Source organism: Protopterus annectens, chromosome 4.part1 (genome assembly GCF_019279795.1).
Source record: "Protopterus annectens isolate FY-2018-M chromosome 4.part1, PAN1.0, whole genome shotgun sequence".
Classification (NCBI taxonomy): Eukaryota; Metazoa; Chordata; order Ceratodontiformes; family Protopteridae; genus Protopterus; species Protopterus annectens.
Genome location: NC_056734.1, coordinates 19,084,892 through 19,156,980, shown reverse-complemented (window position 1 = coordinate 19,156,980; position 72,089 = coordinate 19,084,892).

Here is a 72,089-nt window from a genome sequence, read left to right as displayed (position 1 = left end):
ATGTCTGACAAGTTATGCTACCCTTGGTAAGTGTAATCAGGGGCTTGCAAAGTGAAACATTTATAGGCAGAGGCCTGGGAGATGAACCATTTTCAGGTTACCTGTGCCCATTAGTGCCCATTAGAGACACTGATGCCTAATCAGGAAGGAATTTCCTGTTACCCATCGAATTGTCTGAGTTACACTACAGTTGGGTTTTGGAGGAACTTTACTTCATATGGATGGGGAGCCTGTTCCAGGGAAAGGGTAGTCTCTGAGCTACATACCTATCTCTCCAGCAGGTCTAATTTAGATCATAGGCAGTGTTGAAGTCTTTAGAATGGGTAATTTTGGTGCTGGTAGTTTTGTGGATATGCAGGAGGTCCAGCAGAGTGGGGTCTGACAATACCTTGTATGCCAGGCATTAATCTCCCCTCAACAGCCTGTAGGAGATAGAATACAGGGATGCAGCCTTGCAGTGGTCTGCATAGAACATGTTACTTAAGCCCTGTTTTCTTTTAGTGAGGAACCTTTGCGGATGATCCAATTGTTGGATATGCCTGGTTAGGTACATATCATAGGGGGCATTGTACTAAGTGATAAGTCTGATGAATCTGAATACAGTGGAACAATGACTTCCTTGGACATAGAGATGACATACCTTTGTTTATAAGTTGTGCAACATAGAATGATTTCCTCAGTACTGTAGACACACAATGTCAATGGCTAGATTACTGTCTACATGTGTCCTCAAGTCCCTGACTAGGTCAACTCTCAGGGGGTGTGTTGACAATATGATAGTTATCAGGGGTGGATATCTTCCCAAAGGATACTATTATATATTTCTTGACATTTGGTTTTAGTCCATGGCTTTGGCACCAGTTGTTTGTCTGTGTTAGTCATTCTGTATCAGAGGGTGATTCAATATCAGCTCCTAATTTACAATCATCTGCAAATTGCTGCCCTGTGCAGCACTGCCTAGCTGACTGCAATAGGAGACAGTGGTGACAGTTCTGAGAGAGAGGATTAGATTCCCACTTTGTTTATGCTGGATGGGGATGTGCCTCTGAAGTCTCATAGCTAACTCCAATTACAGTGTCCCACAATCTTGTGACCATTGCCATCTCTTCCTGTCTGTCTGTATGTCTGTCTGTCTTGAACATCCTGTCTATCTGTACTTGTTAGTTAACCAACTTACATACCTATCTATATTATTCCTAAATAACTTCCCTGACATTCCTCTCTCTTTAAACAAATACAAAGGGCAACTGTCCCACAAAAATAAAAAAATTAAGTCCCTTACATAATTCTCCACTTTGCATATGTGTGTGTATTATACACTTGATTTGGTCCAATTTGTCAAAGAATATTATTAAGTTGTTGTCACATATCATTTATGATGTCATTATCCAAATTTCCTTAGTTCTTTGTACAAACACAATGATAGCTTGTGAAGAGTTGGATAGCTGTGATTCTCTCCCAGCATTCATTCTTTAATTGCTCCCCAAATGTCCTACACTGTTCTTGCTCCCCATTTCCATCATTGTCCTGTAAACCCCATTTCACACATTTAATCTATTCAAAAAATTGATTCACACACCATACACATCAACAGAAATGGCCTTTAAACAGAAAATTGCTGTCCTCAGCATTTTTGTCATATCTGGGATCAAGCAACAGAGCCTACCGCTAGTTCTTTTCCTATAGCAAAAGCTCAAAAACCCATTATGCATGTACTAGTACTTTGCAGTCACTTATGCAAATATCTTTCACAGCAGTAAAAGATTATGATTGGATGAAAGAAATGTTTGTGGCCTATGTTACTTATATATACTTTATTGGGTCAATGTTTACATGATATGAGGAATATACTCCTATGCATTCAGTGCACTGCTATATGCAACTAAGGGTAGGATTCTGTCACATCTTCTTTCCTAGGGTGACAGTGTGTTCCACTGAACTTGTACAACTACAAACAGTGAAATTTAAATGATGCACAAATAAACACAAGGCTTGCAATAGTGAATCATGCATTGATAATGTACAATAATAGTCAGAAAGCATAGGTGGAACTCCAGTGTGTGCACACTGTCAGTATCCCCCAACATCTTGCTTTTGAACCATTGTAATAGCACCGTTGTGATTGTCAATGCACACAATTCCTTCATCTGCGACTTGGCAGACAAAAGACAGTCCATGTCTCTTCGTGATTTCACGTGTCACCATTGCTGTGGAAGATATCAGTTAGTCTATCATGACTTTCACTCCAGAAATGTACATGTTACATCACTCTTACACGCACACACACACACACACACACACACACACACACACACACACAAACACACACACACACACACACACACACACACACACACACATATCTCATTCCCTACCATGACAATTCATGTGAAATAACGCATGTATCATTTAACTTACATAGACATCAGATATGAATTCCACAGCAAATTAGTCTTTCTGCATCCAGAGTTGCATAGTGCTTGACATCGAGCAGCATAGTTAAATAACAGCAACTGACAAATCAGTTTCTTTGGCAAAAACTGATCAACATTTGGCTTCTCATGCATTCATATTGTGGTCCTTGAGTGAATATGCTTGGCCCCTTTGTGTGATAGAAACCACTACTACTAATAAGGGTATGAGGAAACATTATTATAACTGATTCAATGGTTTACTGCACTCTTGAGGAAATTTTTGACTTATTAATATAATATGTTGTAAATAGTAATCCACACATTGATAGTGTCTTTTTGACAAAATACTTGACCCATTACCCCATACATGTGTCATTCTCTCTTCGACTAAGTCCTGTATGACACTTATAATATGACTTCTCCTGTAACATCAGTGGGTAATGCACATTTCTAGTGAATGTGGACTTAGGCACCTAGTATTAGTCTGTAAGAAAATAATAACTGTCAGGACTGTCTTATGTAACAGATCAGACATGTACAGATCATTTTAATGGTAACATTTACACAGTGAAAGGGAAACCCCAAGTTTTGTAGTCATATTTAAGGAAACAATATGCAATCCATCACGCTGATTAAGTTATTCCTTCAACTATCTGCTTTCTGTGAACTGTGATAAGACGTCTTTTGAGGTACCAGCAGTAAATGCACAAGTCTAGCAATGATGTACTCAACAGATGGTAATGTCTAGAGTGCTATTTAATGGTAATGAGTTCACAGGTGCAGGGTTTTCATATCTGAAATGTGTAACTACTATAAGTGTGTAAGAAAATAGTGACAAACAGGACTGGCTATACTCAAAAGATGTGAGATAGATAACTCAGTCTAGTAATAACATTTACATGACTGCATGATTTTGATCCCTCAAACTCCTTTTAGGGAAGTCATATGAATTCCAAATGACTGCTCATGTTAGTTATTCAACCATGTATTACCTGACAATTGTGACATGACTTCTTCTGTGCTGTTTGCAAATAATAACCAGTTCTAGAGAATGTGAACTTAGGCAGAAGCTTGAATAAGAGAAAGTGTAACTAATGACAGGCTTACTCAACAGTTGTGATATACGTGATTCAACTTTGTAGTAACATTTCAATGGTTACCAGAGTCTGATCCCACAAACTTCTTTTAGGGAAGCCATATGGACTTCAACACATTTCTCAAAGTATTCCTTCAACTATGTGCTGTCTGATAACTATTGTGTGCTTTTTTCTGCCATGTTAGTGGTTAATGCATAGCTCTGGAGAATGTAAACTTAGATAGATAGGTGTTCAGATCTGGCAATGAGTACATAAAATGAGTCTGTAAGCAAACAGTAACACCCAGGAATGTGTTACTCAAGAGCTATGATATGTAGCATTCTACTTATGGGTAAAATTAACAGAGGCAAAGTATTTTAATCCGTGAAGTATAGTTCTGCCTTTTAAAAGAAGTCCATATATAGTCAAACACCTTGTTTATGATATCCCTTTTAATTATTGCATTCCATCCTCTCTGATATGGCTTCTTGAGTGGTATCATTATTTAATGCACAGCTGTAGAGATTGTAGAGATAGGTAGGCAGGTGTTCACATCTGTTAACCTGTTAACTGCTATGTAGTATGTTAGCAACATATAACAGGAAATACTGGCTTACTCCACAGATGCGATTTACACAGTTCCACTTAACGTTAATATTTACATATGGAGAAGGTTAAGATCTCCAATTACTGTAATCTCTTTTGAGGGAGGTCATAATATGTATTACAGCACAGTGTTCCAGTTGACACTTCAGCTGTGTGCTTTCTGTCATCTGTGCTATTACGTTTTCAGTGGTATCAGATGTTAGTGTAGAAGTGTAGAGACTGTATGAGTTACATAAAGAGATGTTCACATCCATCAGTATGTACCTTGTATGAGTGTGCACAAAACCCAACTGGTAACAGGCAGGACTGGCTTACTTAGTAGTTACAATTGTGTTTAACTATACTTAGGGATTACAGTTACACACGGAGACGGTTTTAATCCCTTAAGTGTTGTAATTCCTTTTGACAGTCCAGCACAATGCTCAAATTACCCTGCAGATGTGTGTTTTTTGACAACTGTCTTATGGTTTCTTCTATGACATCATCATAGTGCACAGGTGTTTGAATCTGGTAGTGTGTAACTTGTATTACTGTGTTCAAAATCAAGTGATAGCAGGTAAGAATGGCTTATTCAACAGAGAACAACGTGTACAATGCTGCTTAGTGGTAATGCTTTTACACATGCAGGGTTTTGATCTCCCAGGTTATACACTCCCTTTTAAGGAAGCTCCCCATGCATTCAGATACAATACTGAGATCATTCATTCAACAATGCACCTTCTGACAACAGTGTGATAAGTTCTTCTTTGGTGTCAGTAGCTGCTGCACAAGTCTATAGATTGTGAATTACATGGGCATATGTACACATCCAGCATTTGTCTGCTTTGTATGAGTGTGTAAAAAAAAAGAAGGCATTGCTGACATGCTGGAATGGCTTTCTCAAAAGATGTTGTATTTTGTGTTTTTATGATAAGTGTGTGATTTTAATGCCCTAAGTGATGAACTTCCTTGAAAGTATGCATGCCCAGTTTATTTTTTTGTTTCAAATACCTTCATTGAATTATCACTTGTGACATAAGTAAGTTTACATTCATATAAAAGTAATCAAACTATATTAGCATAAAAACATTATACTCCACATATATTACTATATATTATATTAACTAAGCAATATGACATCAGTTATTCAATTCCTGCTTTTTCTTAAACAAAACACATCTTTATTAAACCATCACTTACTACACAGGCAGTCATACATTTATATAAATGAAAACAAACCACATCGACACAATCCTAGTTGCAAGCATATTAGACCACAAACCATACTGACACATTCCCAGTTGGAAACATTGTACATCCCACATTACATAGCTCATTTAAGTCCTGCTGCCTTTTAAACCTCATTCCTCCCTTGTATGTATTGTTCCCTCAATTCCCAATTTTTCCTATCAATCATCCCTATTGACAGAATCTCCTTTCTCCATTCCCGTGTTGGGTTAGATCTTAGAATACTTTCTGCTATTTTATGGATGTAATATTCTGTATGATTACTGCTATTCTCCTTAAATGCCTGCATCCAAAGCCCCAGTCTCTTCTTGTTTCTTGAGCTTCCCCCTCTGTTTCATCATAATCCCTTTCCACTTTGAATTATAGTTTTCTGCTTGTGCTATGTATATGAGTCTTAGTTGTGTTGCTCTGAAATACCTCTTCAAAATGGGTAATCCCAGGTCACACTATTCTACTGGAAGAATCACCCTATCCCACTTGACTCTTGCCACCTTCCTGTCCCAGAAAAAGTCTTTCAGCTCTTTATTAATTGCTATCCACAACGTCTCCTCTGGTTGATAAAAACATGCCTGACCTGTGTATAAGACTAAAGGGACTAAAACATTTCAACTGCGTGTACTTTACTGTCCATATCCATATAGCAAAGCTTCCATTTTCTTAGTTTTTGTATTATCTTTTGTTTAGACTTTTGCCACATATCCTTAGCTACCATGCTAGAATCATTTTTAATCCATACTGCTAAATACTTTATTTTATCATGTCCCCATAAATATGGGTATTTCTGAATCAGTTCATGTGTGGGTACATAATTTACTGCTATTGCCTTTGTTTTAGCTTCATTAATTTTGTATCCTTAAAAGATATGAAACTGTCTCTAAATGTTCCATAACACTGTGATATTTTTTTATGGTTTTGTCAGGTATAAAAATAATGTCATCTGCAAATAAAGCCAGCTTTTCTTGACTACCATACCAATTATATCTTGAATTTCTGAGTCCATTATTTTCTTTGTCAATGGATCTAAATACAATGCAAATAATAAAGGGGGAAAGAGGACACCCCTGCCTGGTTCCTCTTCTCAAGCAGAAATTATCAGAGAGGACCCCACCCACTTTAATTTTCACATCTGAATCCTCATATATCCTCCTAATCAACCTTATAATTTTTTCAGGAAATGCAAATGCTTCCATTGCCCTGCTCATAAAGTCCCAGCTTACTCTGTTAAATGCTATCTCTGCAGCAAGACCACCAGCAATAATGGTATTTTCTTACATTCTGCTTCCCTTTGGATCATCAATGTTCTGTTAATGTTGTCAGATGTTTGTCATCCCCTCCACAAAATCACATTGATCAATATCTATCAGTTTTGGCATTACTTTTGCCATCCTTTTAGCCATTATATATATGAACACGTTACAATCATGGTTTAGTATTGAAATGGGCCTGTATGAAGCTGTATGTGATGGATCCTTACCCTCTTTCAGTATTATAGCTACCACTTTCTTCAAGGATGGTAGTACTACTCCTCTTAAGACACTGTTAAACAAAACCTTCCAGATCTTTATCAGTTTTTTCCTGCTAGCTTCCAAACTTCCACAGGAATATAATGTGTTCCTGGGGACTTTCCTGTAGACTGGTTATACATCACAGTTTGTATCTCATCTCCTCATCTACCTCTAACCTTGACCTATTCAATTTTTCCATAAACATTTCCATTTTTATCTTTTTTTTTCGATTTTCACATTTTTCTGATTTATAGAGACTATCATAGAATTTCCAAAATATTTTTAATTCCTCTACAGGATCTCTTCTTACCTTCTTTGTTATAGGCTCCCTAAGTTTGCTGACAACCCTTTTATTTTCTGTTTCCTGAGTCGCTGTGCAAAAAGTTTTTGTGCTCTAGTGTTATTATCAAAAAAAAAACAGTTGCTTAACAGCAATATTTCTAAGCTCAGGCATATTATTGAGGTAATCCCTTGTTTTCTGCCTAGCATTCTGCAGTTAATTCTCTTTTTGTTTTGTGGGATTCCCCCTATTCTGCAATACATTTGTCAGTCCCGATTAATAATTCTTGTTACTTCTTAACCATAACTCCCTTTGTTTTATTTCTACCTTACTTTTAAACTCCACCTTAACTTTATATCACTTCCTAGCTATATTTTCAGCAGAAATTTCTATCTTATCTAACAGCTCCTGAATAATCTCCACTAACCATTCCCATGCACACCCAGTTTAATGATATATGTTTTGCATCTTACATTCCTTGATTCTTAGCACTAGGCTGTATCACTACTCAGTGGTAGGGACTATTAATTGTCATTTCACATGCTGTGGCAAAAACGTCTGAGAATTTGCTTCCATTATATGGCTCTGCTGATTGTTGTACAAAGGATGTTTCAAAAGATGCCCAGATGATGACAACAACAACAACAACAGGGCAGCCGCTTTTTTGGCCTCATTTTGATGCTGTCCTTGTCCTGCAACTGATCAAGCTAGTGGTATTTGCATATGTTTATCTACTACATTGTTTTAAATAATGTTAAATGTGACTAGTCTCTCTGTTGCTGTTGGACTTTTATAATTTCTGCATTTTAAACCTGTAACAGCTTCAACAAGATTTGCCCTTTCACAGTGTACAGGAATTGTGGTGCATAAGTGCATAAAACTGTGAAACTGTGTCATTATCTGTAACAATCACATTACCTGAATGTTTAACAATAAGTCATTAGACTGATTGTCACCTGATAGGTCATGACAGACAGCATGTCTTGGGGCAGATCAGGCATTTAAAATGTACTGCAGGTACATTTTGTGTCTGTTTTGAGCTGATAACATATACTATGAGAAATGAGTACTGCTCGACGGAGTTTTCTTTTTCAACCTGTAGTGAAGAATGTGAAGATCTTTCAAAATGGAGACCCCGTTCACATGGGCAGAAAGTTGGCGATTAAAGAAAAGAAAGTGACAAGCTTTGAGGCATTCCTCAAAGAGGTGACAGGTGGGGTACAGGCATCTTTACACTGCACGACAGGGACATCTCGAGTAAATAGGCTGGATGACCTGCAAACGGAGAGAACTATGTGGTAGCCAGTTCCCTAATAGTTCAAAAAATTGGAGTAAGTATACACTAAGCATGCACTGGGGCATTGATAACTGAATGAAGGTCTTTTAAAAGTAGATGTATCAGATGTATAATATCTTCAGGTGAAAAGGCATCTCCGGGTTTGGTAAGTATAAGACGGTGGCATGGGAACAGGCTTCTTAAAATGGTAATGTTTTGCATCTGTTTATGAAGCAAGAATACTGGTAAATTCACCACGTGTAGTTTATGGCATAAGCAGAAGCATTTTTAGGTTCATGAAGTGTTTAATGCATGTCTGACATCTAAACAGCTGCATTTAAAAATGTGTATACAACTAAAACGGTTCTCTTACAGAAAATAATTGAAATGATTTGCTTCTTAAAAGTTTACTGCTACATTGGCAAAGGAAAAAGTTGTACCAAGATTACTTGTAAGGGATTCTGAAGTCAGTGTCAGCAGTTTGTAATGGCAGACTGATTTTGGTTATATCAGTTTTCAGTTCTCAGTTGCAGGATGAGGTCAACATTAAAACAAGACCAAAAAAAGCTGCAGCCCCATTAATGGAAAAGTATCCAACAAGTGTTATATAATTTTTTTTTATCTCAATTACTGCAACTTCCACAGTTCAGTGTAACACTGATATAATATTGCAAATGTCTCTGAAGTATGTGAAGAGTTGTAATCCAACAATTAATGTTGTTTGTTGCACAATTCTCAGTTCACTAGTCATTTTAGAATAATCTTGGCACACATCCTTTAGATGTGTATTTTCTCACTAGTGTTGTAACTATTTTTGCATGGCAGCATTAGCCAATGGACATGTAATGACTGTGACTTATGTAGACAAGCTTGCCATTCCCATCTGATATAATTATATATTTATATCTATATCTAGATCTATTTATATCTATATCTCTATACATTTTATATATATATATATATATATATATATATATATATGTGTGTGTGTGTGTGTGTGTGTGTGTGTGTATATACGGTTTTACTTTATAATCTCAAAATGCTGAAATCTCAAATTTCAGCATTTCAAGACTATAAAGCTGAATTTTAAAATGTGGAAAGTGCATAATCTCAAATTCGAATATCTCAAATTCATGGTTATGGCTTTACATTACATGACATGCGGTGTTTACGTTGGATGTAGTTTGATGTGGTGTTTGGATTTGCGTGGAGTGTAAGGTAAGTGACTGTTTTTTAAAGGATTTTGGTTGGGAGTTTGAGTGCTTGTTAGATTGTTTTTAAGTTGTATGTGTGGGTTAGGGTAGGTAGGTTAACGTACGAGTGTGTAATTGTTGGCTGTGTTGGTGTTTGCATATGTGTGTGTGTGTTTGCATATGTGTGTGTGTGTGTGTGTGTGTGTGTGTGTGTGTGTGTGTGTGTGTGTGTGTGTGCGTGTGTGTGTGTGTGTGCGTGCGTGTGTGTGTGTGTGTGTGTGTGTGTGTGTGTGTGTGTGTGTGTATGTGCAAGGGACTGTGGAATGTCTGGGTGTGAGTGTTCTGTCTGTTACTGTTTGTGCGATCTTGGAGTTAGTTTATATAAGTAGGGGAGGTATAGGGAGCACAGCACCCCGCATGGGGGGGTGCAAGGAGGCTTGCTCCCCTGCTTTTATGTAGTATAGATATTTGCGTGTTTGGTGTTTTTTTTTGTGTTTATTTGTTTTGTGGTGTGGTGCATGCTGTGTGTTCAGGCTTATGGTTTTGGGTTTGTAAAGATTTGGTTTTGTACGATTTCGGCTTTATGGTCTCATAATTCAAGATTATGAAGTGAAACCATATATACATATATGTCGAAGCAGTGTATGAGACAATTATTGGTAGAAAATAGTATCATAATGCACTGGTATGTTGTAAGTAATTCTCCTTGGATATAACACTTTTATAGGTGCTTGAGTTTACTTTTAACATTGGCCATATTCATTGTCATACATATTTGCTGATGAACTTCTTTAATTTGAGTGTTTTTTTTTCTGGCAAGGGCTCTATCACATTATAAGTTTAATGACATCCCACATCTCCCTCATACGTACATACATCACATCTGTTACGATTTCTCCACTATTCCAGTTTATGCATCATAATAAGTTATTGACTGCTCCACCTGACATTTATGTTTCTGCAGCATATAATTAAGGACTGCATTCACTAATGATTATTTCTGTGTCAGACTTCCTAACCTTCCCAACATGCATGCTATTGCCACAATTGTTATTGCATCCATTTTCACAACTTGTAAGAACAGTATTTATAACTTTTGCCTACATCTTGGCATTTGTCCATACACTTATGTGCTTATGTGCTTTTTTGTCTGTTATTCCTGAATTGAGCATTTGAGTGGTATAGCCATGTGGATTTCAAAATATCTTACATGCCAATATTTTTCCACAACACTTTTTTTTCCCTTCAGAACATTTAATGACTGTTTGTTTAGGAGAATGACAGTACCAGTAATGTTCAACATGTCCGTGAATTCACTTGATGCAATGCACAATAGTATCAGCCTCCATTGTCCACCTGATGCTAGGCTTTCCTTACTCATGTAGGTCTGACTTTTGTGAATTGTATGCACACATGCTTTTGAATCTCTGGTTTATTGTGCACACTCTTTTGTTTACATTGTTTTATGCATAGGTAGGGTACTTCCTTACCAGATCTTGCCCATGAACTACTGTTGTGGAGTCGCGATGTGGCTGCTCATTGTGTTGTGTGCCTTGGCTTCTTGCAAATTTGATTAGCAATGCTGCTTGTCATGCTAAAGCAAACAATCATATTAGCTTCAGCACGAAATGGTTGCTCCATTAATGGATCTTTGGGACTGCCTTATCACTACTGAGGGGAAGAAATGAACAGCATGGCTGTTGCTGTAAGAAGGAAACATGGACTATATTTAACAGAGGGCTTCAAACAACCACAGAGAAAGTGATAAAAAGTGGAAGAGGTAAAAGGATCATCTGGTAGGGAATTGTTGATGGACAATAGGAAACATTCACCAAACAGGAAAGAAGAAGAATTCCACAAGAATTCCACAATAAATTTTGATTAACTGGGCCCAATCAAGAAGATATGGAATAGAGATAATGAGACTAATGTGTCCCCACAGACCAGAAAAAGACAGATAGCACAGAAGGCAAAACATAACAAAAAGATTTGACAAGAACTAGCCAAAGAATGAAAGTGGGATGGTAGCTGGAAATATGGAAGGAAAGGTATCCATCCGAGAGGGTATACACCTACAGACACATAAATTGAACATTTCTTATGCAAGTAAACCTAATGGAAGTAATAGAAAAAAGATCCAAATACATGGGAGACACATATTATCCAGCACTGAGACTTTACAGTGTAGTGATACCTACAAAGTGTTTCTGTAATTACACCCTTCTGACATCTTTAGGGGTCCAATATAGTCTGTTCATATATGCATTAATAATTTGAAAACTGTGCTACATACAAGCTATTGAAATATTTCATCATAAAGCTTACATGAAGGGCAACACAGCTGGTCTGATATTTGACTCTGTCTGGTGTTGCTAAAGATATATTAATTGTTGCTCTTATACTATTCACTTATTGTATCATAACTTTCATATTCTCCTAAATATTTGTTGACTGTAAACCCATTTGGCTACTGGCCTCGTTTCAAGAGAGGCCTGAGGTGGTATTTATATTACTAGGGGGAGTTTGGCAATGACATTGGGATACTTGCCCTATTCTTGTGTACAGGGATTCATTTTCATGTGGCACCAGTTTCTGTTCTGAATGTGGAGGCAAATTGGAGAAACCGGGAGGAGAGCAAAAGAAGGACTGACTGTTTGAAGCATGCTACCATTGAAAGTGAAGGGAAATTAATGGAAGCAAGTATGTTCAATGATAAGGAGAGGTGTTTGGAAATGGAGGAAAAAAGCATTGTTGCAAAGGCAGTCAAGCCTTTGTTGGAAGGCGGACATTTATGAAATGAAGTTAAGAAAGTAATTGAGCTTTTTCATGGCAAGACGTATGCAGAGGAGAATCTGCAGATAAACTCTGAAGAGGTATTTCAACAAAATCTCTTCAGGGATGAAGAAATAACACAGATTTGTGTTGTTACAGCCCTCCACTTGGGATGGTTGTGGGATGATTTGCTGATGGAGTTAGTGAATGCTAGTTAACCTGAAAGTAGAAATGTTGCATTGTGGGATGACTTAAATACAAAGAGATGATGTTCCACAAGTTAAGAATAGTTCATATGCTGAGATGGTGAAATTGACAGCGGAGAAAAAGGGAGCAGGAAAAAACAGTTAATGCAGAAAGAAAGAAAATGTTTATGGTTTGACTGGAAAAGGGCAAAGAAGTTGGAATGGACAGATAGAAGGTATGGGATGAAATAATAATGGCTTTAGGAGTGAAAGTAGATGAGGTAAGAGCATTTATTCATATTAATAAAGAGACTTTTTGTGACATTATTTTTGAGACTGGTAAAGTCATGGAGAATTTTCAAGGACAGTATGAAATAAAGAAAGAATTTGTCCCTTGGAACGCTTACATATATAAAGCTTTTCAAAGAGAAATTAAGAAAAAAATAACATTAAATTTAGAACTGAAATAAAAAAAATGATTTTAAAACAGTATTAGGTGTATACAAAGATGTGATAGATATTGTTAAAGTATATGCTAACAAAGGTTTATGGACAGGTGCATGGTAATGCAATGCTATTTTGAAAATGGAAAATGATAACATTGTGCATATTCCAAGTGTTATAAATATGAAAGGAGACAATGGAATGATGAAATATTGGGAGCAGCCAAAGACATGTTTTTTTGTGGGAATGCTGATCATTTGATAAATTATTGTAAAAAAAGAGAATGATTTGGATGCAGAGAAATAGGATATAATATAAGCCAATGTGAAATCAAGTGTTACAAATGTAATAAAGTGGGACACTTGGAGATGCAATATGAATTTAAAGTAGCTGAGTTAGAGCTAGAGATTGTAGAAACACACAGAGCAGAACCAAGAAAGAAAGGATATAGAAATAGATAATAATAAAGAGTGTACAAATAGAATGTGAGGAAGTAAATTTTTGGAATATAAAGAAGATTTATAAAGTTTGGTAATGAAAGTTTTGTTAACTGCAGTGGTGGTGCTGCGGTAGCATTGTCACCTCACAGTAAGACGATGTCCTGTTTGATTCTCAGCTAGAGCGTCTACTGTGTGGAGACATGTGTGAATGGGTGTACCTTTTTTGAAGGTTGTGCGTCAGGGCCAGCAACTCGGCACGTAAAAATCTACTGCCAATCATTAGCGGACTGGAGTTCCGCTGTGGCGACCCCTAACCGGGAAAAGCCGAAAGACACAGCAGCAGCAATGAACGTTTTGTTCTTAATAAAGGAGAAGAGGAAGAACTGGGGGTTGAGTAACAGTGAAGATATAAAATGGAATTTAGTTAAACAAGAAAAAAAAATCTGTTGGTAAGAGAGTTCATGATATAAAAAGAGAAATGGTAGAAGGGCATAATAAAGTAAAAAAGAAAGGTAAATATTAAGCCTTAATAGTTAAACATTAACATTTTATGCAAGGTACTTGCATTAAATGTTAATAGTTTAAAGAAAGTTGCAAGAATAATCAATATCCTTGAATGGAGACAGAATTATTATATTGGAAGATACTAATTTTTTTTAACAAATGAAGAGAGACAATTGGAAGTGTAATGCTTAATTTAGGGAAAGAGACATGTTCAGAAATGCTTATTTTATATAAGGAGACAATAATAATTCTAGATTTTATGTTTGTTACTCTAGGTCAAACTATAATTCTTGATGTATGATGAGGAAATCAGGTATTTAGAATTATAGTAATTTACTCATGTTAAAAAAGAGAGGGAAGAGTTGTTTAACAATGTAATTATGTAGGACTAAATATGGATATAGTTGTCAGAGAAGATTTTAATTGTAATATAACACAAAATAAAAGGAAAGCATATGATGTGAAAGTGATGTTAGATATTATAAGATATAGACATTTAAGTATTTGAAATAAGAGTACTTGGACTTACAGTAGAGGTAAACATGGAACAGAAATAGATTGTTTTATTTAGTTTCAGCAAGGTTGAAAACTGTGGGTGAAGGGGTAGTAAAAACTGTTTTTTCAGATCACAAAGCTATATGGATTATTCTGAAAGATAATTCTGACTAAATTAAAACTGAAAAAGGAATTAAAAGGATTAATGAGGTTAAATTGGATAAAGAAGGGAAGATTGATAAGGTAAATATAAAAGTGTTATATAAGCCAGAAAAATATAAAAAGAAGAAAAGAAAAAGAGTACATTATGATCATGCGAGTAAGGATATTTGCGATAGGTTGGAAAAGAATGAAGAAAGTTACTTAATTAAAGAACAGGAATTATATAATTTAAATAAAAAGAACATACAGTATTTGGTATATTAACAAATATATTTTTGTAAGGGAAAAGAGAAGAAACTGCACCATATTTGAGGAAACTTATGAAAGAAAATGACAGTATTATGAGACTAATGAGAGACAGCTCAGGTATATTACAAAGTATGCAAAATAAGATTATGGAGATAGTGGAAGTATATGTTAAAGAAAGTTTTAAAGGAAATAGTATACAATGTACTTAGGAATGGAAAGCAGATATTTTTTTCAGAAAAAAGAAAATAAGGATTTGGAAAAAGGGTTAAAGTAGAAGAATTATAAAATGTTTTAGGAAAAGTAAATCTGGCATCTGGGGCAGGTCCGGATGGAGTCGAGTATAGAATGTATAAAAATATGACTGTAGGTCAAAGAGTTTTTTTTTATAAAGTATTAAATGAATGGTTGTGAGAGGGTTTTCAATATAAAGAGTCATGTTGTGGTGTAATTAGATTCATATGGAAAAAAAAGGAGATAAGTGAAAAATAAAGAATTGGAGACCTGTAGCTCTTACTAATACTGATTATAAGATTTTTATGCAAATTTTGCAAAAGAGAATGGAAAGTAAGCAAGAACATAAATATAAATATTTATGGTACAAAATGTTAAAAAAGTATAAGATTTGCTGATAGTCATTAGAGAATTAATGAGTGACACTTTATATAAGAAGGTTCAAGCAAAGTTAATGGTGTGTGATTTTTAATAAAGGATATGATTCAATTCAACATAACAGCCTATGTAAAATATTTGATACCTACAATTTAAGTAATAAGATACAAATGTGTGTGTTACAGCTTATAAGTTAAATATAGTTAAGATACTAATAAATGGGTGGCGTAGAAAGAAATTGTCCTTGAAAAGGGTATAAGGCAGAGTTGTACTTTGAGTAGTGGTATTTTTGCATTAGCACTAAATGTGACTTTGACTCATGTTAATATTGGAATGAGAGAGATGGAACATATAACCCATGAATGTTTAAATATTCCAATTATGTTATCATATGTGGATGATATTATTATTATTGTTATTATTATTACTAAGAATCTAGAAGCTGTGGTTAATGCTATAAGTTATTTACAGGAATTTATACAAGAACGTTTTTTTTTCCATAAATAAAGAAACAAGTGTAGGTATAGGCTATGATGGCATGCTGGGGATTATTAATTTTACTAGGATAGGGATTAATACACTTGGATTGACATTTGAAAAAGAGAAGATATAAGAGTTATATGGCAAGAAAAATTAAAGGACATGGGAAAAAGTATATGTTTTGGAGGACCTTTAGATTATCCCTTAAGAAGAAAAATATTTAATTAATTTGATTTTACTTGCTAGAAATGCTTACTTAGCATGTGTATTTAGTATTCCACTGATGCTTGAAAATGTATTTTATATTATTATATTTACATTTATTTGGAGATCAAGATTAAATCCAGTAAAAAGAGAAATTTGATATGTAATAAAAGAAGAAGGTGGTTTAGGGTTGATAAATCCTATAGTTTATACATTTGTATAAAGGATAGAAAAATCTGAAGGATAATGCTAATTTGTTAATGATCAATTTTTTTAAAAACTGAATATAGTGCTGAATGGATTAACATTTGAGTTCTAAGAAAAGTAGAGTATACAATAATGAGGAAATCAATAATTATCAAGGGAAACTTTTGCTTCAGAAAATAAAAATTAATGAAACTGAAAAAGACAGAAAGTTATAGTATCACAATATTATGGATTATTTTTTACATGTATCCTTGGAAATATATTTGCAAGAAAAACAGGGTTGCAATTAGGGCAAACATGGAAAGATAAAAATATGTGGGAATGTCAATATTTTATGGAGGTTAATGATACAGAAATTGCCAGTAAAAGTAAATATGCCTTATAAAAGTAAAAAAAAAAATAGAAATTGTATATATTGTAATCACTTTGAAACCAGCAAGCATATTTTAGTTGTAAAGGATTTAAATTATTATAGAATAAGATGATACATTTGAAATATTTAAACAATTATAAAGATGTAAATAGTCTAAACATAGATATGATTGAGTATGGATATTATGGGGACAAGTCAAAAAGTGCTGCTAATAAAATTGATAAAAAGATATTTGCTATAATCTGGATAATATGGAATCAAATAGTGAAGGAAATTATGTTAATGAGAAAAAGGATCTGGTAAACTGAAAATTCATCCCTGGTTTGGCACCTATGTCTTTAATGGACACAGGTAACCTATAAATGGTTCATCTCCTAGGCCCATGCTTATATTTATCAAGGTTATCAAAACTTGTCAGAGATTTGGGATGCATGGCTAAGCTTAAAAAGGCCCTTGTGGTCATTAGCCTAGTAAGCACCTAGGAACATATGGACCTATAAGATCTAAAAAAAAAATAAGATCTTGATTGTAGAAAATGGAGCGGGGGGGGGTCCAATAATGAAAAATGAAGAAGCTGTTTTTTGTAGTAAAAATAAATCTATTAATTCAAGTATATGTTTTAAAAACTGTTAAATTTTGTGAATAATGTATATATTTTAGATGAGATAAATTGTATATATTGTAAATAACAAATGCTGTATATAATGTAAATGAGTATTGTATAATAAATTATTTGTTTATTTGATTTTACATTTGTTAACAGGGATAGTCCGACTGGGTATGAGCCCATTTTCAGCAGAAGCCTGGGGAGAAAAGCTCCAGAAATACAATTTACATAGGTATTAATATAAAAAGTATAAATACACTGATGTGAAAAGACAAATACAACTGTACAATTGGCATCTAGATAGAGCGATAACAATTATGAGAATAATAAATAGTACAATGAGAAATAGACATCATAAAAATTTTGTTGATGGAGGCAAGAATTGTTTTCTATTACATAAATGTTATTTACGAGAAAAGATTAACTTTGTATGAATAGAAAAAGAGGAGGAATGAGTTAGAGGCAGGGAATACATAAGGAATGAACGTATATATTCACAGGTTAGATAAGAAGATATATAAGGGGTGATTACCCAGGGCTGATACAGGAGCAGATCCATTTGCTATATAGATAGTCTTGTAGGTGTTTCTTAAATTGAGTTTGTCTGTAATGCTTAAAATGTGTTGGGGAATGTTGTTCCAAATTTTTGAAATGCAGTGGAAATAGAGGGAGTCTCAAGCTTTGTTTTTGCTTTTGGAGACTTACAGTAGGGTTTTGTCAATAGAACAGAGTTTGCAAGTAGGTGCATATGGTTGGAGAAGTTGTTGTAAGGCAGGGATTTTGTCTGGGTGGTATACTAAGTTGTGGGTAAAATAAGTTGGTTATAGATCAGATGTTGGGGAAGTTATAGCTACTTTAATTGTTGCAAAGAGGAATAATGGTGCGACCTGTTTTGGGAGTTAGTGGCAAATTTGGCTATTTTGTTATAGCAATATTCAAGTTTGGGAAGTTCAGCTTTGCTAAGTGTGGTAAAGATAGGAGAAGCACAGCACAGAATAGAGGAGATAGGAGGTGACTTCTGGAGATATCTAATCTGGCTTGGTTAGTAAGAAATGTCTTAATGTGGTAAAGTGAACCAAGACCGATATGTTTTTTTTTTGTTTTGATGGATTGAGATATGTGAATATCAAATTTCAGTTTCTTATCAATGATAAAACCTAGTAGCTTAGTTTGAGATGTGGCATTTATGTGTGTGTTGCTAGAGGAATATATGCGGAAAGAGTTAGGAGGTATGGATGTTTTGCTGGGGAGAAAAGCATAAGCTTGGTTTTGCTAGGGTTCAAAATAAGATTAGATTTATTTAGCCAAGATTCAACTTGTAAAAAGGATTGTTGTGTGATTTCCTGTAGCTATGAAAAGGAGGATGCATTACATATAAGGATCGAATCATCTGCATATTGAATAACTGATGCTAAAGGAGTAGATTTATGTAATTGATTGGTGAATATATTAAAAAGGTGGGGTCTTCATATGGAACCTTGTGGGACTCCAATATTAACAGGGAGTAGAGATGATAGTTCTTGTTTCCACCTGACAGCTTGTTGGCATTTAGTTTGGTAACTATGCAACTATGATAGGGTAGAGTGGCTGATATTCAAAATTCCTAGTTCTGACAATAATTTCTGATGTGAGACTGTGCCAAAGGCCTTAGATAGATCAAGAAAGAAAGCAGAAACATGTTTGTTTTGGTTTCTGTAATGATTTATGGTGTTTGTAAAACTTAGAAGGGCAATTGTAGTGCTGTGGTGGGGGCAAAAAATATGTTGAGTATGGGATAAGAGGTTGTTTGATAGCATGTGATGTAGAAGTTGGGAGTGAATGCATTTCTCAAGTATTTTAGACAGGGGTAAAAGGAAAGCAAATGGTCTGTAGTTTGTGAGTTCTGTGGAGTTTCCTCCCTTGTGCAAGGGAGTGATGTAGGAGATTTTCCAGAGAAGAGGGACATAGTCTTCAGTGATAGAGTGATTGATAAGTATTGATATGGGATATACGATAACTTTGGCAGCTATTTTGAGAAAATCAGATGGTAAATTATCAGCAGCAAGGCTAGTAGGTTTGAGTTGTTTAAGAAGTTTGTATATAGTGTGAGTTGGAACAGGTTGGAAGGAGAAAGTACTAGTGAGAGAATTATTAATGGTTGGGACCTGTGCTGATATGTTCTGATCATATTTAATGAGAAAGCATATAGAGTTTATGAAGATGGAATTAAACTGTAGCTATGTTATCCATAGAGGGGGATGTAATGGGTATAGGTGTGGTAGTGTTGTCACCTTGAAGAAGTTTGTTAATGGTGAACCAAATTTTTGGGGGGTTGTTTTGATGTTTTTGTTGTGCAGTGATGTAGTACATTTTTATCTGCTTTTATTTGGGATTTTGCTTTATTTCTAAGCTGTTTGTAGAGGTTTAGGTTATCTCATTTTTTTATTAGTTAAATAGTGTATATATGCCTTGTCCTTATGTTTCATAAGATATTTGGTGGTATTTGATAGTCAGAGTGAATGGTACATTTTTATTCTAGCAGTCCTACAAGGGGCTACATTTTTTTAAGATTTCAAGGAAAGTAGTATTAAAATGTTGTACAGCAACATCAAGTGGTAAGAGTTTTAGGGGATACCAATTAACTTGGTGGAGTAGGGAGTGAAACTTTTTGTTTTATTATGGACTTGTCAGTAGATTGATTGTCTAGGTGGACGTAGATTATGTCTAAGAACAAAAGTGGGCAGATGATCACTGATACTGCAGGGGAGACATCCTGATTGGAAGAGTAAAGGAGATTTTTTAGTGACGATCCAATCAAGAATTGAGTGGCTGTTAGATGCTTTATCTATTCTGGTAGGGTGTTGTATCAATTGTAAAAAGCCATGTAGGTTTATAAAGTTAGATGTATTATTGTTGTCATAGGTGGTCCAGTCTATATTAAAGTCTCCCATTATGATAACTTCCTGGTGATAGGTTAATGATAGCCAATGGAGAATTTCTTCAACAGTTGTTGAATGTTTCACCTGGGGGAATACTTATGGCTACAATGATCAAGGATATATTTTTATTAATGTTTAGTTTACTGAGAAGTATTCATAAAGGACTCCACTCTTACGATCACTACTCATGTTTATTGTTTGAACGTGAGTACATGCACACATTCTGTTTCTAATGCAGAGGCAGCTGTGATGATGGTGGGTGAGATGGAACAGCCACCACGAAAGGGAGCAGAGGCAAATGCCAGCCTGAATGGTGAGTGTAGCATACAGATAGATGATTTGGAGGATGTATTTTAGAAAAATGTTATTTGAACAAGCCCAAGAGACAGTTATGGGAGAATGTGCAGCTACAACCCTCCAGATGGGACACTTGTGGGATGTTATATTACAGGACTTAATACATCAAAGTGAACCAGAGAAAGAGGTTTTGTGGGGAGATATTATGGAGAAAATAAATGAAGGAGTTGAATAAGAGATGCAGGAAACAATCAGTGAGAAAAAAAGACATACTCAGAGACAGTGGCACTTACTCAAGAAGGAGAGAGGGATAGAAAGAAAGAAGATGATGTGAACAGAAGATCTGTAGTAAGAATACAGAGTAAAATGAACAAGGAATTCAAGAGATATGAGGTATGGGATAATATACTTTTACCTTTGGGGACAAAAGCACAAGAGGTAAGAGCATTAATTTTAATTAACAAAGAAACATTCTGTGACCTTTTTTTTTTTTTTGAGACTATACAAGCTATGAAGAAATTTCTGTGTGAATATGAAAAAAAGCACAGATAATCCCTGGACTGAATATATAGTAAAAGCATCTTTCTGAGATACAAAAAAGAAAATCCATATACAATTTATAAAGGAAGTGGAAAGAGAAACTTTAAAAGAATATTAAAACAATGCATATGTAAAGACATAATAGACATTTCAAAAGCTTGTGGCAGCAGGGATTTATTGATTGTGACATGGGAGTGCAGTGTTATTTTAAAATGGAAGCCAATAAAATTGTGCATACTCCAAGTATTAATATGGATGGTAACAGGGTTGTTGTAAAATATCTGGGGTAACCAAAAATATGGTATTTTTGTGGAAGAGGGTCATTTAATTAAGAGTTGTGATAAGAATAAATTTTATATGGGTTCATAGGTGTGTACTAGGCTAATGGCCCTGGAGCCTTTACAAGCTTAGCCCATAGGATTGCCCTGGCATCATCCCACCTAACAATAGTTCCAAGTGCCTCTGTCGAGTAGAGCCACTGGAGTGATCCCCAGAGTGAATTTTCTATTTCCCATCCACTCATCAAGATTTCTCTTGAACAGGGCCAGTGAGGTGCTCTGTTTGACATGTATGGGAAGTCTATTCTATAACATGGGCAGTCTCAGGTTTATAACCCTGTCCCTCCAGCACATTCTGTTGATTGTGGTAATGAGGTTGAGGTCTCTGGAGCATGTGGTGCAGTGGGACTGGGATTTCTTAATTGTGACATGACTAAAAGAGCTGGGTCAGGCATGGTTTTGTAAGTCAAGCAGAGAACGCCTCTAAGTAGGCGATATGAGACAGACAATAGCTGGAGTTTTTTGAGTCTGTCCATATAGGACAAGTGTCTAAGGCCTAGGATCCTCTTTATGAGGTACTTTTGTAGCCTCTCCAGTTGTTGCAGGTGTTTAGTGATGTACATGCCAAATGAGGCATTGTACTCGATGATTGGCCTAATGAGGGAAGAGTAGAGGGGAAACAATGACCTCTTTCTTCCTGGATTCAAAACCCTTAGTAATGAGGTGCGTCACATAGAAGGACTTTCTGACCACATGTGGTGGTCAAAAATGAGGTTGCTGTCAACCTATGTTCCCAGATCTCTTATAACATCTTCTGTGTTCAGTGGACTAACATCGATGTGGCAATTCATGGGAACTGGGTTTTCCCCAAAGGGGGTGATGACACATCTTTTGGCAATGAGCTTAAGGCCATGGTTCTGACACCAGTCATTGGTCTAAGTGAGGACTTTCTGTAGGATGTCATCATCTCTTGGGAAATTAATAATGGCCCCCAGCTTGCAATTGTCTGCAAACTTTGTCAGCCAAAGTCCATACATGTTGGCCTGGACTTCTGAGAAGTAGATACCAAACAGGAGAGGACCCAGGACCAATCCCTGTGGGACTCCACTCATGACTGGTCAGCAGTCTGACTTGAAGTCAGCTACTTTCACACTGTGGATTCTATCTGTGAGCCAGTTGGCAATTCACCTAGTGATATAGGGGTTGATGCCTTGCTTAGTGAGTTTTTCCTATGATTCCTGAGTGGGGAATGATATCAAAGACCTTGACCAGATCAAGGTAGGCTGTATGAACCACCTTGTCTTCATCCACAGCTCTGGTGACTAACTCAAAGAAGTCAACCAAGTTGAGCAGGCATGATCTACCCTTCACAAAACGAAACTGTGTGGGATCCAGAGTTTGGAGATTCCCTATATCCCTGTTTATTAGGTCCATGATAATGCATTCCATAGCTTTGCATATCAGACTTGTCAGGCTAACAGGGCAATAGTTCCCAGGGTCTGTAGTCACTCCTCTTTTGTGGAGAGGGATGACTATAGCAGCGCCCTATTCGGTAGGGACATAGCCTGAGATGAGGCTGTGATTGAACAGGGCACACAGGTGAGGTGCCAGTTCACTCTGTAGTTCATGTACAACACAGCCAGGGATATTGCCAGGTCCCATATAAGCTGTATTCTTGGCCTTGGAAGTGCTGTTTTAACCTGTGCATCAGTAATACTGGGTGCCTGGCAATCTACTGGTATTGTGATTGGTCCTTTGGGGGGAGAGGGGTAAAGTTGGCACTGAATCTGTCTGCCAGTATATTGGCAATATCTGTTGGCTCGGTATGCAATGTACCATTGTGCAGTAGCTCAGAGCAAATCTGGGTATTGCCGTGGAGATTCTTTATAGAACTATAGAAGGCCTTGTGGCTGTCTTTACTATCTGCTGCAATTCTGTTTTCATAGCTAGCTTTAGAGGATTTGAAGAGGGATCTCAACTTTTTGTTGAGGGTGATAAGGTAGTCTTTCCAATTTTGGGACTTCACCTTATTCCACATCAGTTTCCTCCTTCTGTTGTAGAGTTTCTTTATGGCAGGGGACTATCAGATTGGCTTTCTTTTTTTGGAGGAGAGCATCTTGGTTCTATTGGGTATGGCGAAACCCATACATTTGTGTATGTGTTCGTATAGTGCATTGGTGTATGATTCTGTTGTCATGCAACTATTCTCCATTTGAATGGGTGCTGTGAAGTTAGCCACCTCTGTTTTTAGTAGCCCAAAGTTAGCTTTGGAGAAGTTTTTCATGGTGGTTACCTTTGTGGGGGGTGGAAAGGATGTGGATTTCCAAGGTGATTAGTTTGTGGTCAGATCTAACCAGGGAGGAGTTGACTATTGGTGTACAGCAATGGTCGTCCATGTTAGTAATGACCACGTCAAGGATGTTGCTACCTCTAGTCGGGGTCAGAATGAGCTGGTCCAGGGGATTGGAATTAATAAATTCCAGGAAATGTTGGGCAAGTGCATTGGCACATGAGTAGTTTTCCCAGTTAATGGAGGTGTAGTTGAAGTCGCCCAGTATGAGAGTGTTAGGGTGGACCCTAATATTCTCCAGGGTGCTTCAGAACATGGACTGTGAGTCTTGGGACATGGTTGGGGACCTATAGCAGGCTACAACCTGAATTTCTGTCTTACCCAATGTTAGCTGCACCTGAAGTATTTCTGATGGGTTATGTTGGGCTACCACTCTAGAGGTGTGCGCATCCTTTATGACCATGGAAACACGCCACCTTTGGAGCTTTGAGCCATGCTCTGGGGCCTTGAACCAGCTCTCTGTTACAGCACAAATGTTGACGTTCTCCATTTTAAGGAGTGCTTCGAGCAAGTGCATTTTGAGAATTAGACTTCTAGTGTTGAGCAGCAGGACCTTCAGATTGCATTTTTTTGTAGATGTTATTGTGGTAATTTGGTCTTTGGAAGACCGCCTAAAAAGGCACTATAGGGGTGGCAAGAGCCTTGACCAGTATCCAGAAGCCCAAGGGTGACAGATGTAGGCCATCTCCAGCAAAGCATCAAGGTCTGTCAATCATATCAACCCAGGAAGACAGATACTGGATCCCCTTAGAATGACACCAGAAACTTAGCCAATTGTTAAAATCAATCATTTTCTGCTTGTACTGTGGTATCATTCTGGGTGATGGTAGGATGCTGCTCAGGGCTAGGGTCATACCCGCCTGGGCTATATAATCTGAGAGGTCCTATATGTCTCTTTTCATGTATTGCAGGGAGGTACATCTAAAGTCATTCACACCCACATATACAATGAGAGTCGTATTTGTACCTGTTGTTGAGCGACCTGGGTGTTTGCATTATGTGGTGGATCCTGGCACCTGTCAGGCAGCTGACTGTTACTTTCTCCTTATTCAACCTAGTGAGTGGGACATCAGTGTGCCTCTCTATCGAGTCACCTATGACTAGTATGCTAGGCATGCTGTTTTGCCTTAGGGGCTTTCGTTGAGTGGCACACTGTTTAAGAGAGTTATGTGTCTTGTGATTAGTGTGGTGGTCGAGTGCATTTCTGCCTTGGAGGTCTCTGCTGTTTGGGTAGATTTTTATTGAAAGACTTCGTGAAGGTGGGTGTGAGGTTTGTGTTTTTATGTGAAAGCAGTGCTGGTATGTGCTCTGGAGGGCTATGTGTTCCATGTGGTGTGGTGCAAGTGATGACCTTCTCCTCTTGACCAGCTATTCCAGTCTTGGCTGGAGAGTGTGTGTGTTCCAGTTTGGATATATAGGTGCATTTCTCACAAGTCTGAGTGTTGGGAGGTAAGAGGTGATGGTTGTCAGTGTACATGAGGCAGTTGCCACATTACCTCAGGATGCCCAAGTTCACCAGGTTAATAGGAGAAAGCACAGGGAACTGACATTTAGAAATGCATGGAAGGGTGGGCATTAATAATAAGTACTGGAGCTGCTTACTTATAGAATGTTTAGCACTGGTAGCACATTTGTGTGCTACAATAATTGCTACAAGAAGTCTGGTATGGTAAAGTGCTACACTCAGAAGCTAGTAAAAGTGCAGGAGAGGAGAGAGCTAGCCGATCTACAGGAAAAATTGAAGAGCAGACTCTGGCACCTCTCAGAAGCTTACAAGCAGTCCTGAGTAGAGCAAATCTGTATCTGGACTAGACTAGTTACAGGGAAAGGTGGGAAACAAGAGCAAAAGCGTGTTTTTAAACCAGAAAGTTGAAAGAGATGGAAAAACTGCCCAAACGGCCAATAAACTACAAATTCTGGGTGAGAAACCACTCCTCTTGTGGTAGATAGGCTACCTTGTGCTTACCACTCACACTGATAAGCTAGAAGGCTTCCCTCAACACAGAAAGTCTTGGGGGGCTCAGAAGCTAACAAACAGTCCTGGATACAGCAAAACTGTATCTGTTCTAGACTAGCTACAGGAAAGGTAGGAAACAAGCACAAACATGGTCTTTTAGACCAGAAAGGTGAAATAGATGGAAAAACTGCCCAAATGGCCAATGAACTACAATTTCTGGGCCAGAAGCCACTCTTGTGGTAGATAGGCTACCTAGTGCTTACCAGTCCCACTCATAAGTTAGAAGGATTCACTCCAAAACAAAAAGGCTGGGGGGCTCAGAAGCTTACAAACAGTCCTGGATACAGCAAATCTGTATCTGGACTAGACTAGTTATAGGAAAGGCAGGAAACACGCTTAGAATTTTTTTTACAGAAAAGCAGCTAAAAGACCACTAAAAACAATTCAAGTGCAGTGCAAGCTAGCACTCTTGAGTGTGCAGCAATGTTAAAGCAAATACAGTTTAAATAAATGCAAATTATTCAAGCTGTATTCTGAACTGAATTAAATTATTGTTTTATTCAACTCTAAACAGTTAAAAAGTGCACTCAGTCAGAACACAAGGACATTCTAGCAAATAGCAAAGCACATATCTGGTAAAGCCGGATGTGAAGCAAAAAATTGTGAACTTGAGTGATATAAATGTGAAAACAATATGGCACAATTATGGATGGACTGCAGAGGAAAAGAGGATGACCTAGATAATATAGATCAGGGTGCATAGAAAGAATGAAAGGACTGAAGATGAGATAGAAATAGATGAAAAGGTAAAAAAGGAAGATACTGAAAAAAGATAATAAAGGACAAGAATTAGAGATCATAGGATCATAGGAGGTTACTAGGTTAATGGCCCTGGGGTCCTTACATGCCTAGCTAAGAGTTTATCCTCCAAAAAAGAAATCTCATTCAGCACCTGTCACCCCATCAATGAAGGACACAGGTGGAACCCCTGGAGTAAATATATGGTTTCTCATCCACTCATCAAAGTTGCACTTGAAGAGTCAGCGAGGTACTCTGTTTGATATGTATGGGAAGTCTATTCCAGAGATCGGGAAGCCTCTGGGAGACAAACCTGTCTCTCCAGCAGGTTTTGTTAATGCTGCATATTAGATTTAGGCCTTTTGAGTGGGTAATGTGCGAAGAGTTAGACATACAGATATGGAGCATCTGTAGTAGGGCTGGGTCCGAGATTGCCTTGTAGGTGAGACACAGATCACCTCTGAGCAATCTGTACAATACCAAGCAGAGTGATAGTGATTTGAGATTGTCCACATAGGACAGGTGTTGGAGGCCATGGATTCTTTTTGTTAGGCATTTCTGTGGCCTTCCCAGTTGATGCAGGTGTTGGAGATGTACATACCAAATGGGGTATTGTACTCAACTACTGACCTAATGAGGAAGGAGTACAGAGAGGTAATAACCTCTTTTTTTTCTGGATGCAATAACTTTACTTATGAGATTAACCAAGTTAAAGGCTTTTCTGAACACAGCCACTACATGGTGGTTGAATGTGAGGTTCTTGTCAACCTGTGTACCCAGGTCTCTCACCAGGTTGTGTGCTTAGGGGGTTGCAGTAGATGTGGTAATCAGTAGGGGCCATGTTTTTGCTGAATGGTATGATAATACTTTTTTTGTGTTTAACATAAGGCCATGACTTTGGCACCAGTCATTTTTTGCTGTGAGACCCTCTTGTAGGATGTTAACATTATTTGGGGAGTCAGTGACAGGACCCAACTTATAGTCATCCACAAACTTCGTCAGCCATAGGCCTTTTGTGTTTGCCTGGACCTCTGAGAAGTAGATGCCAAACAGTACAGGTCACAGGATAGATCCCTGTGGAACACCACTAGTGATAGTTCTACTGTTGGAGGCGGAGGCACCTATTTTGACTTGTGGGTCCTATCTGCCAGCCAGTTGTCCACCCACTTGATAAGATAGGGATTTACAGCAAGTTCACTTTTCAATGATGCCCAAGGGGGGATTGTGTCAAAGGCTTTGGCCAAGACAAGGTAGGCTGTATGTACTGACTTTCCCTCATCTAGGGCCTTGGTGACAGTTTCAATGAACTCAACCAGGTTCAACAGGCAAGATCTGCCTTTATCGAATCCGAACTGTGTGGGGTCAAATGCTTGAAGATTGCCTATGTCCTTGTTTATGAGATCCATAATAATGCACTCCAGGACATTACAGATCAGACTTGTCAAGCTAATGAAGAGATAGTTTCAAGGGTCAGTAGTAGCACCACTTTTGTGCAAGGGGATGACAATGGCAGGTCTCTACTCTGCTGAAATGAAGCCTGTACTTAGACTGTGGTTGAATAGGTTGCTCAATGGTGAAGCTAGTTCTTGCTGGAGATGGTGCAGAATACATCCTGGGATACTATTGGATACCTTGGAATCTGTGTGCTTTGCATTGGAAAGGCCTTTAACACTTCTATGGAGATATGAAATGTGGGACAAGTATCAAGAATGTCAAATGGGCCTTTGGGGGGGCAGGGGGCTGAAGTTTGCACTGAACCTATCTGCTAGCAGGTTGGCTAAGTCAACAAGATCAGTGTAAATTATACTGTTAAGTACTAATTCAGAACAAACCTAGGCTTTGCCATGGAGGTTCCTGACATAACTGAAGAAGGCTTGTTGTTTTCCCTTTGTTTCAGAGACTAGTTTTGAATCATAATTGGCTTTGGAGGTTTTCACTAGTGATCTAATTTGCTTGTTGAGACTAAGGAGATATTTTTTTTCCAGATGGGAATTTGTGCCTTTTTACCCTTGTACAGCAGTTTCTTCCTTTTGTTGTAAAGTCTGTTGATAGAGGATGTCCACCAGATAGGATTGTGTTTCTTTGAGGAGCAGGTTTTACTTCTGTTGGGTATGGCTGAGTCCTTGCAGTTGTACAAGTGCTTGTATACTGCATTGACATACTGTTCAGAATATTTGTCTGCATCCTCTGAAGGGGGTGATGGTATGAAGCTACTGATACCTTCCCTTAGGAGGTTGTAGTCAGTTTTTTTTTTTATTATTTTTTAGTCTGTTTACAGCTGGGGGGGTCTTGGGTGGGATGGAAACTTTGAATGAGACAGACTGTTGATCTGATATCACCAGGGAAGAACTTACTATGGGAGCGGTGCAGCAGTCACCTATGTTGGTGAGAACCAAGTCCAGAATGTTATCTCCCCTTGTGGAGGATGAGACAAGCTGGTCTAGTGGATTAGAATTTATGAAGTCAAGGAATCGATGGATGAGTGCATTTGTGCAGGAATAGTTCACCCTGTCTATGGTGGGGTAGCTGAAGTCACCAAGGATCAGGGTGTTAGGGAGTACCTTGATGGAGTCAAGTAAGTCCAGGTAGGAGGAGTGGGTGCCCTGAGTCATGGATGGGGGTCTATGGCTGGCTATATCTTGGCTGGTTGCCTTGCCAACTGTCAGTTGTACCTGAAGTAGTTTTACTGCAGCTTTCTGGAAAACCAGTCTAGAGGTGTGTTTGTCTTTAATGAAGATAGAGACTCCACCACCCTCAATCTTCCCAACCTCATTTTAGGGTTTGGATGTCTGGAATGAGGTATATTCTGGTAAGGCAGGGGTGCTCTCCGCATCCCTGAACCAAGTTTCCATGATTGCACAGATGTTGGCATCTTCCAGTGTGAAGAAAGCCTCCAGTGAGTGCATTTTCAGGTTAAGGCTCCTAGCATTAATCAGCATGACCTTCAATTTGCTTTTTGATAGATCTTTTATAGTGGAAGATTTATATTTGGGACATGGCCTAAAAAAGAAACAATGGGGTGGAAAGAACCTTGGCCAGAATCCAGAGTCCCAGGAGTGACAGGTGGAGGTCATCTCTGGCAAAGAGTTGTGGCCTGTCTACCATGTCATTCTAGACAGACAGATACTGGATCCCTTTGGGATGTCAGCAGAAACTAAGCCATTTGCTGAAGTCAATTATTTTTTGTTGGTGTTATGGTATCAGTCTTGGTGAAGGTAGGATGCTGCTTAGGGCTAGGGTCATAGCTGCCTGGATACATACTCTGAGAGCTCAACCATGTCTCTGCTCATATAGTCCAGGGAGGTAGGTCTCATGTCATTAACACCAACATGGACAATGACAAAGTCATACTTGTACCTGTTGTAGAGAGACTTAAGTGCTTGCATGATGTTGCAGATTCTGCTGCCTGAAATACAACTGACTGTAACCTTCTCTTTGTTGAACCTCATGAGGGGGACATTGATGTGTCTCACAACTGAGTCGCCAATGACTAACATGTTTAGTTTATTGTTATGTCTTATGGGCTGTGTTGGTTTATTGTTTTGCCTTAAGGGCTGTGTTTGTGAGACACTGGTGTGTTGTCTGCTGTGTGTGATGTGTTTGATATTGTGTGTGGAATGTTTGTGAGTGTGTTTTGGATGTCTTTGCTATATAAGTAAGTTTCTATTGAGGACCTCTGCATAGGTGTGTGTGTGTGTGTGTGTGTGTGTGTGTGTGTGTGTGTGTGTGTGTGTGTGTGTGTGTGTGTGTGTGTGTGTGTGTGGTTTGCTTCACTATGTGATGTGGGTGTCATGGTGTTTGTCTTGTCAATCTCCTCTCTGTTAGGAGTACTAACTGTGGTGTGAGGGAGCATAGATTCCAGGTTACTGATGTACAGTAGATGCATTTCTCGCAAGAAGAATTATGTGCTAGGAGAAGATGGCTGTTAGTGAACATGAGGCAGTTGCTACACTGTCTCAGTATGCCCATGTCGACCAGGCTGGCAAGAGAAACTGATGGGAACTGTCCAGACATAGTGTTCTGAAAACCTGGGCAGACTTATGGAGAGAGGGTTTTGATAAGGGTTTGTCCACAAAAGTGCAGACCACAAAAGCTTCTTAAGTGTAAAATAACTGGTCTGAAGCCCATGTGCTAAAACCAAGAATAAGAGGCTTAGAATAACATACAACTTTAATCTGGCTACTAACAAGCAGGAATAAATGCAGCAGAATAAAAGCATTTGAACACTTAAGAGCAAGCAGCAAACAAAATAAGGTAACAAAGTAGGAAGAACACAATTACAGAAAAAGCAGCTAAAGTGTATATGTATATATATATATATATATATATATATATATATATATATATATATATATATATATATATATCTTTGTTAGTGGAGCATGAGAAATCAGAAGATAATTCAAGATTAAGAAACTAAGGGGGGGGGGGGATTGGGACTGGTAGGAGTGTCCAAAATCAAAAAAGCAATGGGGTAGTAATTCCCAAATGATCTCACTGTACTCAGTAGAATGAGCAAATGAGATGGGACTGGGAGGAGTGTCAAAAATCTAATTTACAGCAGGGGGCAGGCAATTCCAAAGCCACCAAGTTTAAGAATACAACAACACTTGGCAGGAGGGTGGGAAAATAAAATGCAAACACAGACTAGCAATATTCAATCAAGCAAATAAATAAATGCAGTACCGTTTTGTTAACAAAATGCAGGCAGAGACCATCAATATTCAGTCAAGCAAATAAACAAAATGCAGTACAGTTTTGTTAACAAAATGCAGAGACCAGCAATATTGAATCAATCAAATAAATAAATGCACTCCAGTTATGTTAACAAAATGCAGACAGAGACCAGCAATATTCAAGCAATCAAATAAATAAATGCAGTACAGTTTTGTTAACAAAATGCAGACAGACCAGCAATATTCAATCAAGCAAATAAATAAATGCAGTACAGTTTTGTTAACAAAATGCAGAAACTAGCAATATTCCAGCAATCAAATAAATAAATACAGTACAGTTTTGTTAAAATGCAGAGAACAGCAATATTCAATCTAGCTAATAAATATTGTAAATGCAGTACAGTTTTGTTAACTATCACTGAAATAGATCAAGTGCAACACAGTATACTTATATCAGCTTTGTATATCCAGATGGTCATAGAATCAATCACAGCCAAGAAAGCAGCTCTGATACTGAGCACAATTTCCCAAAAATGTAACTCTTCATACCAGTAGTAACAAAGAAAAGGTAGACCCTCAGGCAAGCAGATAAACACAATAAGCTGTTTGACCAGTAGCTCACAAACTGGATGGGCTGGCTTCACAGAATGTAAAGCAACCCCTGTTGTGAAACCAGCTGGCTTTGAGCTCAAGTGTTGCACCAACCCTGAGAAACAAAATGCAGACAGAAATCAGCAATATTCAATCGACCAAATAAATAAATGCAGTAAAGTTCTATTAACAAAAGGCAGACAGAGACCAGCAATATGCAATCAAGCAAATAAATAAAATAGATAGACTCAGAAGTTAGTGATAAAGAAGATCTAAGCTAAAAAATGGCAAGAGGAACAGTGAGGATAGAAAAAGAAAACGTAATGCTATTAATATAAACAAGAAGAAAAAAGGGAAATGAATGAAGTCTTTCTCATAAGATACTAGAATCAGATATCTCCTAAACTGAGAATTAGAGAAAGAAATCATTTAAGAATTCTTTCTGTGAATATTAATAGTATGGACATATTGCTAGAAGTATATGTGACATTGGCGAAATTATTTTGGAAGATATAAGGTTATTGACATAGAAAGAAAGACTACAAGCACAAAAATTATGGGATGAGGAAATAATATGGAACATGGGGAATGAACAATATTTAGGAATAGCAATTTTGTATAGAAGAGTAGTAAAAACATCTATATTATAGTAGTCAAAATGGGATGGACAACTATTATAGATATAAGATGTCAAGATAATGGTATAAAATTATTGCTATATATGCCTATATATCTAGTAAAGAAAGGAAGAATTTATTTAGAGAATATTGGATTATGTGCTTGTAAACATGGACATAATAATTTAAGGAGATTTTAACTGTGACTTAAGGGAAAATAAAAAGAAAACAGGAAAGGAAGTTAAAAAGATGATGGACGTAATAAAGTGTAGAAAACTAACATTTTTATTTATTTATTATTTTATTTGACATTTGTTAACTGGGTTAGCCTGAGTGGGTAGAGACCCCTTTTCAGCAGAGACCTGAGGAGAAAAGCTCCACAGCAAAGAAAAAAAAAACAGAAAACAACAGTAGATAACAATTGTAAAATATTTACAGGGTAATCATGATTTAACAAACTAACATAAGAATAGCCAGCACTAATATAAAAGAAGTTCATTTATTTTTTTATTATTAATGACAGGAGAGACATAATAATAATAATAATAATAATAATAATAATAATAATAATAATAATAAAAATAATAATAATAAAATGTGCTGTGCATAATACAGTTTTGCCAAAAGTAAGACAGATGGAAGGCTGTATAATGTGAGTGTGTATGAATGTAGGAGGAAATATTATGATACAAGCAGTTATAAGCTAACAAGGAAGATAGCTGTAGTGAGAGGTTGAGTATAGAGTAGCAACAGGAGAGAAATCACTAGCAGTACATAGGGGGAAAAGTAACATAGGTAGGAAGTAGGCAAAAGACCAGGATAATAGAGGCAGGTGGGAAATAGTCTGAATTAGTATACTCTAATCAAATTTTATAAATGTTGCAGCTTAGAGAGAGGGACATGTAGGCAGAAATTATAGCTGACTGGGAAATAATTTATGTGGGGTCATTGCAAGGCCATGACCATGTCTTGCTGTAGGTATCTTTTAGTGCTATTTTGAAAGAGCTGGAGTTAGAGATAGATCTGACATTTAGTGGTAGTTTGTTGCCAGTGTTTGTGACAGAGTAGCTGTAGAGTAGTTTGCCAATATTTTTATTAGGCTTATAAACTTGCAATATGTTCTGTTGAGAGCTACAGAGAACACAGATGGGAGTTTAGGCTGGATGAGAGTATAGAGAGAGAGGGGAAGAATGATGGATCATGTAAGACTGAATGAGCTATGAGAAGCTGGTTTAGTAGAATTTGGTGTTGAAATTCAAATCATTGCAGGTTTGTAGGGCTATACAGTGATGAGTGTGATAGAGTAAATTAGAGGTAAAGCTTGCAATTTTGTTATAGGTAAGTTCTAGTTTAGTCAGAAGATTAGATTGGAGGTTTGTGAGTATGGGGTCGGCATAGAATAACTTGGGGAGTAGGAAGGCTTGAGCAAGGGAGAGTCTGTAGAACTGAGTGAGGTATTATTGTATGCTTGTATAGGAGTCTGAGTTTTTGATGAGTCTTTTTGATGCATTTCTGTGTATGGAGATCAAACTTTAGGTGGTCATCGATAGTGATCCTGAGGAGTTTTGTGTGAGGTTCAGAAGAAATGGTAATGTTGCCCACTGAGGAGACAGAGATGGTAGTTTTATGATGTTGGAGAGTTTTATGGAGAAATTATTGAAGTTTAGTCTTCTTAGAGTTCAGTACCAGCTGGTTAGAAGTAAGCCATGTTTCAAATGAGTAAAGAGGCTGTTGGGTGAGGGTATGAAGGTGAATAGTATTGTCAGAGAAAGAGATGATTGAGGATTTGTCAGCATATAGAATAATAGTAGAGAGTTGGCAGGGAGAGTTATGATAATTAATAAAGATATTGAAAAATAGGGGTCCAAGGATGGAGCCTTGGGGTATCCCAGTTTGAACAAGAAGGCAGCCATTTTACAGCCTAGAATCTGTTAGAGAGGTAGCTGGAGAAACAAATTATTGAAGAGTTAGACAGGTTTAGTAAGGCTAGTTAGGAAAGTAGTAGTCTGTGGGAAACAGCGTCAAAGGCTTTTGATAGATGAAACAGGAAGGTAACTAACTTATTGTTGTCACAGGATAGTACAATGGTATTTATGAAGGATATAAGAGCAGTGTCAGTACTGTGTTTTCATAACTATGTGGAAAAAATACAGACTGACAGGAGAGGTACTATAAAAACTGAAATAAACTAGTTTTTGATATCAGAGGGAATATATATATAATGGAAGAAGAAATGATTATAACAGGTTTCTCAGATCACTTAGTAACGTGATCAGAAAAGTATCATAATAAAGAATATATAAATATAGGAAAAGGTATAACAGATAAATGAAAAGGAATTGAATGAAAAAAGGAAGGAAACATATTAAGCAGTTATTGACAGATCATATTGTGTTGAAAGCCATTATGGCAACTTGTTGGAACAGTAGATTGCTTTCAAAAGAAAATATAAAGGTTATTTATCTTAGAAAAATAAAGCAAGATAAAATGGAAAAAACAAGGAATATAATAAAATATATTAAGATGCAATAAACAATGTAGAAAACAACAATACAGATTATTATTATAAAGAAAAGAGATTTATAAGAAAAACTATGAACAAATTAAAGAAGTATTGCATAAACAAAAGTATTTTGTGCAAGTGTTAAAATGAGAAGTATCACCTAATTTAAGTAAGATAATAAAGGAGGATAGAAGTATAATGAGAAAAATAACAGATAAAGAAGTTACTCTAAAGAAAACTCATCAAATAATTATGGAAACAGTAAATTATGTGGAGGAGATGATTAGTAAAAAAGAAAATGATACAAAGACATAGAAAGTAAAAAAAAATCTAAAGAAAATAACACAGAATGAAGAAAGGGATTACAGTATATGAACTGGAAAATATTTACATAGTTAAATGTAAAATCAGCATTAGGCCTAGATGGTATTGGCTTTACAATATATTAAAATTCTAAAGTTATGGCAGAAAAAAAAACTATTTAATATTTATATTTAATGAATGATTAAATGAAGCATTAAAATATAAGGAATCATATAGCGGAGTATTAAAATTTATATGGAAAAAAAGGAGAAAAGGAAGATATAAAAAGGAGGCCAATAGTTCTAAATAATACAGACTATAATATATTTATGAACATAATCCAAAAGGGGTTTGAAAGGGAGATGCAATATATAATGGAGAAACGTGTGTACTGCATGAAAAGATAAGAGTGTCAAGAATTATTAATTATAATGAGAGAAATCATAGATTATATAAACCTCATGGTAGGAGACATTAATAAGGTATTTACTTCAATACAGCATGGCATACTGTGAAAAATAATGGATATGTACAATATTAATGATAAAGTTAAGCAAGTGTGTAGAACTGTGTATAAGTATATTAAAGTGAGGATTTTAATTAATGGTTGGACAAGTAAAGAAATAGATATGAATAATGAAATAAGACAAGGATGGCCTAGAATTAGTACTTTATTTACTTTGGTTATGAATACAGAAGTCAGAGAGATGAACCCAAGTATGAGGAATGCAAATTACAAAATTAAAACAGAAGGTGAAATTCCAGTTATGATATCTTATGCAGATGATATTATTATAACAATAAACAATAAAGACTGGATAAGAGAAGTTATTTTTATTTATTTGAAAGTTTAAAGGAAATAGGTATGATACTTAATAAAAGAAAAAGTAAAGAACTGGGTGAGACAATAAAAATAGCCAATATACAATTTTCTGTGAAGGAAATATCTGTTTTATGGATACATTTTGATAAAGAAAATTATAAGAAGGGATGGGGATCAATAATAAATTACTCAAAATGTATTTGTATATGATGGAAAATGTTCAGATTAGCATAAAAGAGAAAAGTGTATTTGACCAATTCAGTTTTATTTGGAAATATAGCATATCTGTCTAGTGTTGTTATCATTCCTACAGGATATGAAAAATGTTATTAATTTTTTTTTTCCTTTGTACGTGTATTAGGACTAAATCCTGTTAAGAGAGGTGTGTATACATTAACAAGGAAAAGGAGGATTAGGTATGATAAATTCAATAATTTATGCTGATTCATTAAATTTGTATAAGCTACTAAAATGGTTCAATGAAAAAATGATAAATGAGTGACAAATGTATTGAAGTATAAGTATAAGGAATTTTGGGAAGATATGAAAAATAAAAATAATTGTCTTTCCGCTTTTCCTGGTTAGGGGATCACCACAGTGGAACTCCAGTCTGCTAATGATTGGCAGTGGATTTTTACGGTGCCGAGTTGCCAACCTGATGCCCAACCTTCAAAGAAGGCATACCCATTCACACATGCACCTACCCGCATGTCTTTAACATCACTCAACCGCGTGGAGGATATGCAGACTCCACACAGAAGGCACTCCAGCAGAGAATTGAATGGGAGAACCTCTTGCTGTGAGACGACAACACTAACCACTGCACCACCATGACCTGGGAAGATATGAAAAATAAAAGAACTAAAAGAACTAAAAAGAATTTAAATGAAGAAATAGAGAATTTTCAAAAAATAAGAATGTGGAAATCAACACTGATGAAACAGAAGAAGATAGACAAGTGTGGTATAATTTTATTATGAAGATATATTAGATGTTTCAGAGATAAAGTTTAAGGTAATTAAAGGTAGAAATAAGGGATGTAGATACAATGTTGTATGTCATTGTTTGTGGAGATTGGCAATAAAGAAATATGTCTTTTAAAAAGAAAGATAAAATAATATGCCTCTGCTGTGAGAAAATTAAAAATTGAGGAATAAATTATGTATATACAATTTTTTGGAAATATAAAAATCATGAAGATATATAAATGGACATGACTGAATAAGTATATTATGAAAACATAGACAAGAATTTAAAAATCGATTTAGAAAATAAAGTATGTTATGTAATGTCAGTGATATGGAATTAAAGAATTCATGAAATCCTGTTTAATAGAAATGGGTGTTGTCATTAATACTAAATAAATCAGATTACCGTTACAGAAAAGGGAGTGGGAGTCAATGCAAAAATATAGATAGGGCAAGCTTTGATGTATAAAATCTGAAAATGAATGAAAAAGATTGTATAAATATGTATATAAATAAAGGACCCCTATGCTTTTTGATTGGTGTTATGGGATCTTTCTTATCCATTAGCAATACCAGCAACTGAGACAAATGAGTTTTAGTTTAATATCTCATCCAAAGTTAGACACACTCAGGAGTGCACCACCCCTCTTATGCTGCACTACAGTATCAGAATTCCATCTACCTGATGTGGGAATAGAACCAACAGTCTTCAGCATCAAAGGCAAGGGTACTACCTGTTGCACCATTGAACTCAGCGACCAAAAGAAATGCACAGTCTTATAAAAAAGCTGAAAGGACAAACAAAATACTGATCACAGTAGGTCATACCTTGAGTGGTCACTGTTCTCAGTGTGAGTAGCTTACTCTAGTGTAAGCCTGCTCTGATTCTAAAAAACTTGCTGTCAGTGTAAATGACTAACTTCAGATTCCAGAAGACTTGTTTCCAATGGTTGTGACTTACTCTGTTGCAGCACAAGATGAAGGAAGGGAAAGCAGGAACTCCAGATAGATTCAACTTGGAGTTGTACAAATGGATAGGGTGGGAATTGTTTAAGATCATAGATGAAGATTACAAGAAAATACAGGACTCGGGCAAAGTATCTAGAACTATGTTTGCACGTTCTGTCTGTGGGATTCCTCCCATCTTCCCAAAACATGTTGGTTGTTTCCTCCTCAAACTCACTCAAGAAAGGCTTTAGATAATGCCAGTCATGGGAAGAGTTTTATAGACCAATCATGCTGGACATCAGCTATGGTGTACAGTATATTCTAGATAAGAGAACATAGATCATAGACTGCATACCATATCATGCTAGCCAAATGACAGTATATAAACTGACTATATGATGTTTGGACACAACTAATGTACAACATGCATGCCTTGAATGACAACCACAAGTAGGTGCAGTGTTGTGTGTGCCAATAGGAGATTTTGACAGTGTAAATCTATGTGAACAGATACGTATAGCTAGACGAGATGCTACACATGTGGAGCATGATCAGTGTTAAATGCACTGAATGTCAGACCAGCCATGGCCATGAGTGCTGGGTTATATGGCCAGACATAAATGCAGTGATGTCTAAGGAATTGTCTGTATCATCTGGGTATGCTTGGCCTGTGACCAGCCATCTTACATCCAAATATACAGCAGAGGACATTTTATCATGGCACCCCTTCTTACATCAGTGTCTTGACCCACTGTAGGGATTCACAAAGCCAGTATCCTACTTAAAATGTACCTCCATGCTACATCCTATGTAAAGCAGTGATTTTCTTTTCCTGTATGGCATATTCTTCCCTAGGTACACATAGACCATGGGGCAACTCCCCTCAAAGCTGGGCAAGAAAGTGTCATGTGTCAATGTGCTATGCTCCCACACCCACATATACAAATTCTTGTATGTCCCTTTTGCAGCTGTCTTTCATGGGCATTGACTATAGTGCAGAGGAACTTTAAGTGTCAACTTGTTTTCCTTCTATATACCTATCTGAAGATGATAGTGCTCATTTTTAGTTGTATATCTTCTGGGTGTAATGTGACCAAAACATATAGCAGTGACTTTTTTTCCTGTTTCACGTGTTCTTCCATAGATATGCATTGACCATGCCCCCCCCCCCCATTGGACATGAAAGTGTCATGACATTGTGCTAGGTACCCACATCTACAGATACAACTTTTTTTATGTCTCTTTGCTGCCATCCTTCATGGATGTTGGACATAGTTTAAGGGTACCTTATTAGTTATATAGTTTCCTTCTGTATTCCTATCTGAAGATGATAGTGAAGAAGGTTTTGGAGAAACAAGATGAAGGCAAGAGGAAATGAAGATACCAGTAAAAAATATGGATGGATTGTGTGAAACAGGACCTGTGTTAGGTGTGACTGTTAAAGCAGGAAGGAGAGTGGCATTGAATCAAGAGACGTGTTCAGCAATACTAGAACTACATGCAGAAAAATGGGAAATACAGAGATGATCATGTTGATGATGATGATGATGATGATGATGACCTTCTAGGTACCAAGAACTATTAACTAGAATGTATATTGTATATATTAGACCCATCACTGAATATGATGCTGTAGTCCATCCATGATGTAAGGGTGATCTAAAAGTACCAGATTATAGCCAAAGAAAAACTGGAAGATGCAGATGTGAAGAAAATTACTTTAAAGCAAGCATGTAAAATGGTGGTGATCTGGGACTCAAGCTGACCAACAAAGATATGATTGTTGTCTGCATTAGAACTGTATCCTCAGCCAGAAGTCATGATGTAGCACCACCTGCATGTATTGTACTGGCTGATTTGCCACTGGTGTGAAGGCTGAGTAATACTAATGTTCAGATTTTATAAAGGGCACTTTTCAACCACCCTGGAAGAATGGATTTCTTTTCATTGAAATCAAGTGGAATTGTTCTGAGTGATTGATAACTAACTGGATAATGAGAAAGTAAAACCAGGAAGCATGTCAAATAAATAATTCATTAGTGTCATTATATCACACATGCTCATTTGTCCAGACTCTGTAATAAAATCCAAATGTGTTTCTATGTTTGCTGTTGGAATACTAAAGAAATATGATAGATTTTTTGTCAAAGACACTTTTCGTACTATGCTGCAAGTTACCAACTGCTTAGCTCATTGTAGCCTACAGTTTCAAATGTATCAAACCTTCCATATGAGGTCTTGATGCACATCCGTTTGGAGCCTTCTACTGTAACATCACGCAGACCAAAATCAATGTCTTCTAGGAGATCTTTACCACTTTAACAGACTCATTTCATTTACAACATAAGATTTTTTTGCTGCGACTTGTTTTATATATTTGGAAGGTACAATGCATGTTACAAATCTTATTTTTGGATACAATAAATCTAAATCAGGTTCTGAATGGAACATGACAGAATCAGTAGGCTTCTTATGATCAAGAGCTTCAAAGATTCCTGTATTTTACTGGGTATTCAAATACCTGTGGGATACAAACAATAGTGTACTTAATATCTATGTGTTTATTTTCATTTTCCTGCCTAATATGTGAGTAGTCTTTATCCATAATAGAGATATTTTTAAGTGTAAACACAATATTGTCCTCCTCATGTTAAATCTGTATGCCCTATCCCACATTTACCATGTTCAAATACCACTAGGGCAAACTGCATACCACTGTAAATCAGCCTTTGTCTCACATGGTAGCAACTACTAAGACTGATACACACTGGTTGGTTGTACATCAGGATCTGCTTAGTAATTCTCTAGTGAACAAGGGTACAAATACTCAAACATGTAGCAGAACAGTATGCTATTATATTGTTGTGTGTATTGGTGCTGTATCTTTCATACTTTAAGCTTTTTATATATCAGCTGATAAAGCCATTCACAAAGCATTTGCTGGATGAGTAGAATAGGCTAAACCCCAATCCATATATATAAACTTCATTTTGAATACATTAAGTGAATTACTTTTCCTAATCTCTGCAGGCAGTTTGTTCCAATATATCACTTTCGACTGAAAAATAAATCTTAATCTATCTGAAGTTCAATAGTTATCCAATGAGTAGATAAGGACTCTGCCTCTGGATTTGTGTTTATTATATAACACATCAATATTCAGTAATGTCCTAAATTCATCATTTATACTTTTTTACACTAAGCATACTTTCCATTGCACGTTCCTATAACATACTGAAAAAACATCAGACTATTCAAGCCAAACTTTGTATTCAAAAGATGAGAAGATATTTGTTTTTGTAAATTTCCTTTGAGCACATTCTAATAGGAGTAAATTGCTTATTGAATAACCATAAAACAGTGCACTGTATTCCGAAATGGGTAAAACATACAGGATGAAAAGTTTAATCAGAACTAATGAGTTATGCAATGCGATGTTTTTTAACATTAGTCTTGACATTTTATACCTCTGTTTTTCACATATTGGTCATTTACTTTGTATTTTCAGTTATTAGTGATCCTAATATGAAGGTCCTCATATTTTGAAAATTGGGATATTTCAAAACCACCAATGGCTTTTGCCAAATAGCATAATCCTGTTTTTGCCTGGTTAATGCTTAGACCAGAACTGTTTAATCAACACATCAAATAATTAAGGTAGCAACTAAAATTTGCTTCCTTTTTAATGTTGGACAAAGGAACTACCATTTTAATATCATCTGTAAATTTAGAGATCTAACATAGCCTGCAACATGGTGCAAAAAACTATGTGATTGCTAAAATGGTACCCTATGGTACACTTGAAGTAATTCTAGTCCAGTCTGAATACTGCTTTTATATTTTCACTCTTTGTTTCTGGTTGTAAAGTCATGTAGATAACACATGGATCAAAACACTGCTTATTTAAGGCATCAGCAATTAGTGTGGGATGTTATTGATGACTATTGAAAGATCTAAATAAATGACATATATCCCACAAACCCAATAGCCAGCTATAATTAAATAATCAGTTTACTAGTAGCCCATGCAGTATAATGGCATCCATATACATTCTCTAAATTTTCAAGATAGTGTACATATACTTGCAGGCATCTCACATATAGTACCATCTCCTGATCATGAATGCCACAATTTCCTGATCATGAATGCCACAGTTTCATTGGCAAGAGGTACTGTTGTTGAGATACAGACATCACTGAGAGCCCTTTAAGCATGTTTATAATATTGTCCTCTGGATGTAGTTTGGGGACTTCAGAGCTATGCTGGAAAACTTTGCACTTAGAATGTTAATCTGAAATCTGGTAAACCTTGGAAGGTACAGACAGGACAAGTTGTGCTAAGATACTAATGGAAAATGCTGTCCTGAATGGTCTTTCAATCAGCAAGTGGAGGTCTGTCAGCATAGTGATCACCATAATCATCCTTCTCAGCTGTACTTCAATGTTAATGTGCGCTCTTTTACTTTAGGAAAAAAAATGAGAAAGTAGTAGTCTTAAAATTTCCTCAGTCACAATAATTTCCAAATATCATGAAACCAAGTAGTGTTCTAAAGGAACAAGCCATTATTCATCACAGACAAGTGATCCTCAGTAAAAAAAAAAAATCTGAAATATTTTAATAATTTTAAACATATCAGCTTTTATATAATTATAAGTAGGTGTGGAAAATATACATATTGTTTAATTTCAAACTAGCTTATTCATGGCGAATAATATAAACAAGGCTGTTAAAGTGCATTTTAGAACAGCAAGTGCCCACCCCCGCACAATACTGCTGATTAGATCACATTTTATCCTAGTTAAGGAAAAGACTCCCTATCTATTTGCAAACCATATTCCAAGATCAGGTAATAAGAAAAAAGTGTAATATATATGTAAAAGGTTCTACCTGACTTCATCGACACGCCGGAACATCGACAGCGAAATCGGAAGCCGCAGAAGAGCGAAAGTGCAGAAGACCGACGCGACGGGACCCAGAAGATCGACAGTGCAGAAGACCGACCCGACGGATGAAAGCAGCGACGCTGAGGATGCCGAAATGGGAAAAGGCTGTGTAAGTATGCGGTAGTGACGGACGTTAGGGTGCGAGTAAGGTAAGTGTGGATAGGGGTGGGTTAAGTGAGTTAGGGTTAGGGAGCGGGTCAGGTAAGTGTGCGGTAGTGAATGTGTTTGGGTTAGGGGCGGGATAAGTGAGTTAGGGTTAGGGAGCGGGTCAGGTAAGTGTGCGGTAGTGATTGTGTTTGGGTTAGGGGCGGGATAAGTGAGTTAGGGTTAGGGAGCGGGTCAGGTAAGTGTGCGGTAGTGACGGACCTTAGGGTTAGGGTTTGGGTCAGGGTTGTAGGTAGTTGTGTATGTGAGGTTTAGTGTGGGTTTGCAGGATTTTGGTGTGCTTGTGTTGTGTATGTGGTTTTTGGATGGGGAATGTGTTTTGTTTGTTGATTGTGGTGTGTGAAGTGTATAAGGTTTGGTGTTTGTGTACCGTCGGTTATTTCGTTGTCGGGTATGTGAATTTTCGTGTTTTGGTACTGTCGGTTATGTGGTTTCGGTGATTGCGTTGTCGGTGTTTTGGTGTTTCGGTGAAGTCAGGTAGAACCATGTAAAAAGATACACATAAAAAGGCTTTTAACTAAAATCGCGTTGCTAACTAATGCAATAAAGCCTTCATTAGGTATGTGACAAGAACTAAAATTAAAAAAAAAACACATAGCTATCTAACCATAAACATAATAAAAAGAAACACTATAAATATAAAAACACATCTGTCTATTACTATCTAGTAAATATCTGTCCATGAGGATTGGTGTGTATAAAAGTCTAAGTTATTAACACCACAGAAAAAATGTCAGTGCTTTGCAAAAAAAAAAAAAAAAAAGTGTCATGTCAGCTTTCATGTTTACAGCCCCTAAAACATGCTTATACAATGAAAACTAGCAGAAAACCAACACAAAAAGTACAAAAAACAGTGGTTGAAGTAAATAAGTAATGTATAAAAGTGTGTAGGTTTGTGCATGAGTTTGCATGAGTGCCCAAAAGTATGGTAAATGGGGGAATTATACCAATACTACATGGTAATAGCGTCATGACAAAATGTGTGTTTTAAATTTGCCATTTAAATCTCTGGTGTGATGCAATAAAGCAGAACTGAAGTTAAAGTAACTAAACACACACACACACACACACACACACACACACATAGATAGATAGATAGATAGATAGATAGATAGATAGATAGATATACACACATTCATTTTATTATTATTTAGTATATTTTAGTACATAAAAATATTGCTTAAAAAATTCCCTAAAAACCTTTACAGATTATGTGGCAGCTTACTAGTGGCAGCTGGTGACTTCAAATCAAAGGGGGGCTGCAGGAGACAGCTGAATGGGTGTAACCAAATAGAAAGGAGTGGAGCTATATTAAAAACCAGAAAAACTGTGACTTTAATTAAATACGCTGCCCTGGGTGCCGAACCACCATTATGAGAGTCCAATCAAGACAAAATGAAGTGTAGAAGAACAAAAATATTTCAATGCATCGACTACATGACAGCTTACTTAATATCTAGATGGAAACAAAATGGTTGTGAGCGATGGAAACATAAATTACTTTTTAAATACATTACTGGAATACCAGTCAAAATCAAGTATAAAAAAACAAGCAGTACTCAACTCAAACCACTTCTCCTTGCACTGCAGTTCTAATTATAATTTATATTCAGCTTTATAAAAGTACCAAATAACATGCTGAAAGTAGCGATCTCTGTGATCCCCCACTTGTAAAAATGTTTCTTATCCAAAAAAGACCAGCTGCCTAACAACAACTATCTACTTGTTTCAACAAGCTCAAGATAAATTGCTTAAAGGATTACTGCACAGATTATGGACCACACATGATAGATTGGCATTTTGTTTAGTTTATGTGTAAAGCCTGCAAAGATGATTGTAAGTATCCAACAAATGTAATGAGGTTCTGTGGAGGTCTGTCAGCATACTGATCACCATAATCATCCTTATCATCTGTACTTCAGTGTTAATGTGCGCTCTTTTGCTATAGGAAAACATTAAAAACTGAGAAAGTTTGTAATGTAATGAGGTTCTGAAAATTCTGTAATCCCGTCCTTTATTTCAAATACTATCATATACATTTCAATACCCGAGGCTTATACGCTATCTAGTTATGTAAATATTCTCTGCATGGCCACAACAAAAAGGCTTTCACAACAAAAGGCTTTCAGTGTTGGTAATTCTTTAACACTATGCTTATTAAAGCTTACTTGTATCTTACAATCTCAGACAAGGATACCTGATGGTCATTAAAGCATTGCTAGTTAAACACAGACTAATAGGTACTGCAACAACATGCATTTTCTGAATAAGAAGCATAAATCAACAGTATAAAAATATGATAGAAAACCCAAACATTCTGCAAAATCAAGGACAGATGAAAAGCCACTGTAGTACTTGTGCCTACCTTGGATGGGGGGATACTTTGCACACTTCCACTGTATAACTGTTCCTTGCCTTGCCTGGACACATCCAGAGTCACTAGATGGGGGAGTGGTGTACAGGTATGTCACAATTTGAAATGTCTCTGGCTGACTGTGATGGCCCTGACACATTTGTTATACCTCTCAACCTCAGAGCAAGAAATCTGAACAAAACCATAAAACAAAGTGGGACAAAGGCCCAAAAATAAGGACAATTTTAAATATTGCTCTTAAAAACTTAACAAGATAATAGAATAGTAGCTCTTGCATTATTATGAATTTTCTGAAGGATATAAAATCTGAAAACTCAAATGTCTGTCATTATTTTCTAACTTCAATCTTTAATGATTTGCCACTAATTTGCCAGAAAACCACAATTTTGTGAAAAACAGACCAAAAATGTGATGCAAAAATATAATACAGACACACAGTACAGTTGGGAACCTGTCAAAGAAGGGGCACTTTTAATATTATTACTGTTAACTTGAGCAGCTGACAAAATAAGAGAATCTACATGAATTTCTGAAATTGAAAATAATCTATAACTCTGATCATTACAATTACTTATTAATTGTAAACTCTCCATGATTTCTTCAAAATTTGCCATTTTGTGGAGGGATTATTAGGGGGAGGGCAATACTTTGAGCCAAAATCAAGGACAATTGAGAGGTTTGGATATACCTAATTTTATAAAGCAATTTATTTGCATGTACCTCAATACAGGAAATCTGGACAAGGCCAAATATATTGGGGGAACATACAAACAGTACTAACAAATTGCTCTTGTATAAACTTATGACAGTTTACAGAATAACAGGTCTTACTTTAGCATGCACTTTTCTAAAGGTATGAAGTCTGAATCTCAATGTCTGTCATTATTTAGTGACTTCATTCCTAAATGATTTGCCAGAAAACCACAAATTTGATGAGGAACAAACCAAAAATAAGAAGCAAAATCTATTCATTCTGCAAAAATATGGACAGTTGAGAGGTATAGTTCAGCCAGGACTGACTGAGTTTGGTCAAATGGGACCACCCCCCTGTAGTCATTCCAATGTCCCATTATTTGGCTATTTCACCCCATTTACCATAAACACTATAATGTGCATACTGTTTTACTTCTATGATGACATGGATTTCATTTAAAAGTTTTGTTTTGCATTTTACAGCAGAAACACTAATTGACATCTTCTAAACAAATCAATGCAGTCTCACAATGAAAACAGACTTAGCATTAAAACTTCTCTGCCCTTGAAACTCATATTCATTGAAGCAGCATTGAAACCCACATCCAAAGAAAATATATCTGGCCAGTGGCAGATAAAGATTAACTATGGGCTGTTTTCAAATCATAGGCCCCTAGCACAGGAAACATACATGTGTTCTTTGATACACCTTCCTGACTACATTAAATTATATTCCTTATATAATACAGTACAGTTGTTAGAATGTGTTTTACATTTATTGTTTTGCATATTTTTGCAGTAAACAATAAAGAGGCATGCACCAATAATGACAACACTGCCCAATCCAGAACATTACCATCATAAAAGTCTACTCAGAACTTCTACAATCCACCAGTATCAGTAAATATGCACAATCTCTGCAGAAGTAAGTCATCTAAACAATTCCACATTAAAGAGATCTGTAACTAATGAAGAGGTTGCTGCTAGCAAACAACATTATATTTCATTGTTTCATCTACAAATAAAGTGCCTGTTGCCCTTGAGGAATACATTGCCTATTTTGCAGTAAAAATGATAAGCTAGTAGTATTGCAATGGGGAATGGATGGCAAACTGATAACAGGTTCAGAGTTAATAGGTATCTCCGCCAAAAAGGACATTCTCTTCTCAGGACTGCAGCATCCATCCCTTTTAAAAGTACAACCCAATACAGTATCAGCAATGTATATACATACTGTGGGAGTAGAACCCACAGCCTTCTGCATCAAAAGCAAGTACACTACCTGTTGTGCTATTAACAATCCAAGCAGACTCAGCATAAGCAGCACTAAACCTATCTTCCCCTGAAGCTCTCAGCTCCTTGTAAAATCCACTTGACAACCAACTGTGTCTTTCAACTTTGCAGCACAAGAAATCTGGAAAAAAGCCAAAGCCCTAAAACCAGAAACACATTTTAAACATTGCTTGTATAATCTGGATAAGTTTATAGGATAAAATACTGCATTACTACTCTGCATTTCACTGCCAAGTCTTGAACCTAGGACTCTGTGCACGACAGTCAGACCAACATACCACTATGCCAAATCAACTGATTCATGAACCATGGGAAGAATGAAACTTAAATGGCTATAATTTATTGGATTCAATTCTTACCATAGCTCTCAACCTCTTAGCACAAAACACCTGGACAAAGCCAATAATGGGGGAATACAGAACCAAAATAGGGACACATTTCAAATATTGATCTTATAAACTTAGAAAATTGCTACAGTAAAAGGTTCTGTGTTGCTATGTACTTTCTGAAGAAAATTAAGTCTAGAATTCAAATGCCTGTCATTATTTAGTGAATTAAATCCAGAAAACCACGGATTTTATGAGGAACAGAACAAGAATATGAGGCATACATTTGGGCAGGTTTCACAAGTTATGGTGGGTAGAGAATTCAAGCTCTTGCTACTTGCACCTAAGGTACAGGGCTTGAGTCTGAATTATTTTCTAACCACTACTGTTGCCTGAATCTCTCTAGCCACCAGGTATATTTATCTGGGGCATGTTTTCTGTCACACACACGCACACACACACACACACACACACACACACACACACACACACACACACACACACACACACACACACACACACACACACACACACACACATACACACACACAGATAAAGGGTATGACACTAAAAAAATGTATCTGGAACATATTTTTCCTACAAGGAAGTTATGAACAGACACATGAAAGATAACTCTGGAGCAGCTAATAACTGCCTATAATTTTTTTATAAATAATTTAGTATCAAGTGTTAATATTTATTCTACTGTATCTTGCTAGATGGACCAATAACAGAGTCATTTAAATTCATGAATGCATGCATCAGTAACTGTTGATAAATCCCAACCCACAAAAAAAAATAAGAAAACATATTTTTGCTGCACTAATCTAAACATTTTCGTAATAGGATCATTCCAAAAATTGCTATAACATCCAAACAGTAAATGTCCTAACTTTTGTCATTATTTATTAATTTAGTATCTGTGAACTGGGCAAGTCATCAGGTTCTAAGATCCTTTTCAGCCACAGACCAGGTCCAAAGGCACAATAAGAATAAATAAGAAGTAACTACAATATAGGATGTTCTCAGTTACCTGCCTTTGAAATCCAGGTGTTTACATTCATTACAATAACTCTGTTTACCTTTTATAGAGTTAAAGGGATACTGGACCCGCTCACAGCAGCTAGTGGGTGTAAGGCTTCAAAGCTCATTCTGGAGTCCAGACAGAGTATAAATCTATTTCACAATGCAAATGGTCACTCATTCACACACTGCACACTCATCTGGACAATTTGGAACACTGTCTATTAACTACTACATGTATTTGGCAATAAACCGGAGCACACAGATAAAAACCCATGCATGCAGACTCCACACAAATGCAATCCAGCACAGAATCAAACTACAGAACTTGTTGTCAGGAAGCAGTGTTACTCACTGCTGCATATACCACGCCAGGTATTTACAGACACAGAAAATTCATAATAAATGATGCACTCAGTTATCTGCTTCTCATACACGGGTATTTACACACAAAGGAAGGATTATATAAGCATTTCCAGATTCCATGTGTTTTTAAAAGCAATTCTGCTTTTCATTTTTTTAATACTGCATTTTTTAAAGAATTGTAAATGTTACAACACACAAACAGTCCCATGCCTTGAGTGTTATTTGTACAAATAGTTTCCAGCTATCCAGCATACTGAACTATTTGCTATTTCCTTCAGTAAGCAATTCTGCTTTTAAGAAGAGAAAGTTAGAATTCCTATATATGTGATATTATAATGATATTTATAGAACAGCCTTACTCCATAAACAAGATCTCTAAAGGCAAAAACCTCTGTTTATTTTTGCACACTCCAGAGTCATTTAGTAATCACGAAAAGCAGCAAGGGTTTTAAACAGCCTGCCTTCACACCCTTTGTAGTGAACACCTCTGATAAGGGCTAAACTCTATAAGCACTTCTGTTTGTCCCTCAATTGCTTTCTATTATTACATGTGGGAAGTAGCTAAGGATTTTGGAAATGTACACACACACCTGTTGAAAAGTCCCAGCCAGCTTTGAAAAAATGGGCCCCAGTCACTGGCAACACACATGTACCTGTTGAAAATTGTCAGCCAGCTCTGAAAAGATAGGTTCCAGATGTTGGCAAGCAAGTCCCATAATCCAAATGTTCCAGTGATGAAAATGTTCCTGCGAGAGCAGGCTGGATTCAGCCTGCAGACGTTGTAGTCTGGTTTTCTTCCAGACCCGCGCAGACTCCTGGGCATTTCTGCAGTCTGCTGCCTTTTGTCTAATCTGGATTGCTCTTAACTCAGCCTGGATTAGTTCCGGGAATGCATGCGTGCATGTGAGGAATGCTCACATGCATGTGCAGAGTCCGTTCCGGGAGTTATTTTTATTTCCTTTAGTTATTTTTTTTAATTTTCTTTAGTTATTGTTATGTTTTTCATTTTCAGCTGGGGGGGGGGCTACAGTCCAATAGGACAAGCTGCTCCTGCAGCTTAGATAAATTCAAAGCACTCTTAGTAGAGCAATAGTAGTTAAGTCCTGGTTTTCTGAATCCATTAACTGCCAGCATAATTCTTTTTTTCTCCAACACACCATTGATACCCCCTTCAAGCTCATCCATCTCCACACAATCCAGAATGATAAGTTTAAAACCATTAGGTCTGAATGTTCTATTAAGTGTTTGGATAAGGTGATCTAAGGCATTTATGTATGATGTCAGAAAGATGACCTTAAATCCTCCTTTTCAGTTTATTCATAGTCTTACCACATAAAATGCAGGGCAGTCATTACATATGGCCCTATATACAACTTTTTCAGTATCACAGTTACCACCTGCTGAAGATTTCACCATCTTTTTAAGATAGGGGCACTCAAATGATTTACACTCCATCAAGTATTCACAGAAAGTGCAGTTAGGTGGCCCACTGATTGTAGTACTCATGTCATCCTGGTGTTCCTTATTTTTCTTTTCCACATAGCGACTTATGCTTGTATGCTTCCGCTTGTTTTATATACAAAAGTAAGGTGATCTCCTAAAAACCCTTACAAGCTACTGATTGTCAATGAGGATAGCCCAGTTCTCTTATAGTAATGGCTTTAATTGCATTGACATCCCAGGTGTAAGTTAGAATGCAACTGTCCTTACTTTTCTCTTCTTTGGGGTTTAGGTGATCTTGTTGCATAATTCTACCAAAAGGCCTATTCCTCATAGGGTCAGTGTTAATTTTAGAATCTCTAATGGGATCCAGGATCATATGTAACATGTTTGATTCATATCCTCTGGTTAAGAAATCATTTTCAAGATCACTCATATTTTTGAGAAAATGTGCCAAATCTGTGGTAATGTGTGCTAATCTGTAGCCTTGTGATTTTAATACATTGTGCTTAGTTTTTACTGGATTCCTACTATCTCTGTGAAATAAGTAGTTCACTCTTGTTGGTTTCCTGTATAAGTTACTAATTATTTTTTCTCTGTCTTTATCAATACTGACAGTCATATCAAGGAACCACACTGACTCCAAGCTGATGGAAGTTATAAATTTCAGGAAGGAGGTGGAGTTAATGATGTAATGGATAAATTCAGTGAGTCTAGATTTGTCACCTTGCCAAACTATGAATACATTATCCACAAAGTGAAGGTAGTTGGTCAAAAAACTCTTGTATTCACTTTGCAGTACAAATTCCTCCTCCCACTTGCCTAAGGCTGCATTGGCTAGGCTAGGGGCACTGACCACACCCATGGCTATACCCATTGTCTGTTTGTAAGCCTGGCCATGGTGGTGATGTTAGAACTAGATGGTTTCAGGTGCTTATCCATTTTTTTATGTTTGAGATCTTTTGTATTGTGCTCAAGGATTTGTTTTGGCATTAGGAATCCACATTGTGACTTTTCTCAGCACAGAGAATACACAGCTTCAAGACCTAATGACTGTAACAGTATGGGACACCAAAGGTCAACGACCAAACATTACTACAACTGAGAACTCACAAAGTAATAATGTGACCATGCACTCTGATAATTTTGCAAAGCTAGAAAAACAATTTAAACTGCTAAAAGTTCTATTCTAGAGCAAATATATTTGGAACATAGTAGAGATAAAAGATTACCTAGGGCACTAAAACTTAATAAAAAGTCAATGTGGAACAATATGCATGAAGAACTAGCACAGGAATGGAATGACATTCTTGAGGAAGCTAGTTTTAAACTTATAGACTTGCTTATAAAATACAACAAAGAAAAACAGGACACCACCGAGAAAATAATTGAGATGCTTGAGGCCGAATGTAAGTAGGAGGCAGATCATGAACAGAAGTTCCAGAATGTGGTAGAGAAGGTTCACAATTATCAGAAGCTTGTACAAGAGAGAAAAATTCAGAAAATGAGCAGAGATCAGATGGACAAAGATGATTCACAGCATCTCACGAAGCATAGATCCAGAAGAGGGGTGGAAATGGATGGAAGAACTACAGGAGATGTTTTAACAGGAGAGACAGCAAAAGGGTAACACAGACACCTGCAGATATCACCAATAATACTAATAACAATAATTATGATGCTGACTTTCTATCAAAATGTGGAACGGCACTTACATGAAACTGGAATGGACAAATGTGTCTTTTCCAGTTTTCATATTGACATTCTGAAAATTATCAAATGCACATATGTGAATGGTAGTGTACTTTTGTAAATGTGCATTCAACATTCTGCTAACAGATCACACTACAGTGGGGATTGGGAAATATACACTTTTCCTCACTGTAGTGCTATCTCAGAGTTTGAATTTATAATTTCCAGTGGGTGGGGGAGTGGAAGGGACTTGTCCCCTGCAAAATTGCAGACACTTCTGCTGTAGATATACAATTCATATGGCAGCTTCAGCACAAATGCTTGAAGGTCTGACATCACCTCCTGACATGCCAAATTTGGTCGAAGGTGGATGTCATGGTGATAATTTTCAACATTCCATTAAAGCAACATTGCCAAATTCGGAATATCACTTCAATCAAGTAAGTCGAATTTTTTTGATTTTCAACTTTTTGATAGTAAACATATGATGCCAGCAATGCCAACAGTAATTACATTTACAATAATATTGACAACAACAATCTCCATGTTCAAGGTGGTAAAGCAGGTGTTATGAATGAGCAGGTTTTTTGCAACATGAACACACCCACTGGACCAGACAGACAAATTAGGTCAGACAAATGGAGGACTGACCGATGGCATTCAGTACCCATCGAACCCCACAGATGGACATGAGAGAACACCGGAATCCTACCCAGCCACAATACAATTCCCGGGGCTCATATCACCAGATCCCAATACACATGAACAGGAATTACCATCGCAACAATTACAACTACCACCAGAGATACAGCCAACTGAGGTTCCAGAGAGAAGAATTCAGCTACCATCTGAGCACAAGGAGGGAGAACCAGAACAACTGAAGGATGAAACAGTGGAAAGGAGTGAGTGAGTTGAGGTACCTGGGGAACAACAACTTCTACCCAGCAGGACCATGAGCCAGCCGATGAAATTATCACCCCAGGATCTGGAATCATTTGAAGAAACCACTGACAGCCCTTGAAGAAATAGTGCTTAACAGAGGATTTACATTCATACTTCAGGCAAGGAGTGATGAGACAAAATCATCACTGATTTAAAAATGAAAAAGAAACTGGAAACACCCACCAGGGCAGATAAAAATGAAAAAACCTTGAATCACCACAAAGTCCAGCAGCCGTACAACCAAGGCAAATTCACCACAGGATTTTATTAGAACAGGCAAATTGTAAAACTGGTACAGACTGAGCACAAAAAAATGCTTTCGCCAAACAGTTAGGCTTCTTCAGAGTCTTAAACAAGAAACAAACAAACACATCCAATTTAAATATCGTACTCCATACTACTATTGGTTAAAACAAACACCCCCCCCCCCCCACACATTAATTGATAAAATATAAACAATAAATGACTGTTTAATAATTGTTCTCTTACAATAATAAATTGTATAAAAACTCCTCAACAAATTATTTTATATTATATACTTATTCTAGTTTTTATAAATATGTTAAAAACCACATATAAACAATAAACTTCATTTATTTCACAATAATATAAATACATTAGTAAATACATTAAAAAATCTAATTGTTTATTGTATTTGATGGGACCTAAGTTTTAAAATAGGTTTAATAGAGATGTGGTCATTTAATCCTGGGGGTCTACAGGCATCTAGTCTAATTTGCCATTCTGTCTCTAAAGCCCCCACCCTGTTGACCACATCTCCACCTTGACCACAATCAATCACTCGACCTATAACAAAAAACAAAAACTTTTTGAAATCATTACAATTAGTACTGTGCAAGTAAAGTGCATTGTGCAAATCCTTCTTTTTGATTGACCTTAAATGTTCAGAAATCCGGTCCCTGAGCCTCCTAATGGTTTTGCCCACATAGTAGGCATTACAGGAGGAACAGGACACTAAATATACAAGGTTTTTAGTACAGCAATTACACTGTCCAGGGCATTTGATGGTGTATTTGTACCCCTCTACGCACACATATGAACCTTCGTTCACATACCTACACCATCTACAAAATCCACACTTTTTCATACTCGACCTATAATTCTTTATTTTATTCTTTTCTAAAATTCCTTTCAGATTCTCCCCTCTACTATACACAATATTAGGTCCTTTACCTAAAATGTTTTTGGCCTCTTCACTTAGGGAAAAATTCCATACACCCTTTATCATTTCCAAAAACACAGGTGTCATCCCATTATATTTTATTACTAAACGTAGACCTTCTGTCTTTTCATCCTTCTTACCATCCTCAACGTCCCTTAATGTCACTCCACCTAAAAGAATTGGGGCATATCTACCTTTTCTTTCTCTCATTATATCCCTTTTTACACTAAGTAATAGCTTTAAGGGGTACCCACGGTCAAGGAACATTCCAATCAGTTTAAACAGTTCATCCTTAAAATCTATGTCTTGACTAACCAGTCTAGAAGTTCTGACCATTTGAGCCTTGATTAACCCCTTACGTTGGTGAAATGAATGGTGACTGTTGAAATGTAAAAGGGAGTTGGAGTAATTTTCCTTCCTATAAATGTTACTTGTAAAACCCCCTTCATTTTTACAAATCAATACATCTAAATAGCAAATACTGTATTTTTTCCAGTTAAATGTAAATTTCAAAAAGTTTGTTGTTCTCCCCAAAAAATCCACAAATTCAATTGCTGAATCCTGGTCACCCTTCCATAATATCAAAATATCATCCAAAAACCTATTGTACATAAGTATTTTCTCCATATATTTGTTAGACTTAAAAATATATTCCCTCTCCCAGGTCAATAAAACTGCATTCACAAATAAAGGGGCACATTTCGCCCCCATTGCCACTCCTAGGACTTGCTGAAAAAGATCACCTTCAAATCCCACAAAATTGTTTTTTAACACCACTTCCATCAAATCTAACAAAAAATTCACTTTTTGTCCATTAAACAGTCCACTCTTGACCATAGCTTCAAAAAACATCTCTAGGCCCTCCTCTTGTGGGATGACCGAGAACAAGTTAACAACGTCGATTGTCAAGAAACCAAAATCCCCTTCTATTTTTCCAACCTCTTTAAACCTATTTAAACAATGCCAAGAATCTTTGATTATGTGTTCCACGGCATCAAACATAGGTTTAAGTGAAGTGTCTATAAATGCAGCTATGGATTCAGTTTTGGATCCTCTTGCAGATACAATAGGCCTATATTCCAATCTATCAGCACCCTTGTGTGTCTTTGGAATACCGAACAATGTCGGTATTTTGGGGAATTTAACTGATAAAAAATCATATTCACTCTCATTAATTGAACCTTGAGAGAGAGCGTCGTATAGAAAAACATCAACTGATTTAAAAATATATGTGAGAAAGTTGAATTTGAAACTTGTATTTCATAAGAAAAATAACACTGAGTAAGATAAGCCAATTGAAGAAAAAATGAAAAGACCCAGTAGTTTTTGCCATCACTGCATCCCATACTTGCAGCCTTCAAGACAAAATGTGATCTTGACTTGAGAAAAGCTCTCAAAAAGCCCTCAAAACATAAGATCTGCTGTCCTTTTCATTCTTCCTCACTATTGGGTTATGGATCTGATCCTCGGCTCTGACTCAGGTACATTTTTCACAGATGTAGATCCCAGACTCAAGCTCCTTCCTCTACTCACAATGCTGTAGGTCTGCCCAGCTTCCTCAGATCTCATTTGCCACCATTGCTAAAAGACATGTTTTTTTTCAGTCTCAAGTTCGAGAGCATTATTTTAAATCTTTCTAAGCAGATAAGTTCCATATTATAATATTCTGTTTTCTCATTCCTGCTTCTCTACCTCCCCTACCACTAGTTTTTGCAGGGGTTAGTGCTTTTGTATTTGCATGTTGCTCTATATATAGTCTTCTGCTTGTCCATTTTCGGACAGTTACCTGTTCTCTCCTTCTCTGCCATTGTTTAGTAAAACAAAGGTTTTGTCTCTCTTTGTTGTTGCTGTAGTTTCATTCTGATGCTGCTCCCTGTTCTCTGACCATGTCAGACAAACTAACAGGCTTTCAGCACTGTTCAGAATGTGGGCAAAAAATTCCTCATTCTGATCTGCACAGTAAATGTGTGCACTGTTTGGGTGCTGAGCACCTGCAGTCGGCTTGTGATATCTTTGAAGGTTCTAATTCCAGAGCCAGAGCTGACCAAATAAACAAACTAATTTTAAAAGGACTCTTGCATTCTTCACCCTCCACTTCACCAGGGGATCAATCCCAAGGGCTCAATCCCCCCCTAAGCCTCTGCTTGATTCTAAGAAGTGCCCTCACAAGTTTTCGAGGGCTGCTTTGGAGCCACCTGCAAAATTACCTAAATCTACAGATTCAAAGGTATGGGATCTGAGACCTTCTTCATCTCCAGTAGATCCAAAACATTTCTTGGATCTGACAATAATTGCTTTATCTTTGCCTTCTTCTAGGCCTTTAGCTCCATCTTCAGATCTGTGAGTTTGGATCTGACCTCCTGAATTACCTATTGGGTTAGTGTCCCTGACCTTAACATCTAAAATCTTGGAAACACTAATTAGACATTCCAGACTGGAGTCAGTGGCTTCGTCTAGATCCTCCAGGAGCCTGTCTGAACTAGATAATGACAGCATGATATGGAGGTTTCTCAGATCCCAGATTCAGATGGGCATTTTGCTGACTCCATCCAGTCTCAGATCTGTGTGTACTCCTGTGATCCAAGCTAGATCTCCTTCTCCGATCCAACCTTTTGTTTTGGAGACCCATGATAATGGACAACTGAGAGAGTTGGTGTTGTATCTGAGGAAAATGCCTTACTCAACTCCAACACTTACTCAGACTAGCTCTGCTCTGATATATTTGGATCATAGTGGGTCTTGGATCAGTGATGTGGCATCAAATCTGGGGGTAGGGGTTTTACTCTGACCTTGTTGGATCCATCCTTTCCACTCAGAACTTCAGTGTTTGAAAGCTTGAGTTCAATTCTACCTGTAGACATTGGAACCGGAATTGTCCCTCCCCATTCTTCCGCAACTGCTTCAGCTTTGAGGGAGTTGGGGAGGGTTTCTCCAGGTCCATCATTTTCCCAGATTGTGGAAAGGGACTTCTCTTCTCACAGAGATCTGGCCTCTCAGATCTGTGATCCTCCACATCATCCCTCTTTGGCTCTGACTGCTGAACCTGTCATACCTGTCCAAGGTCAGCCCACCTTGAGGATCCTCCAAAATATTCCCCTAGAATGAGCCCTCTCTTCTTCTGACACCTCCACTGAATATCCATCAGAGGAGGTTCCTTGCAAGAAGACCTGCAAAATGAGGCACATAAACTCCACCTATGGAGTTACTCACCAAAGACACAGACTTTATGAGGGAGAAGGATCCCCAAGATCAATACTGGAAGATGTCTCCTTTGGAGACATTTTAGAGATCCTTAGAAAAAGAGGTGGTTGGTCATCACAAAATCCTTCTTCTGAAGTTAGTGGTTTTGGAGGATTTCAGGATGGCCCATCTATGTCTTGGGTGACCCCCCCCAAACTCATACATTTAGTCTCTCACTGGGCCTGGAAGGAGCCAGACACTATTGAACCAATCCCCACATGTCCTGATGAATTCGTTTTCCCCACCAAGGACTGTTTACATTGGGCCAAGGGCATGCCAGTAGATGTTATGATTGTGGCAGCAGCTACCAAAAAAGAGCTAGCCAAGCAAAGCTCAACTGTCCATCCACCAAACCCGGAGTCCAGAGCAATGAACAGATTTGGTAAGCACATTTATGCCTTGGCTGCCTTCTCGTTGAGAGCATTATATTTTCTGGTATATTTCATGTGCTTGCAGAGAGATCTGGTCAAACATTTTCTGACTCTCTAAAAAAGACCATGTCAGTAGACGACTTCAAGAAAATATCTTTCCAACTGGCTACTCTTTCTTCCCTGTCTAATTCTTCCTTGAGGCTCATCTCCCATTCAGATGAGGGCACCTCATGGGTAGCTGGCTCAGATATTGTTATTAGAAGACATACCTTAATGAGGCTTTGTGACCTTTCAAGGCATCCTTTGTGAATGCTCCCTTTGATGGCTCTTCTTTGTTTAGACCATCAGTCAAAGATACTCTAACTCCAGCAAGATGGAAGGAAAGACCTTGTCTGCCATGGGGATCAAGTGTTCTACCCCTCACATGACTTTCTCAACAAATCAATGAGGAGGTAAGAAAACCTGGTTCTGAAAATCTTAAGGGTATTTTCAGAATGAACACAAGGATTTTTCCTTCAGGTGCATAGGAGGAGGTTTCAATGGAAGACACCATCCCAGAGGCATAGGGGGCTGCAGAATCAGGGCTTCATGGAACACTTCTCTGACTATCAGTGCTCCTAAAGTGCTGCCTGACTGCTCAGCTCTAGAGGCAGTAAGGGGTCATTTACACTACATTCAGATTCCTAGACTAATCTAACAACAAATGGCTGGGTGTTAAGCATGATTTCCAGAGGTTATTATATTCCCTTTTCCCTTCCACCTCCAGAAAAACAGAGGAGACTGCCCAACATTTCACCAGTCAGAAGGAGTATGCAGTACGAGAAATACAAAATGTACAGCAAACAATAGTCATCCAAGACATCCCAACTGAACAAAAAAGATTTGGAACTTACTCTCACTTCTTTTTAGTGCCATGGAAAACTGGAGACCTGAGACCAATTCTGGCTCTAAGCAACCTAAATCTGTATGTAAAGAAGTCGAATTTCCAAATTATTACAGTTCAGTCCATCCTACAGCTGTTGTGGAAGGATGATTGGATGTGCTATATAGACTTGCATGGTGCGTACTATAACATCAAGATTGACAGGTGCTCCAGAAGTCATCTGCACTTCTGGCTGGGACCCAGTAACTACCAATTCAGATTTCTGCCCTTAGGACTCACCACAGACCCCAGGGTGTTTACCAAATGTATGGCAGTAGTAGCAGCTCATCTCAAACTGCAGGGATTATGAGTGTTTCTGTAGCTGGATGACTGCCTTCTAATTGGCCCAACTAGACATCAACTTATTATTGGCAGGGATTATTTGTTTTGGATATCCAGTTCCCTATACATCACTGTAAATCTGACAAAATCACATCCTTCTCCAGTACAAACTTTGGAATGCTTTGGGGTTCGCGTGGACACAACAAATCAAGTAGTGTTATTGTCTCCCCATCATATTCAAACATTGAGAGACCAAGTAAAAACAAACCTAGACCTCCTGACTCCAGCACCAATATTAATACGTCAGGCTCTTGGGTCTATGGTGGCTGCCATCAATCTTGACCCATTAGCAAGGCTTTTTATGTAAGTTCTCCAGTGGATCCTATTTGTTCAGTGGTCTATTCTTTATCAGCCTTTATCTGTTCCTATCAAATTAACACCAATTTGTATGAGGCATCTAATATGACAGACTCTTTCAGATGACCTGTTCCTCAGCAGGTCATTTCCCCTTCCCCAACAGCCACTTTGACCATGGATGCTTCCCAACTGGGGTGGGGTTCTTTTCAAGGGAAAGCTGGTCCAAGGCACATGGACTCACATAGAGACCAGATTGCATATCAATGTTCTGGAGATGAGAGCAGTCCTAATGTTGCAAACCTTTCAGGATGTTGTCCATTTAAGAACTGTTGCAGTTCCTACAGACAGCGTGTCAGTAATCTGGTATATCAACAAACAAGGAGGAACCTGGTCATATCCTTTGTGCAGAAAGGCCATGAGGGTCTGGGAATGGGTGATATCTTCAGACTGATTTCTGACTGCAACTCACATACTGAGGAAGTCCAATCTCTTGCAGACAAACTGAGCAGGTCCATTCTTTTCCCTCATGGGTGGTCTCTTAATCTCTCAGTAGCAAATTTGATCTTCAGCTACTGGGGCTACCTGACCTGCCACCTCTTTGTGTCCCCTCAGTACAACAAATGCAACAGGTACTTCACTCTGATCCCCCCTCTGGGAGAATCTCTGAGGGATGCTTTAGTTCACGACTGGCCCTCTGGTCTCCTTTATGCTTATGCCCCATTACTGCTAATATCAAAGTTTTTACAGAAACCAAAATGCTCAAAAGGTTCAGTGATCTTCTTTGCCACCTACTGGTCTCATCAAATATGGCTCCACTTCATCTGGTCTCACCTAAAATATCCTTCATGGATACTGGAATCCAGACAGGTCCTCCTTTCTCACCCATCTGAAGCCCTACATCAGAATCTATCCATCCTCAGACTGGCCGCTTGGTTTCTCTAATGGCAATGATTGTCAAAAGGTCCAGTCTTTCTTCCCTTGTTCAAAACATAGTCTTGGCTTGTCAGAAAACTTCTACTGAAAAAATATACAAAAGCAAATGGAAAGGAGTTGCCATTTGGGCACCAAGGAAAGCATTGATCCTTTCTCGGCTCCAGTCTCACCCATCCTTCTTTTTCTCACTTCTCTCTTTGAGGAAGGGGCTAGTTTTTCTACAATTAAGCTTCAGTTGGCAACCATATCCGATTTTCATGGTGGAGATTCATTGAGTTACCTGTCCATGTCTATATTATGCAAAGCCTTCATGGAAGGAATTTTCCTACGTAGACCTCCAATTAAAGACCCATCTCCAACATGGGATCTCACTGTTATCATCCAAAGCCTAACACCAAAGCCCTTTGAACCAACTAGCAAATGTGAAATGAAGTACTTTCCTTAGAAAACTTTCTTTTTGGTGGCCATCATATCAGCTAAAAGAATTTCTGAAATTCACGCCTTACCTTCCAAACCACCTTATATTATTTTTCACAAAGACAGAGTTTCCCTTCATACAAATCCATCCTTTATGCCTGTAGTAGCTACAGAGTCTAACATTAATCAATTGAAACCATTGCCAGTTTTCTTCCCATATTTTGCCAGTAAGGGTGAATATTTCTTACATCTTCTTGATGTTCACAGACAACTGCATTTTTATCTTCACAGAATGAAACATTGCAGGAAATCCGACCAGTTAACAGTTACTTGTTTCCTTTTTGCCTAACCATCTAGGCCATGCAGTATCTAAGGTTATGCTAGGTAAATGGATTATAGACTGCATATCACTGATTTATTCTAAAAATGGTCTGAAGTTGTCTTGTCCTCCCAAAGCCCATTCTGCTATTCTACTAAGTCTATGGCTGCATTAGCTGCTTTCTCCTCTACAGCCTCCATTGATGATATCTGCACAGCAGCAAGTTAGTCAAAATCTCAATCTTTGTGACACATTACAAATTAGGCATTGACTCCAGAAGCAGGATTTCTTTTGGTTCAACAGTGTTCCAACATATCCTTCCTTGAGGCCACTAGACAGTTATGTTGCTGATGACTCTAACCCAGTATTGCGAAAGAATGAAAAGAACATCAGATTTATACGTTATGTACTTACCATAACTTATTATCTGTGTTGTCCATTTCAATTCTTCCTTATCTTCCCTGCCAGAAATCCCTTAGCCTAGGAGTTCCTAGAGGATCTATGGAGTTTATAGGAATATTGTGTTCCTTTTCTGAGCCTCTGGTTTCTTTCCAGTTTCCATTTGCTTATTAGATGTCTTTATTATATAAAATAATTCAGCAGCAAACTTGATCTGAGATAGCTGGGTAGAGTGTAGAGCATTGTGGTAGAAGGCAGAGCTTGAGACTGGGACCTAAGTCTGTGAAAAATGCATCCAAGTCAGATATGAAGAGCAGATCCGTAACCTAATAGAGAGGAAGAATGCAAATGAACCACACAGACGACAAGTTATGGTAAGTACATATCTTATAATTTTATAATATTTCAAAAGATGAGATATTAGCACTCAAGAATTCGAGCAATAATAGAACTAGACATTTTATGAAGGCTGACAAGGGTGGGGCTTCATTCTGAACATTCCATTCAGGAGGTTAAAACTGCATATCCAGATGGGAAAGACTTTTCATTCTGGACTGTGAGGAGATGAATGAACTTGAAGGGGACATCAATGGTGTGTTGGAGAAAAAAAAAGTTATGCTGGCAGTTGAAATTAAATGCATTCAAAAAACCAGGACTTAACTACTATTGCTCTATTAAGAGTGTGCTGAATGTATGTATGCTGCACACAATCTGTATAGGTTTTGTTAGGGAATTTGTTTTGAGAAATATGTTTATGTACTAAAAATATACTAAATAGTAATACAATGATGTGTGTGTGTGTATATATATATATATATATATATATATATATATATATATATATATATATATATATATATATATATATAATATATATATATATATATATATATATATGAATTTGTATCACTTCATTGAAAGACCATTTTACTGACACTCATTTCACTGAGACCAAATCACCTAAAGTTCATTTCACCTAAAACTCATTTCACTGACAAGTAGTACTCTAAGGCAAGTCAAAGGTATATGTCCTTTTTCCCACTGTAGTGCGATCCTGGTGTTACTATATATAGTTAGGGGAGTATGGGGGGCACAGCCTTCTACATTGGGGGTGAGTGGACATTGCTCCCCCACCTAGTTGGGTTTTACCAAATAATGTAAACTCAAAACAGACAACAGAATACCATATTAAGTGTGGCACTACACCCCCGAACCTCCTAATGTGGGGGCCTGTGACCCCCACCCCCAAATATATATATACTAACACCAGGATAGCACTTCAGTGGGGAAAAGGACATATATCTTTGACTTGCCTTAGAGTACTACTTGTCAGTGAAATGAGTTTTTGGTGAAATGAAGTTTTGCTGAAATGAACTTTAGGTGATTTGGTCTCAGTGAAATGAGTGTCAGTGAAATGGTCTTTCAATGAAGTGATACGAATCCATATATATATATATATATATATATATATATATATATATATATATATATATATATATACATACATACATATATATCTGTATATACAATATATATATATATATATATATATACATATATATATATATATATATATATATATATATATATATATATATATATATATATATATATATATATATATATAGCTATATAGCTATAGATTTACTATTGAAATCTTGAAACTGCATTTGTCGATTGGCCTCAACGTTGAATCAATATCTTGAAAAATTGTAACAGCAAACAAGCAGCAAACTGGAAAGTGAATACATCAACTCCCATAGTTTAATGTATTAAGCATAGCAGGCGGTGACATCAGTCACCCAAGCTATGCACTGTAATGTACTGTAACACTCTAGAGTCAATGGTACATCACTTTTACTGCCCCCCCTGCATCCCCCACACCCCCTGAAAATTATATATACCAACTCTAAGATCGTACTATAGTGAGGACATGTGCTAATTCCCTGTTCCTCTCTGAACCACAATCTCCACTTAAAATTCTAAACTCAAATACACGAACTACACTACCCATGCGATGTAGTGTAGTCGACATTGTCAATCTTGATCGACTACAGTTCGCAAATCTAATTGTAAACCTATATATATACATATATATATATATATATATATATATATATATATATATATATATATATATATATATATATGTATATGTATGTAGGTATATGTTTAGTTACTTTAACATCAATTCTGCTTTGATTAGGTTTATTGCATCACACCAGGGATTTAAATGGTAAATTCAAACGACACATTTTTTCATGCTACTATTATCATGTATTATTGCTATAATTCCCCCATTTACCATATTGGTGGATATTCATGCACACTGATACATGCATCTGCACACTTTTATACATTACTAGTTTACTTCACTCACTGTTTTCTGTATTTTTTGGTGTTTTTTTTTTTTTCTACTAGTTGTATAAGCATGTTTTTGGGGCTGTAAACATGAAAACTGTCATGCAAAGCACTGACATTTTTTTCTGAGCTGCTAATAACAGTTTTTTTGTGCACACTAATACACATGGATGAATATTTACTATATATTATTAGACATATGCATGTTTATATTTATGGTGTTTTAGTTTGATTATGTTTATGGTTAGATAGCTATGTGTTTTTTTCTTGATTTTTGTTCTTGTCACAGACCTGATGAAAAATTTATTGCATTAGTTAGCTAAAAGCAATTTTAGTTAAAAGCCTTTTTTATCTATATCTTTTTTAAGTATGTGCTATACAAGCAATAATGGCTGTCGGGGTGTATGTTAATGTTTTATTAACACCAGCCAGGGGTGTTAAAAGGCCCAGCCCTGCAGGCAGAGGGCCTCTACACCCCTGGAAGGGCATTAATTACACATTAACACACACCATGGAGGGCATTATTGCTCTTAAAGAATGGACTGTCAGTAAAATTGTTTTGTTTTACTTACTCATGTATATATATATATATATTTGCATTACTATATTTTTTAAAATATTTTTGATGTAAAATAGCACCTCAGCCTAGTGTTTCAAACTTGCTATAGCATATGTTAATGGTGTTGGAGGAAACATTTTCATCCAAAATATACCACTTTAAAAAAATAACCAGATACTCACTTTATTTTCTGGTCCCTAACTCCAAAATCGTTTTGTCCATTGGCAGTCATTGGAGATTGAAGTTATTAAATAATGACATATATTTGAGTGTCAAACTTTTATTTCTTTCAAAAAATTCATGCTAACACAAATCCTTTACTTAAGCAACTTTGTCATTTTATAAGAGCAATAATTACAATCTGCTTCTGTTTTAAAGCCTTTTTCTACCTTTATTTAGGCTTTATCCAGATCTCTTCAGCTGACAGGTCCAGAGATTTGCAAACCTCTTTACTGCGGCTGCTGCCAGTAGTCATTCACTCTCTCTCTCTCTCTCTCTTTGTCTCTCTCTCTCTCTCTCACACACACACACACACACACACACACACACACACACACACACACACACACACACATGCACGCACGCACGCACACACACACACACACACACACACACACACACACACCTCTGTTTCAGATAATGCATGTTAGCTTTAATGACTAGGTTATATGAGAATTCAATAACGTATATTAAAATTGGAGCATTTTTGTCAAGTCCTCTAAAAATACTGAAAGGCACAAAGCAAGGATGCCCATTGTTTCCTTTGTTTGCCCTATCAATCGAGTCTTTTGTGAACTGTATCAGAGCAAATTCAAAGATAAAAGGTTTCTTCAGTAATAAATGCAACTTTTTCTTGATGATATTTACTTATGTATCTAGAATTACTAATGTGCCACTGTTCATGACAATCTTATATCCCACAAGATATGAACACCAAAGAAAAAAGCTCTTTTGTACAATGCAAAGAATATTACTAGCACTGGAGTATCTGGTGGTATAAAAAAGCAGACCTTTTCATACCATCATATAGTGACAGTACAAGATTCCTGCCATCTAAAACTATCCACACCAAATTTGCCTCATTTCCATAATATGGTAATGACCTAGTTCTATCACTATGCCTAATGTGTGAAGCTTTTTATGAATCACTCTTAGGAATCTTGGCAGGGCACAGTGCAAATGTGACAACAATATAGCAAGTTAATATATACTTTAATAAATCATCACCCATACATGGCTACGTAGAGTATATTATAAAGACAAAGAACACACAACTTCTAAATTCTGGTATAAAATCATACATAAAAAAACACCACAGACTTCAGTGATATAATTCAACTTTAGTTAAGTGATTTTTTCCAGAGTATAGACAAGCCCCTGGATTCACTATCCTTCCATGCAGGACCAGAATAGTCCTACACAGAAGCGGCCTTTAGGAGCAGGATGGCAGCAGGCCATGCATATCAATGAAGGCGCACTGCCTGAGCTCCTAAATGGACATGGGGCATGTACGAGTGCAGGGGGCATGTCTGAGAGCAGAGCTCTCAGAATATGCATGCCTCTGCAATCAAAAACAGCAGTTTAGGAGTAAGAATGAGCGAGACCACTGATAGGTGTTCATATACCCCCAGCAACATCCCCCCAAGTGTACAAGAGCAATAGTTAAAACATTTAAATATATCTTTTTTTTTATGGAACAGATCAAATTAACCATAGGTGCATGGGTTTGCCCATTGCTTAGCTATGGTTAATGCAGCTTAAATAGCAAAAGAGGATAAAAAGCAATATATATGCAAATGAAGCAATACAGTAATAGTGTAGTGGGCAGAGCATTCGCCTTACGAGCAGTCATTCACAGTTTGAGTCCCACTCTAGTACAATCCATTTTCCATGTCAAATTACTTTAAGAATGAAAATCAATTTATTTTGTTGCATAACCTACTAAATAACATATATTTGTGAACTGGAGAACTGCATTAAATGCAGATGTGAGGTGTCATTGTTATAATGTTGTAAAGTCCACCATACAGTATATGTAGACAGGAATCAGGGATACAAATGGAAGGTAAAATGTGTCATGAATGATAAATACATACAGTTTTGAAATCCACCATCTTCCCAAGAACCATTAGACATTACTGTCTAAATTAGTGCGGTGGTAAGCTGGAGTATGCAGTAGTAAGCAAGAGTAAGCATATTTAAGCAGTAGTAAGTGAGAGTAAGTATATTTAAGCAGTAGTAAGTGAGTTTAAGCCCATTTATGTGGGGTAAGTGATGTGCACACAGGTTAAGCAACATTGAAGCTAACTGTCTGTAAGCATTTTTTACTGGGGGTTAGCATGGCTTACCTTCGCACAAACCTGCTTACAATTGCTTAAAAGTGCCTTAATCACTCTGTATGCATCAGCCGCTGTTCTGGCCAGAAACAAAAATAAACAGCCTTTACAGGTCTTGAACTCAGGACTCTGTACACTACAATCATAATAGTTAACCACTAAACCATCACAGCAGTACATAAGATTGAGGTATCACCAAACAGTTCCTGACTATAGGAAATTCAAACTGAACATGTGAAATTAATCTATATACAGTTTTATATTGTATAAACTACTACATAACATAAATATGTGAACTGGAGTACTGCATTAAGCCCAGATGTGAGGTGTCATTGTAATAAAGTGTTGAAATCCCCTAATAAACACAAGGACCCCATACAGTGTACATACACATGAATCATAGATACTAAACCCATACATAACATGTAATGAATAATAAATCAATGCCAAAATGCACATATAATGCAAATTAAATATTAAGCAATGCTAAGCATTGCACAGCCCAGCTTAGTAGGTGTAAGCAATGTGTAGGCCAGCTAACTCAGTCTGCCCATTGGTATACCCCTTTAAGCAATGCCAAACTTAGGTAAGCAGGTTTGCCCATAGCTTAGCATTTTCAAAGCTGTTGGATCATGGCAAAGTGCAGGAAACTGGCCCTATTTAAACCCAACAGGTGGGAATACATCTCATAACTGGTTGTAGCTTCCCCTGTAGGCACTATGTCTGGAATGGTAGAGGGTGTGCGCTTTTGGTCACAGCGCTGGGACATCCAGGAGTCCAGAGTTATGGCAGGACTTCTTGTGAAAGACCATGACCAAAGACTGCAGCAGGGGTACCAGTACCAGGGTTTCCAATACAAGGCAGAAGGCTCAGACCATCTCACCCATGACCTCACCAGTGCCACTGTCATATCCCAAACTGGTGAGCAGGTCAGGCATCACTATGCCGACCTGAAGTGGAGAAAGAGGGATCTCTTGGATCAGTGGATCCAAGAGGCTAGGAGGACAGGGGCTGTCCCAGCCATGTGTAAGTACCAGTCCACTACCTGTTTAATAATTGCCAGCTCATGCATATTATGGATAGGTATGGTTAATATTCCTCTTATGTCTTTCACAGTGGCAGGTGAGCGGGCTGTGAACCAGGAAGCCCATGCCTGTAGACTACAGCGGTTGTGATGCAAGGCAGATTAGTAATACTCTTGCATGCACTGTCATAGGAAATAAATTTAAAAGCAGTAGTAGTAAGTTAATTGCCTGTATAAAACCTGTATTGTTTAAGGCATGTACTGCATACACCAGAGAATAGGGCAGGAAGAGTCTCATGTAGGTTGTATGTAAATAAAAGCATAATAAGCTGACAATAAAGGTCTAATTGCTGGAGTGCATGTGTTTACTCTGGTATCATATGGTAATGTAGAGTTGCAATCACTTAATAGTACTGTTGCATTAAGCACTGTTACCTACACTGTGCTACATAAATAAAATGTGTAGGAATATCTGTATATGACTGTTGTAATCCCAAGAGGTCATACAGTACAAATGAGAGAGACATAGACAGAAAACAGTGAAACATCAGAGAGCAAATTCCAAATAGCACACTCAAATGTGTTGTATTTTTTGCACACACAGCCATGGTTTGAATCCTGGGAGTGGTAGTAGGCTGTATGCAGAATCATACCCCACAAGTGTACAGATATGTCCAGAATGTCCAGTAAATCGACCCATATCTGCTGCCTGTCACCCTGCCCCCCTGGCAAATCAGTGGGATGCTCCCAGATGTTTAGGCAGGAAACATGACATACAACTGATTGTCAGACATTTATAAGAACAAACCTGTCACTCTAGCAACTCCCCGAAATATTATGAGAGTAATTAGCCAAGTATGTCCCATCTCCACCCCCATGTTGTCAAGCTGTAACCAGAATGTGTACAGTAACAGAGTGAGAGGTATGTGCATAATACTAATGTAGAAACTTGTAATGTGAGTGGCAACATTCAGATAGTGCTAATAAACATTGCTCTCACAGGTCTGTCAGATACGAACACTGCACAGAAATAAACAATAGCTATCCTGTACTGGTACTGTTTACTCTGATATTGTATGGCATTGTTAGTATTGCAGTTGCTCTGAATAATAAGGTATTGCTCATCACTGTCACCCACGCTGTACTACATAATACAACTGTCAAGGAAATCCTGTATAAGAGGGTTGTAATTACAAGGTCAGAATGTAAAATCACAGGAGAATTATAGCCAGAAATCAGACAAGAGATACACAGCAATTTCTATATAGCACACTCAACTGTGATGAACTGTGTTTTATTTTTAGCAGACACAGCCATGGTACAAATCCTGGAAGTATTAGTAAGCTGTACACAGAGCCATACCCCACAACTGTACAGAAACGTCCAGAATGTCCAGTTAATTGGCCCATATCTGCCAGCTGTTACCCTGTCCCCCTGCCATATCAGTGTGCTAATTTCTGACATGCAGGCAGCATTTCATGTCATATAGCTGACTGTCAGACCTATACATATTTGGAAAATGTCAAATAAAACGAACCTGTCATTGTACAAGTCACTAAAGGTTTAAGAGGGCAATAGTCAAAATATGTCCCGATTCACCTGCATGTGGTGAAGACATGTCCAGATTGTGCGCAATAAGAGATGGACAGGTACGTGCATAACATCAAACTGGAATCTGGGAGTATGTGTAGAAACAGTTAGGAAGTATTAACAAACAATACCTCCACAGGTATACCAGGTAAGAGGTGTATACTGAAGGTAAAACTTAGTTCATGTATATAGTTGTCAACAGCAATACCACTGTCCAAACTAAGGCAATATGGTAGTGTACTAATACCTGTAAGATACATATCACAGCACTGACTAGGAAAGTAATGCAAACTACAGGAATATACTAGTTGTAATTGATATCTTACCCCCCCCCACCATATCTGCAACAATAAACTAAATACACAATTCAATCGGTATGTGCTGAAGTGGATCTATATTACGAGATTGAAAACCAGTTTGAGCGAATAGGAATTGAGCAACACAAATAGCGAGAACTACGGTAACGGTGAACGTTCAAAACCACAAAATACAAACTGACGAAGTGTCATGGTTGGCCCGTCTGCGGTATAGCTCCGTAAGGTAAGTTTGCGATAGTTACGAACCTTAGGGTTAGGGTGCGGGTTAAGGTAAGTGCATAGATAGGTAATGTATGTAAGGTTTAGTGTAGGGTTAGAAGTAGGGTTTTGTAAGTGTATGTGTGTAGATTATTTGTTTTGTTTGGGTATATGTCTTTAGGGTAAGTGTGCGATAGTTACGGACCATAGGGTTAGGGTGCGGGTTAAGGTAAGTGCATAGATAATAATGTATGTAAGGTTTAGTGTAGGGTTATATGTAGGGTTTGGTTAGTGTATGTATGTGTTTTATTTATTATGTTTGGATATGTAGTATGTAGTGCGTGGTAGTGTTGGCTGACTATGATGATTCGAGATTTGAAATTTCGCAGTTTAGGGGGTTCAGCATATTTGCAGTTCGGGCTATGTGTGTTGGTTTGTGGTATTCACTCAAATAGGTTTTCAATTACGTAATATAGACCCGCTGAAGTAACTCTGCTGTTTGGACATATGTCCTATTGTTTGATAATTATTTCATTTTTTTTCTATACATGTGCCATGTTGAAATACTCCCACATTGGTGGCATGCTGCCATCAATGTACATGCATGCTGTTGTAATGACCACTGTGGTTCCATATATGCATGTGTTCAGTTTGCTATTCCATATCTGGTGTTTGGGTTAATAGGGATATCTATGCATGCTGTTATACCTAATTCTGGAATGTGTTGACTATTACTAACCCACATATGATGATAAAATTTAAACACCATAGCACGTTTGGGAAGGCCGGTCCCACTGGACCCACCTGTCCCACCTCAGCTGGCCAAGGCACTGGCCACCAGCACATCTGAGGCCCAACATGGTTCCTCCTCATCCGTTGGTCCTGCACCACCTTTGGGTGGAACCACTTCAGGGGATGGGGCTTGCCCCCCACTGGGAGCATGCACAGACAGGAAACTGTCACCCATCACCAGTTCCGGGTTGTGGTGCGTAGTGAGCTCCGCAGGGAGTTTGGAGATGTGCTACGCCAGCTTGAGGGCCGTGTGCCACAACTAGAGAGTTGGCCTGGCCCTCCTACTCAGGCCCCAGCACACCCATCTTCATGAAGGTGCAGTGGTGACTGCCCATGGGTGGGGACCTCAGTCCCACTGTTTCTCCTAGGGGGATCATGGGCTTCCGATTTCCAAACACCCCTCCCCATCAAGGTGTTGACCCCCACATGTGTCATATACTGGCCCTGCATGTGTCTTGTTTGTCTTGTCTGTTAACCTACCCAATCTTTCTCCCCAAATATACCTACTATCCCTCCCCAACATCCCACTCTCACCTGAAAAAAAGGGCAAACTGTTCACCTAAAAAATCTCACCCCATACATAGCTATCCACTTCACACATGTCTCCACTGGACATATGTAATTTGGTATAATTAGCTTAAATTATAATTGTTGTCCTCACCCTGTCTCAAGGGTATGAGTGTCCAAATATATCTCCAAATTTAGTGTATATGAATAGCTGTTGCTGTAGAAGAAATGGGCAGCTATGGACCTTCCCTACACCCTTCCTGCAAATCCCTAGCTATGTTCCCTACTGTCTTTCCCACATTGTGTCACTTTGTCCCCACTTTCCTATCAACCCTTTTTCATTTTTTTTAAGAAATTAGCATGGGGCTAAGCGGGAGTACGAACTTTTAAGCAGCAGTAAGTGTGTTTAAGCCTGTTTGCACAGGGGTAAGCAATGCCTACACAGGTTAAGCAACTGAGTAGCTAAATCAGTATAAGAAACTGTAACCGGATGTTAGCAATGCTTACCTCTGCACAAAAACATGCAAACCCACTTACAACTGCTTAAAAGTGCCTTAATCACACTGTATCTAATGGCCCTTGTTCTGCCCAGCAACAAAATAAACAGCCCCTGTAAGGCTCAAACCCATGACGCTGCACACCATAGCCAAAGTGATTTACCAATAAGCCATGTCACATATAAATAACTCTGATGTTTTCACAAACATATCGTCCAGCACAGTCATTCAACAGGACAGGAAATGTATTTTAACATGTAGATGTATTTATTTATGTATTTATTTATTTATTTTACAATTGTTAACTGTGTTAGTCTGACTGAGCTTTTGGCTCATTTTTAGCAGACACCCGG